The 61,707-nt window shown below is 47.2% G+C and overlaps 2 protein-coding genes across 8 annotated transcripts; one reads left to right on the plus strand and one right to left on the minus strand.

The window, feature by feature from the left end:
• Nucleotides 1-43,059: 43,059 nt before the first annotated feature.
• LOC125524386 (protein FIP1-like) lies at nucleotides 43,060-51,096 on the minus strand. Of its 4 annotated transcripts, none has more exons than XM_087535634.1 (14): nucleotides 51,078-51,096; nucleotides 48,834-48,925; nucleotides 48,488-48,592; nucleotides 48,363-48,412; nucleotides 47,947-48,013; nucleotides 47,434-47,506; nucleotides 46,748-46,803; nucleotides 46,229-46,325; nucleotides 45,722-45,803; nucleotides 45,221-45,283; nucleotides 44,999-45,058; nucleotides 43,710-43,802; nucleotides 43,500-43,562; nucleotides 43,060-43,415 (listed from the first exon to the last, which is right to left on the minus strand). In XM_087535634.1, the coding sequence occupies exons 3-14, from the start codon at nucleotides 48,537-48,539 to the stop codon at nucleotides 43,278-43,280; spliced, it is 894 nt and encodes a 297-aa protein (XP_087391760.1). In that variant the 5' UTR covers nucleotides 48,540-48,592; nucleotides 48,834-48,925; nucleotides 51,078-51,096; the 3' UTR covers nucleotides 43,060-43,277. The 4 variants fall into 4 exon arrangements, with proteins under 4 accessions (XP_087391760.1, XP_087391761.1, XP_087391759.1 ...); XM_087535635.1 differs by having other exon boundaries at nucleotides 48,838-48,925; nucleotides 51,078-51,095; XM_087535633.1 differs by lacking the exon at nucleotides 51,078-51,096 and adding an exon at nucleotides 50,720-51,022.
• Nucleotides 51,067-60,303, plus strand: LOC125523079 (UMP-CMP kinase 4-like). Of its 4 annotated transcripts, XM_048688129.2 has the most exons (10): nucleotides 51,082-51,298; nucleotides 52,191-52,283; nucleotides 52,551-52,605; nucleotides 52,721-52,838; nucleotides 52,918-53,074; nucleotides 53,208-53,288; nucleotides 53,384-53,491; nucleotides 59,358-59,429; nucleotides 59,755-59,799; nucleotides 60,010-60,303. In XM_048688129.2, the coding sequence occupies exons 2-9, from the start codon at nucleotides 52,227-52,229 to the stop codon at nucleotides 59,761-59,763; spliced, it is 657 nt and encodes a 218-aa protein (XP_048544086.2). In that variant the 5' UTR covers nucleotides 51,082-51,298; nucleotides 52,191-52,226; the 3' UTR covers nucleotides 59,764-59,799; nucleotides 60,010-60,303. The 4 variants fall into 4 exon arrangements, with proteins under 4 accessions (XP_048544084.2, XP_048544083.2, XP_048544085.2 ...); XM_048688127.2 differs by lacking the exon at nucleotides 59,755-59,799 and having other exon boundaries at nucleotides 51,067-51,298; nucleotides 52,918-53,071; XM_048688126.2 differs by lacking the exon at nucleotides 59,755-59,799 and having other exon boundaries at nucleotides 51,076-51,298.
• Nucleotides 60,304-61,707: the final 1,404 nt, after the last annotated feature.

Raw genomic sequence — 61,707 nt, forward strand, 5'->3', positions numbered from 1 at the left:
TGTTGCAAGTTTTACGTGGCTGCTACGGGCTTAAGCAAGAACCAATCTTACCTACGCATCAAAACCACAATGATAGTTTGTCAAGTTGGTGTTGTTTTAACCTTCGCAAGGACCGGGCGTAGCCACACTCAGTTCAACTAAAGTTGGAGAAACTGTCACCTGCAAGCCACCTATGTGCAAAGCACGTCGGGAGAACCGGTCTCGCGTAAGCGTACGCGTAATGTCGGTCCGGGCCGCTTCGTCCAACAATACCGCCGAACCAAAGTATGACATGGTGGTAAGCAGTATGACTTATATCGCCCACAACTCACTTGTGTTCTACTCGTGCATATAACATCAACATATAAAACCTAGGCTCTGATACCACTGTTGGGGAACGTAGTAATTTCAAAAAATTTCCTACGCACATGCAAGATTATGGTGATGCATAGCAACGAGAGGGGAGAGTGTGATCTACGTACCCTTGTAGATCGACAACTGAAGCGTTTGGTTGATGTAGTCGTACGTCTCCACGGCCCGACTGATCAAGCACCGAAACTACGGCACCTCCGAGTTCTAGCACACATTCAGCTCGATGACGATCCCCAGACTCTGATCCAGCAAAGTGTCGGGGAAGAGTTCCGTCAGCACGACGGCGTGGTGACGATCTTGATGCACTACCGTCGCAGGGCTTCGCCTAAGCACCGCTACAATATTATCGAGGACTATGGTGGAGGGGGGCACCGCACACGGCTAAGAATATGATCACACGGATCAACTTGTGTGTCTAGGGGTGCCCCCCTGCCCCCGTATATAAAGGAGCAAGGGGAGAAGGCCGGCCGGCCCCTATAGGCGCGCCAGGAGGAGTCCTCCTCCTAGTAGGAGTAGGACTCCTACTAGGAGGGGGAAAGAAGTGGGGAGGGAGAGGGAAAGGGGGGGCGCCGCCCCCCTCTCCTAGTCCAATTCGGACCAGGGGGAGGAGGCGCGCAGCCCACCTCTGGCTGCCCCTCTCTCTCTCCACTAAGGCCTATATGGCCCATTACTTCTCCCGGGGGGTTCCGGTAACCCTCCGGCTCTCCGGTTTTCTCCGAAATCACCCGGAACACTTCCGGTGTCCGAATATAGCCGTCCAATATATCAATCTTTATGTCTCGACCATTTCGAGACTCCTCGTCATGTCCGTGATCACATCCGGGACTCCGAACTAACTTCGGTACATCAAAACTCATAAACTCATAATATAACTGTCATCGAAACCTTAAGCGTGCGGACCCTACGGGTTCGAGAACAATGTAGACATGACCGAGACACGTCTCCGGTCAATAACCAATAGCGGAACCTGGATGCTCATATTGGCTCCTACATATTCTACGAAGATCTTTATCGGTCAGACCGCAAAACAACATACGTTGTTCCCTTTGTCATCGGTATGTTACTTACCCGAGATTCGATCGTCGGTATCTCAATACCTAGTTCAGTCTCGTTACCGGCAAGTCTCTTTACTCGTTTCGTATACATCATCTCGCAACTAACTCATTAGTTGCAATGCTTGCAAGGCTTATGTGATGTGCATTACCGAGAGGGCCCAGAGATACCTCTCCGACACTCGGAGTGACAAATCCTAATCTCAAAATACGCCAACCCAACATGTACCTTTGGATACACCTGTAGAGCACCTTTATAATCACCCATTTACGTTGTGACGTTTGGTAGCACACAAAGTGTTCCTCCGGCAAATGGGAGTTGCATAATCTCATAGTCATAGGAACATGTATAAGTCATGAAGAAAGCAATAGCAACATACTAAACGATCGGGTGCTAAGCTAATGGAATGGGTCATGTCAATCAGATCATTCACCTAATGATGTGATCTCGTTAATCAGATAACAACTCCTTGTTTATGGTTAGGAAACATAACCATCTTTGATTAACGAGCTAGTCAAGTAGAGGCATACTAGTGACACTCTGTTTGTCTATGTATTCACACATGTATTATGTTTCCGGTTAATACAATTCTAGCATGAATAATAAACATTTATCATGATATAAGGAAATAAATAATAACTTTATTATTGCCTCTAGGGCATATTTCCTTCAAAAACATCATAGGATCCAAATATAATAGCAAAGCTCGTGATACATCAAGATCGTATCATCTCAAGAACACGAGAGAGAGAGAGATCAAACACATAGCTACCCTCAGCCCCGAGGGAGAAATACTCCCTCCTCGTCATGGAGAGCGCCGGGATGATGAAGATGGCCAACGGTGAGGGTTCCCTCCTCCGGTAGGGTGCCGGAACAGGGTGCCGATTGACTTTTGGTGGCTATGGAGGCTTCTGGCGGCGGAACTCCCGATCTATGTTGCGTTCTAGAAGTTTTATGGTAAGACGATATATATGGGTGTAGGAAGTACGTCGGAGGAGCCACGGGGGGCCCACGAGGCAGGGGGCGCGCCCTAGGGGGGGCGTCCCCACCCTCGTGGGCAGCTCCCGTATCTTCTGACATGGGGTCCAAGTCCATCAGGTGTGTTTCCTTCCAAAAATAACTTCTCCAGTTGATTTCGTTCCGTTTCGACTCCGTCTGATATTCCTTTTCTTCAAAACACCGAAATAGGCATAAAACAGCAAATCTGGGCTAGGCCTCCGGTTAATAGGTTAGTCCCAGAAGTAATATAAAATTGGATAATAAAGCCCAATATTGCCTAAAACAGTAGATAATATAGCATGGAGCAATCAAAAATTATAGATACGTTGGAGACGTATCAGGCAAGAGGATGATAAATCTAATAAATATAATCTAGTTAGGTGATTTGAGGTGTGTCAACCAATTGATCGGGGGGGGCTAGGGATTGTAGATTTACGTATTATGAATGTTTGTTTGTTGACTACATGGATTTGGAAGCTTGAAATGAGGAGGAATTACGGAGGAGGTTGTTTAGAAGAAATACTCCACCAGAAATTTGTTTTGGTCTTTGCCTTTCAAGCCAACTCGGTCTCATTTAATGCAAGGACTAAGGGACCTTTCAACAAATATTGTAGAAAGGAAGTAGGCAATAGACTTAATACTAAGTTTTGGGAAGGTATATGGATAGGTAAGGTCTCTCTAAACAAAAGATTTCCTAGGTTGTATGGAGTAATTGTTTGTGCTTATATAAAGTTTCTAGTGTTCTTACATCCAACTAGAGCAATTTGAATATTAGGTGATCTTGGGGAGGGGGGCTACTAAATAAATGTATTTGGACTCTCACTAAATTTGGAATGTTCATAGCTAACTCTCTATATACTATGCTAAAAGTTGCCCAAGTTTGAAGTCCATGTTTCTCGACCAGTTGACCACCCGGTCATGCGCCTAGTCAGCTACCACATCACCTACAATTTTGTTGAATATCTATTTTTCTTATATTAGTTATTCTATTCCAGAAAAAATTGTAACTTTCCCATATTCATTACCATGGTAGTTTTGATTTTACAAAATGTTTTTAAAAAATCTGGACACTTTCATTTTTCTTCATTTTTTACCAAATGAGTTGAATATGTATTTTTTTAGATTTTTTATTCTATTTGCCAAAAAGTTTAAGAAACCTAGAGTTCTCAACATGGTAGTTTCCATTTTACATAATTTTTAAAGGAACTTTTGGAGAAATTTTGACAAAAAAGATTGTATATGTATTTTGCTTATCTTTTAGAAAATGTGGCAAAAGGGTTTGAAACTTTCCTAGAATGACCGCCATGGAGTTTAAAGTCTATAGAATGTCTACAAAAAATTCTAGAAACTTCCATTGTTTGTCCAAATTTTGGCCAAAAAAGGGGGTTAATATGCATTTGCTTGTATTTTTTATATGTTTGGCAAAAGAAGTTTGGAACTTTCCTAAAATGACCACCATGGTAGTGTTGAATTTACAAAAAAATCCAAACACTTCCATTTTGGGGTGAAATTTTGACCAAAAAAGAGGTTGAATATGCATTTTCTTCTATTTTTAAAATATACTTTTGAAAAGGGCTTGAAACTTTCCTAGATTGATCACCATGGTTGTGTTCATTTTATTAAAATCAACTTTTTCTAGACACTTTCATTTTGTGGTCAAAATTTGACCAAAAAAGGGGTTGCGTATGTATTTTGCTTGTCTTTTAAAGATGTTTTGTGAAAATGTTTAAAACTTTCACATAATGATCACCTTGGTAGTGATTTTTTTATAGATTTTTTCAATTTTTTCTGCAAACTTTCATTATTTAGTCAAAATTTTGACAAAAAGGGGATTGAATATGTATTTCGATAGGTTTTTAAATTTGTTTTGCAAAAAGGTTTGAAACTTTCTGAGAATAATCATCATGGTCGTGTTCAGGTTACAATTTATTTTTCAAAATATTCTGAACACTTCCATTTTTCATCAAATTTGGAAAAAAGGGATTGAAATTTTTCTTTGTATTTTTAATACGTTTGGCAAAAAATTCGAATCTTTCCGAGAATGATCACCATGGTAGTATTGACTTTACAAAATAATCATTTTTTTCTAGACACTTCATTTCTGCAACGTGGCAGCTAACTAGGTAGTCAACTGGTCAAACCACTCCAACTCATCAAAAACTGGTTGAAACTTGATGGGTCTTGTTAGTTCCAGAGCAACTTAGATGGTGTTCAAGGTTCATGGTGATTCTTAGAAATTATAATAGTTAGGGTTCAAATATTGACTTCTCTCTTAAAGTTTTTTTCTCTGGTTATATTTTGGAGATAGTATTCTGACTAAAGATAATTTAGATGTCCCAGATTCCTAGTTCTTTTAGGATTGTAGTGGTTGTAGGTTTGGAAGCAGTGTTGTGGGCTATTTATAAAACTAGGAACAAAGCTTGTTTTGAATGTGTATTTTTCTTGTGATCCAACTAGTGTGATAGTAGAGGTTGCTCACTATTTTTTATACAACAGCTAGACCTATAAGGTACACAAGCCAAAGGTGCAAGAATGTTGTTGCGAGTGGCACCCAAAGTTTTTAACAGAAGGCGGGGTTAGGCATTAACAATTCCAAGGTCGGCCACGTGATAAAAAGATGACTTGGATGAGAAATAATTTGGTGATGTTTTATAATGTTTGTGGTGTAGAAAAGTCAGTAAACTTGGTTCTTGGTATGATATTGTGGTTAGCTTTGTAAGTTGGTTGTAGCTTAAGTTTTTAATCTGTGGCACTGCATAGGGATAGTGGTAATAAGGTGATATATGTGGAATGGTTTGTCTATAATGGTCTGTTTAACATATATTTATAATGTATTTCATTTGAGGGAATGCAATTATAGTAAAAAACCCTTAATTCGAAAACAGGGAAACCAACGTTCACCGACACATGGGTAGTGGAATCATAAATGAGATGGAAGAACAAGTCGACATAATGAAGTCTCCATAAAATGTTAGTAGGCTCAACTACTGAAAAACAAGACCAATGTTTTTTTAGCGAGCCAAAAATCTTTGAGTCCATCATTCTTTTTTTAGAAACACCTGTGAATGTTATTCATACTCATAACAATTACAGGTACACTGATTCGGATCTAAAATCCAAGAAAATATAAAGTAACTTCTATGACTAAGAATTACAATAGAATCTCTTGGAAACACCTTCTTCGCGGCATCAATCTATACTAGAAGAAATTCTCCAAAGACTTTGGTAAAGAGACTGCAATTAGACTGAAGCAACGATGCTATCACTGTTTCAACCACAGCAACATTATCAATAATGGTTTTTGAAACCACCTTGAGTCGCCCATTCAAAAAGATGGGAAGCCTTAATCGATGAACGTACTTGGGCCGGGGATGATCCCCTAGAAGTGCTGGCCATCGCATCATAATATCTTCTCCATGACGTCGATAAAATATTTCAACTCCACAAAGAATCAAACCAATAAAAATAGTTTGACACACCAATATAAACTCATAGTATCCGAATAATCGGATCTATAAGGACAGAAAACTATCTAATCTCATGGCACTGCCAAAAGAACGAGAGTAAATTTATTCTTACAGAAAACTATGATCACTAGACGATGACGAAAAACATAGAACTCTAGAAGATGCGAGGTCCCATCACCTCTCAGCGCCGAGATGGCGGCCAGAGGCATGGGGATCGAAAATTCCCTGGCGGCGGCTGCTGCCCAAGACCAAACCCTCTTTGTTTGTGTATCTGTGAGTCCATCACTCGTTCTTGTTTATTTGCAAGAAACCAAAAGAAAAACCAATGGCCTTTTGTCTCATTCATATAACCGCTCATACCTTGAAAGTCATTGTGATATATTCTTCAAGAATTCTTAGTAACCCTAACCCCAATATCAATGATTTTGATCCCGTACAACATCCTCAAGAATTGAACATGACTTGTTCTTTCGCGTTGCTAAATCCAACTAGTGAGTATTAGCTCTAGGATTTCCACACTAAAGTGAGTGTACGTCTTGAAAGCTAATAATATGTAAAAAAATCAATGTAGGCAAGGATATCATGATCTTGATTCTACCATAAGATTATATTAGGGTTTCTCTTTCCCTCTCGCATCCGCGGCGGCTACAACACTAAACCCCTCCAAGCTTTGTCAGCGAGCCCATGGATACACCTTCCCTTTGCCTGCCGCTCAGGTGGGCTATGGAGGGGAGGGGAATTTTGTTGCCTTGACTCCGTGTAGTAGTTTAAGTTAGTTTTTTTCTCCTAGTGGCGGCGTTCCGATGGAGGGCAGTGCTTCATCTTTGAGTTGGTCTTCAGATCTTCGATCCTCCTCAAATTCGTCCAGTGGGACGGAGCTCCATTGTAGATCCATGCCATCTACTTGGGGCAGCAAGGTTGGGGTTTCTCGTCATGCATGTGCGCCGGCAAGATTTGGTGTCAGGCGTTTTGGATCAATTCTAAGCTTCAATGGCGACGGCTGCTGCTCTAGGGCATTGGTCCTTAGGGGACATGCACGAAGACTTTCTGGTTTGTCATCGACATGGTAAAGCCCACTCTAGTAGGCGACAACGACGCGTTGATGACTCTCCGACGACTGTAGTGGTCGTTCATGTTGGAAATATGCCCTAGAGGCAATAATAAAATGGTTATTATTGTATTTCCTTGTTCATGATAATTGTCTATTGTTCATGCTATAATTGTATTAACCGGAAACCGTAATACATGTGTGAATACATAGACCACAACATGTCCCTAGTAAGCCTCTAGTTGACTAGCTCGTTGATCAATAGATGGTCATGGTTTCCTGACCATGGACATTGGATGTCATTGATAACGGGATCACATCATTAGGAGAATGATGTGATGGACAAGACCCAATCCTAAGCCTAGCACAAGATCGTGTAGTTCGTATGCTAAAGCTTTTCTAATGTCAAAGTATCATTTCCTTAGACCATGAGATTGTGCAACTCCCGGATACCGTAGGAATGCTTTGGGTGTACCAAACGTCACAACGTAACTGGGTGGCTATAAAGGTGCACTGTGGGTATCTCCGAAAGTGTCTGTTGGGTTGGCACGAATCGAGACTGGGATTTGTCACTCCGTGTGACGGAGAGGTATCTCTAGGCCCACTCGGTAGGACATCATCATAATGTGCACAATGTGACCAAGGAGTTGATCACGGGATGATGTGTTACGAAACGAGTAAAGAGACTTGCCGATAACGAGATTGAACAAGGTATCAGGATACCGACGATTGAATCTCGGGCAAGTACTATACCGTTAGACAAAGGGAATTGTATACGGGATTGATTGAATCCTCGACATCGTGGTTCATCCGATGAGATCATCGTGGAGCATGTGGGAGCCAACATGGGTATCCAGATCCCGCTGTTGGTTATTGATCGGAGAGTTGTCTCGGTCATGTCTACATGTCTCCCGAACCCGTAGGGTCTACACACTTAAGGTTCGGTGACGCTAGAGTTATAGAGATATTAGTATGCGGTTAACCGAAAGTTGTTCAGAGTCCCGTATGAGATCTCGTATGTCACAAGGAGTTCCGGAATGGTCCGGAGGTAAAGATTTATATATAGTAAGTCCAATTTCGACCACCGGGAGAGTTTCGGGAGTCGTTGGTATTGTACCGGGACCACCGGAAGGGTCCCGGGGGTCCACCGGGTGGGGCCACCTATCTCGGAGGGCCCCATGGGCTGAAGGGGCGTGGGAACCAGCCCCTGGTGGGCTGTGCGCCCTCCTTGGGCCTCCCATGCGCCTAGGGTTGGAAACCCTAAGGGGTGGGGGCGCCTCCACTTGGCTTGGAGGCCAAGCCACCCCTAGGGCTGCCGCCCCCTCCCTAGATGGGATCTACAAGGGGCCGACGCCCCCCTAGGCACCTATATATAGTGGAGGGGAGGGAGGGCAGCCGCACCTGAAGCCCTGGCGCCTCCCTCCCTCCCATGACACCTCTTCCTCCCCGCTTGCGCTTGGCGAAGCCCTGCCGGGATCCCGCTACTTCCACCACCACGCCGTCGTGCTGCTGGATCTCCAACAACTTGTCCTCCCCCTTGCTGGATTAAGAAGGAGGAGACGTTTCCACACTGTACTTGTGTTGAACGCGGAGGTGCCGTCCGTTCGGCGCTAGGATCATCAGTGATTTGGATCACGACGAGTACGACTCCATCAACCCCGTTCACTTGAACGCTTCCGCTTAGCGATCTACAAGGGTATGTAGATGCACTCTCCTTCCCCTCGTTGCTAGATTACTCCATAGATTGATCTTGGTGATGCGTAGAAAATTTTAAATTTCTGCTACGATCCCCAACAGTTCAATGGTGCAAGCTACTCAATGTAATTATGTTTAGGGTGATATGTACTTCTTATGAAACTTTTTAATAAATCTGGATCTTTTTTAAAAAGAAGTGGTGTAAATAGTTGTAAAAGTTTCAAATCAAAACTCAATCAAGAACATTTAATATTGACCACAACACTTGCAATTGGGAAATATATCCCTCTGTTCTATAATACTGCATGAAAACTCAAACATGACGACAGTCTCAGAGGTGCAATATTGGCACGTATATACCGAGGGAAAATCGCATTTAATTTTCGGTGAATATTATATAACAGAATAACTTTTTTAGAAACATATACTCAGACGTTTACAAACATGTACATACAATGGCAGAGAACGTCATGTATTTTAGAAACATATACTCAGATGGTATTTCGATTTCCATGATGAAGACAGTGGGGGGGGAATGTCATGGTGGCTGAGGTCATAGGCTTAGTAATGGTGCATCGAGTCTTCGAGGCGATGAGGAATTTGCTTGGTGATCTGTCACTTGTAGCAGCGGCATCAGCAAGAGGGGGCGACAACACAGGACGAGTTCATAGTCTTAGCTTTCAGGATGAAAACCCAATGTCTGGCATTAATTGATTGTGCTTGGCAGTGGCCTTGTTGAAAGCATTGTTTTAAGGGTGCGAATTTTCTCCAGGGTGAAAATCTAAGATCTATGATCACGCGAAGATGGCGCTTCTGCACTATTTGCTTCTTGGAGGCGTCACTTTTGGAGAATTTAAACTTCGCTACTAGGAATTGATCACTGTAGCAGGATCTTTTGTTTTTTCTTCTTCCTTTTGTTTGTGAGTTGTGTGCATCCGTAATGTCTCTAGAACATTTCATTGTTGTAGAGGTTGGGTATAATTGGTATCTTCGTAATATTAATATATTTCTGAAAAAAGTAGCAATGCAGTACTCCATCCGTGTGAAAAAGTTTGTCCCAAACTTGTCTCTCAAATGGATGTATTTAGCACTAACTTGATGCTAGATACATCTATTGAAAGGACAAGCTTTTCCGGACGGATGGATACATACGAGTGCAGAACTACCTGTATGTTCTAGGCAATTTTTCGTGTTTTGATCCTTTTCTGAAACCTATTTGAGATTTGACCCTAGTTTGAAAAAAAATTCAACATCTGGCCCTTTTGCTACCATCAGAGTCCATGGCGGTAGGGTCTAACAGTCTACCGCCAGGGACTTTGGTAGTAGGAAACATCGCTACCGCCAACCGGGCTGACGGTAGCCTGCACAACCCTACCGCCAAGGCGCTTGGCGGTAGGCACGAGCATGCACTGTGTTCAATACTTAAGAGGTTTTTGGTGATAGGGCACGCAACCCTACCGCCAAGGACCTTGACGGTAGCAAAAGGGTCAGATTTTAAAAAAAAATCAAACTAAAAACAGATCTTGAATAGGCTTCAGAAAATGGTCAAAACATGAAATTTAGCCTACCTGCTTACGTATACTCGATCCCATGAGGCCATGACCTTGATCCCATGCGGCCATGACCGGGATGACCATCACGCGATCCAGTGACCCTGAACTGTTCCCACGTGCGCCCTTGTTTTGCTCAGTAGTAGTACAGCGCCACAGTGGATAGATACGCCCGCCCGCCCCGGTGCTTTTCCGCACTGTCGCTGATGCCTGACCTGATAGCAACAGAGGCGATGATCGTGCCCAGAATAATTCTCCCAAGTCAAGTCGCATCGTAGGGCCGGATCGCATGCCGATTCCAGAGGTGGTCTACCGGATGCCCACTGCCCCCAGCATCAGGTTCAAGCCGATGCCATGTCCCATCGTCGTATCCCACACCAGAAAAATCCGTGCATCAATCAGCCACGGATCGCGACGGCTTCATCCCGCCCGATCGCCTCTGCCCAGTGCGGTGCGGGTCGCCGGAGGATCGACCATGCCGACGGCCGGCCGGCCGGCAGTTCGACTGAACCCAGAAGCAAAGCAGTTTCTCTGAACTTACCCGTGCCGGCGGTGAACACGACCGCGTTTTGCTGCTGATCGAGATCGGGATGGGCAGAAGGATGGAATGGCCGAAAAATTCACGAGGGACGCCATCAGGCCCACGTGTGCTTTTGAAGGCCGGCGACAACGACCTTGTCCGGCACGTACAACAGGTGTCAAGAGTGGCGTGGATCCCGACCAATGATGCTGAAACCCGGCCTAGTGGTGGCTCCAAAACGGAAGCTCCGTCGGTAAAAGTAGGAGCATCTGCCACTTGTGAGTTGGTAATGACTTTCCCATCAGCAGATGAACGAAGCAAAGTTGGGAAGATGAGAGGTTACAAGTGGGGGTTGATTAGGCGGCAAAGGTTGGAACCGATCGAAACGCGCACGTCATCCTGCGTTGTCATCATTTTCGTTTCTCTCAGTTGATGTATGTACCCTGCTGGTGGCATGAGGAAAATAGGGTTTCACGGCGCAGGCCAGCGAGAAATTTGCTGAACGCATGCTCAGACGACAAAGACGAGGGGGAGGAGGAGAGTATTTTTTTTCCCTGGTGCGTGCCAACATGAAAAGTCGTTTTTCTTAACCGAAAGCACAAGATATGCCTGTGTGGAACGGAATGGAACGGGGATCCATTTTGGCGCCGCGTCATGGTCATGGTTTTACTAAAAAGAAAAGGAGATGGGCAGAATTTCTTTCACCACTAGCCTGCTTTACACATTCCCAGTAAATTCCAGCGTCTGTTTTGTTCCAATGGAAGCACGCCATTTCGGTGCCGACTAAACTGAGGATTAATTCCTGGTGCTTATGCTTCCTAATAACGACTCCGGCACATTGGGTGGGTGCTTTCGTTAAGAGCATTTATAGCCGGGCGCCTCAAACCTCCCTCGAACTCGCCCTTGTGAACGCCCGGTCGTCGACCGGTTAAAAAATACGACACAGACAGGCGTCTCAAACGGGGCTCAAACGGTCGGGTTGGCTGGCACCCCTTATATCCAACCTAGATATATGACGGGTATGGGGAGGCCTGGCGCAACCGGGCATGTCCGTCCTGTCATACCTGACATCCTGGCCTCACCATAAATTGCATCAAATCCACCCCTTCGACCTACCGATATCATTTGCTCTCTCGTCTCTTCCTCCTCCTTTGCGTCGGACATGTTGTAGCTTCGTCGCTACCCTTGCTCCGCTGCCGTCCCGAACCTCAACGCCGCCAGCACCAGCACTGCAGTCCCGCCGTCCGTTCTCGCTGTTGTGGACATTGTCGCCAGTCTGGACGCCACCGCGGTACATCCAACAACTTTCAGGTTACACCTTGGCCTTGGTGTGTTTGACACATTGTGTGACTAGGTTTTTTGCGGGGAGAATCGTTGATTCCGATGCTTTGTCGGACAAGGCATATGGACCAACGGAGCTTGATAAAATGCTTGGAAAATGAGTTCTTCGATTCGTCGGATTCAAACAAAGAAGTGGATATGATCATGCTCATGAGCATGCAAGAGGAAATGAACCGGTAGGTGGAGCATATTCTCAACTTCAAGGGCTCGATCAATCAAACGGAGAAAATTTATTAATCAGGATAGGATCCGTGGAGCACGGATGTTGTACAAGGACTACTTTGCTCCGGACCCAACTTTCCCGGATGACCCATGTGTGGTTTCACGGGTCGGCGATAACGACATTGTCCCGTACTACGTACACAAGTGTGAAAAGTGGTGTGGATCCCGACCCTTGATGTTGAAAACCAGCATGGTGGTCGCTCCATCGATAAAAGTAGGAGCATCTGGCACTTGTCAGTTGGTAATGATTTTCCCATCAACAGATAAAAGAAGTAAAGTTGGGGAGAGGAGAGGTTACAAGTGGGGATTGATTAGGCGGCAGACGTTGGAACCGAAATGCGCACGTCATCCTACCTTGTCATCACTTAAGCATGATCTGACCTCACTTTGCAAAAATTTCACAAGATCCTTTTTCCGACGGTCTCACCGCCAAAAACTATAATGGCAGGGTATAATGGGTTATCGCCAAAAACCCTGGTGGTAAGGTATTTTTCACGTGGAACGGTCGCGATGGCGTAGTTAAGTCCTACCATTATTGACCATGACGGTAGGAAAAAGATCAGATCGTGAATCTTTTTCGAACCGGGATCAAATCATGCTTAAATTAAAGAAAAGGGTCAAAACAGTGGTTTCAGCCCCTGCTGGTAGCATGAGGAAAATGAGTTTTTTTTTTTGCGAGGGGGTGAAAAGGGTTTTTTTTACGGTGCAGACCTGTGAGAAATTTGTTCAGCGCATGTTCAGACAATGACGGGGAGGAGGGAGGTTCTCTTCCCTGGTGCGTGCCAGCGCCAAAAGGTAGTCTCGTGAATCGAAAGCACAAGATACGCCTATATGGAACGGAACGGGAACGGAACGAGGATCCATCTTGGCGCCCGCATCATGGGTCGTCGATCGTCCCAAAAGTGGAAACAGCCAGAAAATTCTTTCACCACTAGTCTAGCTTTACACATTCCCAGTAGTAAATTCTACTGTAGCATCTGTCTAATTAGCACTCCCTTTTTGTGCCGACTAAACCGAGAATTAGTCTCTCGTGGAGCAGCAGCGGTGAGCTTATTATGCGTGCTAATAACGACTCCGGTGCAATCGGGTGGGTGGGTGTCGTCGTTGCGCCGCGTCATGAAGCAGATCGTTTCGGACGCAAAATCCACGTCCCCTGACGCCCCCACGCTGCCAGGTGCTGTGGCACACACTTTCGCCCGCACGCGGCCTCGGACGCACGCAGAACCGGCAGCGGTCAACCTGGGCGCCGCACGCGCCCGCACCCGCTCCGGTCCGTCGCGCGGCGCCGTCCCGATCGACCCACCGAGAAGCGCTCTCGTGTCGTGTGCCGTCTTCGTTTTTGTAAAGAGGAAAAAGAGAGAGGAACGAATGGATTGAACAGTGATTGCATTGACTGAAGAATAGGGTATTTATACCCATGTACAAAGGCGGTAATTACATAGTCGGTAACTGGCGGTTGCTAAACTAAACAACCAACCTAAGCATTGATTATTAGGATTTAATTAATTCTTAACACTTCCCCTAATTTATGCTTCACTAGATGAATATGCATCATCTTGATAGACTCCTCCTAATATATGGCCGCCCTTGAGAATGCTCATCATCTTCATCTTCAGAAATGCTTGTATAATCTTTAAAGTCTCCTCCAAAAACCCCGTGGGAAAAATAATAAGGAGAAAATGATGCAACATATAATGATTATTGTCTCTTGATAACTCATATGAGAAAAACCTTTGAAGGAGAAAAATCATTGATGAGTTTAGAGAACAATAAATATGCTTTGTATATTTTCCTTTAAAAACCCCAATGGAGAAAACTTGAAAGTATTGCATATTATCTTTAAAAGATATTGCCTCATTAAAAACCATTATGAGAAAATTTGAGAGAAAACTCATAAGGAAAAGAGTGCGATCTGATATGTCACTGAAAGCTCCTTTAAAACCCAATGGGAAAAATAAGAAGAAACTGACATGACATATGTGAACACTTGTATCAATATATTGTGTCATTAAAAACCTTTTATGAGAAACCATGAGGGAAAACTCATGAAGGGAAAAAGAGTACAATATATGTAATCTGATGATTGTTAACAGGTTATATTTTAGGAGATTACTCCCCCTGAACTTTGCAAATCTCGAGGATGTCTCGTACCAATTTCATTGACATGATCATGCCATTGTGAATAATCTGTTGGATTTTCACAGTATTTTCTTTGCAAATTGTTTCCTCACTTTTCTATAATTCATGAGGATAAGTGATCTTCGAGCAATGTGCTTTATGATACTGCTCTTCATATAACCTGTAGGTATTGAGTAACACAAGTGGTAGCATCTTGATAAAATCAAGTTGATTGTTATGAATCTCAACCACATGATTTTGAGTGTGGTTTATCATTCCGCTGAGCCGTGCATATTTTGCAATGCTTTTAGATAAAGCAATTATGTTAGAATGATAAGTGGAAGTAGTCATTAGAGTCTATTTAGATGACTCCCATGAGAAGACTATTCCGATGAATTCAGTCATTAATGTGGCATTGTTGGGATCAAATAAAGAGCCAATATCATTTCATATATCATGGTCATATCTTGATTTTCCTGATGGAATTTCCCAAGATTTATTGTGAGCTTGAAATATAAGTTGATATTTCTTATATTGACCATATACCTTTGTTGGGGGTTGCACTCTAAACAAAGATAGCAAATATAGTGTCAGGCCTGACGTAGTTTGCAATTATATGAGTGCGTTGGTGTTAGTGAGATGCAGAACCTTAGGTCCTGATATCACTTCATTATCACCCATAGATATAAATGGATTTGTACCCCACCAAGGCAGTATGACCATAACTGTCCTTTATTGTTATGATATATCTGTATTGAACTTCTCATATATATACTTTGAATATATGTAGACTGATATGTATTCTTGAGAGAATGCTCAAGTTATAAGCTTAAGCTAAATTTGGTTGAATCCAAATTTTCCGTCTTAAGATGATTTTGTGTATGTTTAAGGATTGCATAGACATTCATGATGACGTCATCAATATACACTGAGGTGATGAAATAAAATAAAATTGATTCTATTACTAAACATGTAAATAATCATCATTATTCGAGTAGTCCTTTTGAAGAAGGAACTCATTTAGTCGGTAGTGCCATATGATTTCCGACTATTTTAAGTCAAAGAGTGACTTATGAAGTATTACACAAAACTTGTTGCGATTTGCTTTTGGATTCGGAAGTATAAGCCCTTCAGGGACTTCAATAGAGATTTCCGAAATGAGCAACTCATATGAGTATGTAGCCACTTCATTCATCAACTGCATGTATATTATTATTATTTTTATTGCCAATGCTATTTAGTATCGAAACATAATTCCACTCATACCAAGAGGGTATGTTACATCATAATCGATGTCGGGTCTGTGCGTGAACCCTTTTGCTACAAGCCTCGCTTTCTCATCACCTCATTGACTTTGTCTATAAATGTGAAGTTTTTTTTAGTATTCCATACGAAAGATGGTTATGAGGAGTAGGTATTACTGCGGTAAATACCACTCGTTTTCTGAGCGAGAGCTATTCTTCGTTACTTGCTTCCTTTTATGTGAACCAATATGAATACAAGAGGCAAACTACCATGGATTTTGGTTCAGGGCCCAAAAAGTTTTAGCAATTTTGAGAAGAAATATATGTCGACAAATGTAGTCTTTAGTTTATATGATTCTGATGGAATCATTGAAGTTTGTGGAAATATATTTATTCCATTTTAACTCCTTGTGATTTCCTATAACAAATGGAGTCAAGGTGTTTCGATGTCCCGGCACCAAAAACATTTGTGCACATTTACGCCGGGCTTTGGATGATGAGCATCCAGTGAGGTGCCTTTCAACTTGATGTTGAATTACATTTACTGGTTGAGGATTTCCTCTGTTTCCGCGGAAGCATACGAGAAGTTATATCTCGTGTTGTCAGATTTTCTCCCCCTCTTGCTCTCATTTGGGGATTAGAGTGGTTTATTAGGTACCTCCACTCTTTCTGACACTTTACTACAGGAATATAGAATTTAGTGACACCTTGTCATCAGTAAATGTATGTGGCAAATTTGCAATGTGTTGCAAATATATGATTCTCTAAACTTCTAGTTCAGATTATTTGAGTACGTGGATATAAGGATTGAATGTCAATAACATTTCTAATTTATTTCTCGGCATTCTTTGTGGTACTTATCTCCCCCTAATGCCGAAAAATATCCTTATTGCTGATGCAATCAACATACGGGCTATGAATAATTTTTGATTGACGGATAAATTGTTATTCCTCATATAGATCCCTAATTTTCGCGAGTGCCCATTGATGTACGCTGAAGTGGTGATATCGGTTTGTAACCGAATTATCGCAGATGGGAAATACTTTGTTGATTTCCACGTAGTAACTACAAGGGGAAAGTAGTATGATATGCAGTTGGTATGATTTAGATCATACTTACGGTGTTGCCGGGGTTGCTGATCCACGGGCACCTATGGGACCGGCGGACCGGGTCCCTTTTTGGTTCGGCGGGGGCGGAGGTCGCGCAAAGAGCAGATCGAGGCGAAGCACGCGGGCGATTTACCCAGGTTCGGGCCGCACGGATGCGTAAAACCCTACTCCTGCTTTGTGGTGTTGTATTGATTTCTAGCTCGGGAGCGCGGAGTGCTACAGTGCACACCAGCAGTTAGCGAGACCGAGCGTGAGTGTACGAAGTGGCTAACCCCCCTCCTCGTTGCACTCGGGCCTCCTTTTATATGTTTAAGGGGTTACCGACATAGCAACGGGGGTAAAGGGCAAAAATGGAAAGGTGCTTGTGGTAGGTACAGCTACCTGCTACAGTGCTATCATACCTAACCCTGGCGGCAGGGGACAAAGGCATTAATTGGCCGTCTGTGTCGCCTAGACAGTACCGAAAGGGACAGCTAGGGACGCCACCGTTTGCCACGGTGGTTATCTTGTCAGCGCCTGCTTGCCAGCTCGCACCCCTAGCTGCACGGCCCCCTGCCACGTGTGCTCCGGAGGGTCCTAAAGCGACACATTGGCATGTGTGCTGGAGTGCGGGCACGAAGTGGGGGTTTCCCGCGGCAAGCTCCTTGCCGCGGTCGTCGTCTTCTCGTGTTTGGGAGCTTGTCGCTCACCGGGTCTTGCCGGAACGCGTGGTGCACCGCGGCAAGTTCCTTGGAATGCCTTGAGTGGCCTTCCCGGCAAGCTCCTCTTGCCGGGGTCTTGTTTCCTTCCCGGCCAGCTTCTTTGGCCGGGGCCTTGGTTGGCCTTCCCGGCAAGCTCCTCTTGCCGGGGCCTTGGTTTGAGTACTTTGTTCTTGAATGGTCTTCAGAGTAGCCGCGGATGGTCTTGGCAGCCACTCGGCATGCCTGGAACGGCACGCGTCAAACGCGGCGTCGTGGGTGACGTGGGCGGCGTGCGCGGGGCTAAGCCCCGCGAGCATGCGTCAGGCCATGATGAAGAGGACGGTTCGCGCCCTCCTCCCTAAATGGAGGTAGGCGTGGGGGCGTGGTGCATTTACTGGACGGGGCCGGTGCGTGGTTTTCGAGGCGTCCACTCCCCGCGATCACGGGGTGGGGTGAGGCCGCCTCATTCGTCACCTTGGTTCTGCATCCCCGCCACGCGGCTCCCAAGCGCTTGGGGTCGCGGACGGTGGGAGCGGGAAACGTGAGCAGAGGCAGCGGGCTGGGCCCGACTCCCCGCTCTGCCCGTGCCTTGATTCGCTGAGCGGGGCGGCCGAGCCCCCACCTCGCTCCTTTATAAAGAGCGGGAGGGGGGCACGGAAGCCCGCACTCTCTCATCTCCTCCTTTCTTCAGCTTCTACTTCCCTTTCTCTCATTCGCGATGGAGAAAGGGAATCCTGGCCCTTCATCGGTGGCGGCGAGGGTCGCCGCCAGACAGCGCACCCCTTCCTCTCCCGCACCCGTGGTGGCAGAGCCAGCCACAAGGGGAAGAGGGAGGGGGCGAGGTCGCGGACGAGGTCGAGGACGAGGTCGAGGCGCTCGGGGAAGAGGCGGACGGGGTGGCGCACCAGCTCCGCCTCCGCCGGCGGCTCCCCTCCCCACGGTGGTCCATATAGGGGACGACCCTTGCGAGTTCTTCATCAGGCTGCGCCGGGCGCCTCGTCGTCGCCTCCGGCTTCCAGCTCCGTTTGCGAGCGCGATGGAGTCGGACCCGCCCGAGACACTGAGGCTGCACATGAGGGGCTGTGGGATCAGCGGCACGCGAGTCCACGTTGTATTCCCAGCCCCTAATGTGATGTATCTTGATCGAGGGTGGAAGACGTTCGCCCATATCCACAGCCTGACGGGGGGGCTCACCCTCCATTTTAAGTTGATGGAGGGCGATCTCCTCTCCGCCAAGGTCTTCGGGTGCTTCGGCATTCGGGCGAAGTGCTGCGTGGACAGCTCCTCCGATAGTGAGGGCTCCTCCTCGAGCGATAGCGACGAGGAGGAGAGCGACAGCGACGATGAGGGTAATGGGTGGCGGGATGGCGGGTCCGACTAGGTGTCGGGCGCCGCTCCGTGCGGCACCGGCGACCCCATCATCCGTGCCGCCGGCATCTTGAACTCCCCAGGGTCGTCTCCTTGGGCGGCTGGCGTAGGGAGGCTGCGGAAGGGGAAGAGGGCTGGCGACAAGGCCGTCAGGTCGGAGTACGAGGGCGTGGTGCCCTCGACAGCGTGCTGACGTCCTGCCGCCTCGTCTTCGAGCCCCGCTTCTGACGCCGCCATCACCGTCCAGCCTTCGGACGGCCGCCGGGATGTTCTCTTGGTGTCTTCTAGCACCCGTAGCTCGCCTAGGCGCCTCTTTTGCCCTTCTCGCCTCCTTGACCTACCTCCTGAAGAGAGGGACAGGAAAAGGATTACGGGCATCTTATCTTTTCAATTTGTAAGCCTTCGGGCCTTAGCTGCATCTAAAACTTGTAGTCCTCTCTTTCATGTTTTTCATCCTCTATGGACTGTACCCGAGTGGGATGTTTTTTAATGAAAAGGGGATGCTTGCCGGGTTATTTGTCTCGCGGGTTGAACCCACGCCAAGGAGTAAATCCTTGGTATCCCTCGGACAGACATTACGTCTCCCGGCAACAGGCCCTGCCGCCTTCCCACGTCGCTCGACCTTGCTCACGCCTTTGACGGAGGCGGGAACGAGGTGAGTGCGGCCCCCTCGTTTCATCCCTTTGCTGCCGCGACTACGACCGAACTTGGCCCCGGGGCCTGGAGTTGAGGGAGCACGGCAGTTTTCGAGAAGAAACGCGGTTTCGCATTCCCCAGTCCATAAGAGGATGCATGATGAGGGACGAAAGACTTATCTGATATTGCAGCCCCCGGCAACTCTGGCTTGCCGTGGATAAATCTTAGCACTCGCAGCCCCCAGCAACACTGGCTTGCCGGGGCTCAGGTGCCGGCGCGCCCTTCTTCTCCTTTTCGTCCTCAAGCAGTCTGGCCAGGATATGCGAGCCCTGCGAACGAAGGAAAAGCAAAGGGACGGACACTCGACCTCTAAGCTAGGGGTTAGCCGCTGTTAGGCACTATCAACCCTAACCAAGGACGAGACTTGACCTAGCATGCATGCTATAACCCCGGGGTGATCAGCGCTTCATTTACTGGTGCTCAGGGTCTGCGCCTGGCTCTGTACAAAGGATTACATGCAGCAGCGGCAAGACTTGTACAGAAGGGTGGTTGCCGGACAGGGTCCGACAACCGCGCCTTACGGATAAAACTTACGAAGATGCTTGATGTTCCAGGAGTTGCTCACTGGTACACCATCTTCGGTCTCAAGGCGGACGGCGCCAGGCCTTGTGACTCGCTTCACCCGGTAAGGGCCTTCCCACTTCGGCGTCAACTTGTTGGAATTCTTGGCCGACTGAACGCGCCGAAGAACAAGGTCGCCTTCCTCGAGACTCCTGACATTGACTCTGCGGCTATGGTAGCGGCGCAGAGCTTGCTGGTAGCGAGCAGCTCGCACAGCAGCCTGGAGACGGTCTTCCTCAAGGAGCAGCGCGTCATCTTGTCGCAGCTGCTCTTGCTCGAGCTCATCATAAGCGAGCACTCGAGGTGACCCGTATACGAGTTCCGTGGGGGTAACTGCCTCTGCTCCATAGACTAGAGCAAAGGGTGTCTGTCCAGTGGCTCGATTTGGCGTCGTTCTGATCGACCAAAGAGCCACCGGCAGCTCCTCGATCCAGTTTCTTCCGCACTTGTGCAGCCTGTCGAAAGTTCTGGTCTTGAGCCCGCGCAACACTTCAGCATTTGCCCTCTCCGCTTAACCGTTGCTTCTCGGGTGAGCAACAGAAGCGAAACAGACCTTGGCGCCAAGATCTTGGACGTACTGCATGAAGGTGCGGCTCGTGAATTGTGTACCGTTGTCGGTGATTATCCTGTTAGGGATCCCGAAGCGGCAGACAATCGACCTGAAGAACTTGACGGCTGACTGTGCGGTCACCTTCCTCACTGGTTCCACTTCCGGCCACTTTGTGAACTTGTCGATTGCAACGTACAAGTACTCAAAGCCCCCGACAGCTCGGGGAAAGGGGCCGAGGATGTCGAGCCCCCAGACCGAAAATGGCCAGGATAAAGGGATCGTCTGGAGAGCTTGAGCTGGCTGGTGTATCTGCTTGGAATGGAACTAGCACGCTTCACACTTGGTTACTTGTGCAGTTGCATCCTGGAGGGCCGTTGGCCAGAAGAAACCTTGCCGGAACGCTTTGCCGACAAGTGCTCTTGCGCCAATGTGGTGGCCACACATGCCTCCGTGTATCTCTGCCAACAGCTTTTGTCCGTCTTCCCGGGGAATACACTTCAATTTCACCCCGTTGAGCCTTCTTCTGTACAGTGTCTTGTCGACGAACTGGTACATACTTGACTGCCGGGCTACTCTTTCCGCTTCTCCTTGCTCTTCGGGAAGTTCTCCTGTCTGAAGGAAACGAACAATCTGCTGCGCCCATGTTGGAGCTTGTGGCTCGACAACAAGGACTAAAGGCAACTCTGCTGCTGCGGGAACATCCGCTTCTACGGCAAGAACCTGTGGCTCTGCCGGAGCTCGACGTTCCCCGACAAGCTTGCCGGAGCAAAACTTGCCGGGAGCTTCTGCTTCAATGGAACAAACCCTGGGGTTTGCCGGAGCATCTTGCTCCTCAGCGCTCTTGGCGTTGATCTTGGGGACCTTCTTGGCGGCGGCTTCGGGAAGCTCTGCCGGCAAATAGTCACCAGAAACCAACTTCCTCTTCTTGCTCTGTCCAGTTGATGGTGTTACGGACGGTTGAGTCAGCTTGAGCACAAAGATCCCTGGTTCCACAGGTAACTTAAGTGCGGCGCACTTTGACAGGCCGTCAGCAATGGCGTTCTGAGCTCTTGGAACATGCTCCATTTGTAGGCCGTCAAAGTGCTCTTCCAGCTTTCTCACTTCGTCAACGTAAGCTTCCATCAACGGACTCTGATAATTCTTGTTTACTTGGCGGACGACAAGCTGTGAGTCACCCCTGACAATGAGCTTCTTGATCCCAAGGTCTGCCGCGATCCTGAGACCGGCAAGCAATCCCTCATACTCTGCAGTATTGTTTGTTGCTTGCTCCTTGGGAAAGTGCATCTGGACTATGTACTTGAGGTGCTCTCCGGTGGGTGCGATAAGCAGCACACCAGCGCCGGCGCCTTGCAGCGAGAAGGCACCATCGAAGTACATCAGCCACTCTTTGCTTGCTTCCTTGTCGGGGATGCTCGTTTCTGGAATTTCTTCATCTGGTGTTGGCATCCATTCTGCTATAAATTCTGCCAATGCTCTGCTCTGGATAGTTGAAGTACTTTCAAACTTGAGGCCAAAGCTTGACAGTTCCAGCGCCCACTCAACAATCCTGCCTGTCGCTTCGGGATTCTGCAGTATCCTCTTCAGCGGAAAGCGAGTGACGACTGTGATCTCATGTGCTTGGAAGTAATGGCGCAGCTTTCTCGAGGCCATGAGAAGGCCGAAAAGCAATTTCTGCACACCAGAATACCTTGACCTAGCCCCCTGCAGGAGGGAACTGACAAAGTAAACTGGGCGCTGCACCATTCTCTTCCGTGTCTCCTCGTGCATCTGCGCAGATCCATCTCTGTCGGGACCAGAGCTTGTCGGGGAAGCCCCCTGCTTGTCGCTGGATGCGCTTGCCGCGGTTGCTGGCTCATCATCTGCCTCCCTCTCTGCTACTAGCGCAACACTAACCACTTGATTGGTTGCCGCTATATACAGCAGCAACTTCTCTTGTGGCTTAGGTGCGACAAGTATTGGGGGGGAGGACAGGTATCTCTTCATGTCTTGCAGCGCAGCCTCCGCTTCCAGAGTCCATTTCATTGGACCTGCCTTTTTCAATAATTTGAAAAACGGCAGGGCACGCTCAGCAGACCGAGAGATAAACCTGCTGAGAGCAGCCACGCAACCGGCAAGTTTCTGTACATCCTTGGCGCGCTTTGGTGCTTCAATCTGCTCGATGGCCTTGATCTTGTCGGGATTGGCTTCAATTCCCCGCTGAGACACGAAGAACCCGAGAAGCTTGCCGTAGGGAACTCCAAACACACACTTCTCTGGGTTGAGCTTGAGGCTGATCTTGCGCAGATTTGCAAAGGTCTCGTCTAAGTCTTGAATCAGGGTTGCTCTGTCCTCGCTCTTGACCACTATATCATCCATGTAGGCTTCCACATTTCTGTGTATTTGTGGCTCAAGAGCAATGTGGACTACCCTTGCAAATGTCGAACCAGCATTTTTTAGTCCGAAAGGCATCCGTACGAAACAGTACGTGCCACATGGAGTAATAAATGCGGTCTTCTCCTCATCTTCTTCTGCCATGAAGATCTGATGATATCCTGAGTATGCGTCAAGGAATGAAAGCAAATCACATCCAGCTGTGGAGTCAACAATCTGGTCAATGCGCGGCAAAGGAAATGGGTCTTTGGGACAAGCTTTGTTAACATCGGTAAAATCGATGCAAAGTCTCCATTTCCCGTTTGCCTTGCGCACGACTACATGATTGGCCAACCATGTGGGATGGAGCACTCCTCTGACAAGGCCTGCTGCTTCCAGTTTCTTGATCTCTTCTGCAATGAATTCTTGGCGCTCCACTGCCTGCTTCCTGACTTTCTGCTTGACGGGCCGCGCATGAGGACAAACGGCAAGGTGGTGCTCAATCACTTTCCTGGGAACACCGGGGATATCAGACGGCTGCCATGCAAACACGTCGACATTCGCCCGCAGGAAAGTAACGAGCACGCTTTCCTATTTAGGGCCGAGCGTGGCACTGATGGTGAAGGTACCACCAGTTCCGTCCTCCCTGGCGGACACCTTCTTCGTCTCTGGCGGAGCTGCCATCGTTTTCTTGCACTTGCCGGTGGAGCTCGATGGTGCGTCCTCAACGGCAGCGCGGCACTCCGAAGAGGTGTGCTTGCCGGAGTGGGCACCAGAACTCTTGCCGGACTTGGTCTTGCCGGTGGAACTCGATGGTGCGTCCTCGACGGCAGCGCAGCACTCCGAGGAGGTGCGCTTGCCGGGGTGGGCATCAGAACTCTTGCCGGACTTGGTCTTCTTCCCCCCGGGAGCTTCAGCGGCAAGTGGATTGCGATCTGCCGTGGCTGCCGCTTCCCGGTAGATCTTGTCGGCACAGATAAGAGCATCCTTCTTGTCGCCGGGGACAGAGATGACGCTTATCGGGCCTGGCATCTTCAGCATGTTATATGCGTAGTGAGAGGCTGCCATGAACTTGGCGAGTGCTGGACGGCCAAGTATCCCATTGTAGGGCAATGGGATATCGGCAACGTCGAATGTGACCCTCTCAGTCCTGAAGTTTAGCTCGCTGCCAAATGTTACCGGCAGCGTGACCTTCCCCTTCGGCTTGCTCCTTCCCGGGTTAATTCCTTGGAATGTGCTGGTCTCTTCAAGCTCGCTGTCAGGGATTTGGAGTTTCTGGAGAACAGCGGAGGAGATAAGGTTCAAGCCGGCCCCGCCGTCAACTAACATCTTTGTGACCTTGAGGTTGCGGATAGTTGGTGAGACCAACATCGGCAAGCACCCGACCGCAGTTGTTCGATCAGGGTGGTCCTCAATGTCAAAGATGATAGGCGTGCTGGACCATTTCAGAAGCTTGCGCGATTCGACAGGTGGTTCCGCTGCATTGACTTCCTGCGCCCACTGCTTGAGTTGGCGGTGTGAAGTGTGCAGAGAAGCACCGCCGTCAACGCACAAGACCTCTGTGGCTTTCTGAAACTCCTGTTCACTGGTCTCAACATCATCCATGTCTTCGTCGTCGTCATCTTCGTCGTTGTCGCGGCCGCGGGGAGGCCTGTCTCCTTGCCGCTGCTTGGCCTTGTCGCGGCGTCCTCCCTGTCCGGCGCGCTTCTTACCGAATCCTCCAGCACCTCCTTGGGCCCTCTCCTTGTCGCGCCGCTCGTACTCAGCTCTTTGCTGCTGGACAAGCTGCTCGACTTTCTTGCAGCTCTGGAGGTCATGGTCCTTGGTGCGGTGAATCTTGCAGTATTGCTTGTCGGAGCCGTCCTGCTTGTCGGCGGCTGCCACAGCCTGGCAGTTGGCGCACGCGGCAACCTCCTTGCCGGAGCTACTGGCCCTGGCTTGCTTGGCGCCGCCGTCGCTGCCGGACTGCTCAACGACCAGCACCTCTTTGCTATGCTTCTTTCTGTTGTTGCGCCGCCGGTTTTTCCTTGCCGGGGCGGCATCCTCGCTGTCAGATCCCTCTGCTCCAGTGTTTTCTCCGGGGAATTTCCTCCCTTCCTCAGCGCGTGCACACTTGTCGGCCAGGGCATATAGCTCGCTGACGTCCCGAATCTTGCACATCGCCATCTCCTCCCGCATCCTGTGGTTACGCACGTTCTGATGGAACGCGCTGATTACCGCGGCAGGGTGGATATTTGGGATGTTGTGCTGTACACGGCTGAACCTCTGGATATACTTGCGCAGGGGCTCTCCTTCCTTCTGGACGAGCAAATGAAGATCGCTCTCTTGGCCATGGGGTTTGTGGCCGCCTGTGAAGGCGCCGACAAACTGCTGGCATAGGTCAGCCCAAGAGGATATGGAGTTGTCCGGCAAGTGCATGAGCCAGGACCTGACGTTGGGCTTGAGCACCAACGGGAAGTAGTTGGCAAGGATCTTATCGTCCCGCCCCCCAGCAGCCTGCACCGCGATGGTGTAGATGCTGAGGAACTCTGACGGATGCGACTTGCCGTCGTACTTCTCAGGTACATCTGGTTTGAAATTCTTCGTACTGGGCCACTGGACTTGCCGCAGCTCACGAGTGAACGCAGGGCAACCTACCGCGTACGGCAAGCCGCCTGGTTCCCCTGGCGCATGCATGTCAACAGAGGGCCCAGCGCGCTGGTCTGATTGATGCCGCGCTTCCCTCCGGCGCTCGATGCGAGTACGAGCGTCTTCTTGTTGTCGTTCTTGAAGAACTTGGCGCTGATCGCGACGAGCTCGCGGATCTGACGACGCGGTGGAGTCGCTGTCGAGGTGAACCCGGCGAGTCGGCGATCTTGGCCTTCGGGGTGGAGAGTGCACAGTAGTTGCACCCCCACCAGTCTTGTCGTCTCTGGCTCGTGCCTGGCTGGCTTGCCGCGGCTGAGACGTGCTCGGCTGCTGCGGAGCGTCGCCGTTGGCGAAGCCGATGAGACTCTGGATAGTGGCCCTCCAGTCGTCGATCTTGTCCGCCGCTGGAGGGTAGTCTAGGAGCAGCTGAGCTCGCGCCAAAGCTTCTGCTGCGGTGGCGGGTGGCGGTGGCGAACGGTGCGAGGAGCGGGATACGCTCGGACTTCTAACTACGTTAGAAGGAGCAGTATCTCGTCCAGGCGACCGTGTCTCGCTCGCGCCAGCAGGTTGGCGTGCATGGTGGTCCCGAGCGCTCCGAGATCCACCAGCTTGATCTGGATCTAGCGAACGCATGGTACCGTGAGTACCAGGACGCTGCCGGTCCCGCGCCTCCTGAGATGGGCACGGTGCATGCACGGACGCCAAGGTCTTGGAGTGCGCCCGGTCAGTGTGGGAGCCGGCTGCGCCGCCGGTGGGCAGCGCAGCCTTGTCCTGGGACCTGGCAGCACCGTGAGTCCCCTCGTCGACGCGTGTTCTTCCGCCGGTGCCTGCCCCACCAGCCGTTTGCTCCGGCGGTGGCTGGCTCGGCGCGGACGGAGCAGCTGCCTCCGAAACTTTCTTCTTCGGCGGCATGTTGATGAAGATGATGAAGATCTAGCTCGCAAGAACGCCGGATCTGGTTCACACAACTTCGGCGCCCCCTACCTGGTGCGCCAGAGATGCCGGGGTTGCTGATCCACGGGCACCTATGGGACCGGCGAACCGGGTCCCTTTTTGGTTCGGCGGGGGCGGAGGTCGCGCAAAGAGCAGATCGAGGCGAAGCACGCGGGCGATTTACCCAGGTTCGGGCCGCACGGATGCGTAAAACCCTACTCCTGCTTTGTGGTGTTGTATTGATTTCTAGCTCGGGAGCGCGGAGTGCTACAGTGCACACCAGCAGCTAGCGAGACCGAGCGTGAGTGTTCGAAGTGGCTAACCCCCCTCCTCGTTGCACTCGGGCCTCCTTTTATATGTTCAAGGGGTTACCGACATAGCAACGGGGGTAAAGGGCAAAAATGGAAAGGTGCTTGTGGTAGGTACAGCTACCTGCTACAGTGCTATCATACCTAACCCTGGCGGCAGGGGACAAAGGCATTAATTGCCCGTCTGTGTCGCCTAGACAGTACCGAAAGGGACAGCTAGGGACGCCACCGTTTGCCACGGTGGTTATCTTGTCAGCGCCTGCTTGCCACCTCGCACCCCTAGCTGCACGGCCCCCTGCCACGTGTGCTCCGGAGGGTCCTAAAGTGACACGTTGGCAGGTGTCTGGAGCGTGGGCACGAAGTGGGGGTTTCCCGCGGCAAGCTCCTTGCCGCGGTCGTCGTCTTCTCGTGTTTGGGAGCTTGTCGCTCACCGGGTCTTGCCGGAACGCGTGGTGCTCCGCGGCAAGTTCCTTGGAATGCCTTGAGTGGCCTTCCCGGCAAGCTCCTCTTGCCGGGGTCTTGTTTCCTTCCCGGCCAGCTTCTCTGGCCGGGGCCTTGGTTGGCCTTCCCGGCAAGCTCCTCTTGCCGGGGCCTTGGTTTGAGTACTTTGTTCTTGAATGGTCTTCAGAGTAGCCGCGGATGGTCTTGGCAGCCACTCGGCAAGCCTTGCCGCGGGATGCTGCGACTGCCCGTGCACAAGTTCGGGATACTAGGGTATCCCTACTCTAGTACACCGACAGGTGTGTAAGGCCGTATGTGTCCAACAAGAGGCTGATAAATTTACAATTCTTGAAGAGTGGTCATGTAAGTCATTTGACTATCTTTGATAAGAAATTTAGTTAAATCATTCTGGGTATGTACATAGAGTACTGAATGCAAGTAGAAAATACTCGTGAAATGAGTTCCCCGACATTGTCCATTCGAATGGGTTTATTCTTTGTTCAGGATAATTTGCTCCTACTTTGATAAGTCAAGCAATTTATTGGGTAAGATCATCGTTGTGTGTGATAAGAGACACACTTGAAAACATTTTGTGAATGTGTATATGAGTACCATGAAGTATCTAAATTACCCCAGATAATGGTTAAGCAATCCACATATATATTTTGAATGTGTTCAAGGAAAAATAATTAAGTGGCCTACTTAGAATTTTTAAGGTGAGAGTGCCTTAAAACTGATTTCCCTATGGCACATGCGGTGCACATAAAATTTGATGATTTGGGAAATTTTGTAACTTGATAAGTTGTGACCAACAGAATTGTCAATAATTTTCTAATCATCCCCAAACCAGGATGATTAATGTTATTCAACCAAATATTGAATTTACTAAGAGTTAGAAAATTATTGTGTACGCAACAATATTGAGTATGAATTGAAACATACCGTCAAATTTATCAAATATTGTATCCGAGGGATATGATATTGGACATCCTACTACATGTAGTAGTACAAGTACAGGTTAATGATATTTTGGGAATAATTAGGAGATTACATGAGGTCTCCCATATTACTACTTTTTTTATTACGCGAACATATCATCGGTGAAAAGGACTTCACCATCCTTTTGTTGCACAACGTTTTGGTTCTCTTTCTGATGAAGATTTGAGAACAATCATTTTCCAGAATATTTTCTGGTTGTACGTTTGCATATTTTCAAAGTTATCCCAATGAACTCATCAGCCTTTTAAATAAATTTGTGGTGTGGTTCGACCATATGTTCGAGGGTTTGGTAATCATAGGTACGATATTTATATAACCACACATTTGACGAACTTGAGAGTTGTCTTTGTGATCATTTTTGTTAAAAATGATCTATTCTCTGTTAAGAGGAAATTCTGTCATTGGTTGTCTGTTAGCCTATACTTTTCTTTGAATTCCTCATGGTTCTATTTTGTGACCACTAACTTGCATAGTATTCTCGGTACTAGCAAGAATTTCAAACAATGGTATACAACTGTTCAGTGAATCTGATGATTTTAAGAAATTCTATGTTTCTTCATCATGTAAAATTGTAGTACCATCAAAAGAGGATGTAAAGTGTATTAATGGCATATGAAAATATTTGATCACGAGATCTCAACTTGATGTTGATTAAGTGACAGAATCGTGAGCTGCGATAGATTTGAGGTCTTGAAAAACGAATGGGTAATCATTCACGATGTGCTCAAGGCATCATGTTTATATTAAGGAAAATATTCAAGGTGAATCTAAATTCATCCATTATGTATTTAGTTCAAAAACTAAGTGAAGTTGGGACACATAAAATGCATATGAACGTTGCAACTTTATAGAGTCAGCGCCAAAAACATAGACGTTGCTTGTTTGACATTGGTTAGTCACTGTGAAAGTATAACCACAATGTGATGTGGACATTGCAAAAATGTTGATACACTCAATCGTTGCCATAATAATGGGATCCATCTTGATGGATGGACAACACTAAAATTATAAATAGTGACATAGGTTTCACTGCAATGTATTTTACCAATGTAATAGAAGTCAATCACGATTATATGCAAATATTTATGTAGTTTTCTATGACATATTCAAGCAAAATGAGGCTTCAATAGTTGATATTAGCACACAATACCGTTTCAGTATATAGCGAGAGTGCAAGAACTATATTTACTATGAGAGTAAAATATTTTAGTGAACAACAACAAATGCTTCAGAGGAGCAAATTTTATAAATATCTGGTGCTTTATAACCATATGTGTAGACCTCAAATTATATAGGATAACACTCTGAAGATAATCACCAATGGTGTAGATCTCGCAGTAATAGAAAACATAATCTGACTTTTGTCAGTAGATGCTCGTAATTCTATTACCTTATGTTATGCTAAATTTATGAAATCACTTTGAAGGTAATCATCTGTCAAAGTGACATGATGTAGACCTTGCAGTAATAGTGGATAGTCTGCAAAATTTTGCAGTAGATGCCAATATTACCTTATGATATCTTGAGGTAGTCACATATATTATTAATATTTGGAAGAGCACTTTGAAGGTAATCATCTTGTTAAAATGACAAGATGTAGACCTCACAGTAGTGATGGATAATCTGCAAATGGTGCAGTAGATACCACCAATACCTTGTGATTCACAAATAAAATTTGGAATAGTTACATTAATATTTGGAAAAGCACTTGAAGTTAGTCATCTTATCAAAATGATAAGACGTAGACCTCACAGTAGTGATGGATAATCTGCAAATTACGCAGTAGATGCCATCATACCTTGTGATTCGCAAATAAAATATGATGTAGTCATATTAAGTATGACACTTCACAATCCTTGTTTTGAATTTACATCATAATTTGCAAGAAGAAGAAAAATCAACTGCAAAACATAGTTGTTGCACTTGTCATAAAGAATGCTTGTATCTTGGGATCCATTCCGAATGGAATGGTCGATGCACCCGATAACATAGGCTAAATGCCTTGGGACTCAACAAGGTATTAACCAAAATCTGAAATAACATTAAGCCTGATGGCTTCTGTTGAAGTAGTACTACTACTAAGCCTGATGGTCTGCAAGGCTGCAATACAACAAAATATCAGAGGGTTGATTTGACTGCATAAAACCAGAGAGCCCGTGGGCCTATATGTGCTAGTTATAGAACTTATGTGATATTAAGGATATCCAGAAGTGCTAAAATGCCAAATGACCGAAGAGATAAGGTTCTCTTGTCGTTCTCTGTGCAGCCACGAACGAGATAAGATTCAGTTAGTTTGGCATTGCACAGACCACATCTCCGCCTTGACTCTTGAAGAAATAGTATTAGAAAAGGGTGGTCGCGTTGCCGATTGAAGGTCCTCTTTGGATGTCTTCATGCTGTGCGCCTGGAGTTGGCCGCTGTTGTCCGTGTCGCGTCGGGAGGAACGACAACGTAGAGAGGGCGGCCAAGTAGTAGGCTGCGCGCTGCGCGCCGTCCCGCAAAGAGCCGGGCCAGGATGGGTGCTGGCCACCGCCGTCTTTGCGACCGCCGTGCCGTGAGCGGCCGTGGAGCATGGAGATGCGTCGTGCGCCGCCATGGCGTGGGGGCCGTGGCCGGTAGCCGCCGGGAGCCACGGATGCGCGTGGAGGCACAGGAGCCGAACACCGGATCCTGGCTCGCCGCGTCGGCCTCTGGGGCCGAGGGGCGCCGTTCACCACGTGCAGGCCGGAGAGCATCGCAGCACCGACGGCGTGCCGCTGCCTCCTGTCCCAGAGTGGGGCTGCAACGAGGAGAAGGCCGCGCGCGTGCCGGGGGGCGTCGCTGCGAAGGGCTGGCCGTGGCCTTGGTGCCGCATCGACGGACAGAGGTTCGACTGCGTCGCCGGCGATTCGTTGCGATGTGCGAGTGCATCCGCCGCCGTTCTTCCGTTGTGGCCTATTTCTCTAATCGAGAGCAGAGTGCGTGATAACATGTAAAGAGGAAAAAAAGAGAGAGGAACGAATGGATTGAACAGTGATTGCATTGACTGAAGAATAGGGTATTTATACCCATGTACAAAGGCGATAATTACATAGTCGGTAACTGGCGGTTGCTAAACTAAACAACCGACCTAAACATTGATTATCAGAATTTAATTAATCCTTAACAGTTTTGACCGCCCGCCCGCACCTTGACCTCGACGTACGGTCTCACGGCCACCTGGACCCGTCTCCGGTGGTGGTACGGGACGGGACGCAACGTACGTGCCACTACCACGCGGGCGGGGTCAAAATCGGAGTAGCACCACCACCACGACTCCACGCCGCGGGCGGGCGGGCGGCAGGAGGGCGACGGCGGAAGCTTCGGAGCCGTGCGTACAGCCTCCATGTACCGCACGTTTTCCGAGTGCTCTTCGGTGTCGTCGACGATGATTGGGTCTGGGTGCGTGTTTCTTTACACGGACTTCGTATGCATCGTGACAGCCGAGTCAAAATGCGGAGGAGCACCTGGGTATCCACGGAGGTCTGTGTGACACACACAAGCGGCCAATTATACTTTTGGCTTCACCTGCACACGTACGCTCGTATCGTATGATGCGGCAGGGCCGGGCTTCGTCATGGCCCCTGACCTTACAGACCTGGAGTTTCCCCACGTCCCGTTGTGCTCCATTTTCTTTTTGGGACCATCTCACAATGATTGCAAACACTGAAACGAGTCGAAGGCACGTCACCGTCATCGCCCTTCTCCGTGTCACCGGAGCTGGACAAAACTTATTGTAATGGATAGTCGGAAAGTCGTCGTGCTAAGACACAAAAGAACCAGCACACTAGAACAATAACCGCCGCCGATGAAGAGAAACATAGATTAGAAATGATCCAATCTGTAGACACATGAACGTAGATCGGATCCACGCGGATCCACCGAAGACAAACGTCGACCGAATCCCGTGAGATCCACGAGAGACACACCTCGACACGCCCTCCGATGATGCAAGACAAATCGCCATAACACGCGCTAAGCGAGGTGAACCTTATTTCATCTCCAGAGAGTCGCCGCCGTCTCGTCTTTCTAAGAAGGACACAAACGCTAAATAGGTTATAAAAAAAACCTAAAAACAAAACATGAGCCCTCCCGCCGGGATGGGCTAGGAACCCACCACGTCTCCATGGACCTAAAGCCACAGGTGATGAGGCGGATCAACGATGGCTCCGATGGTAGGCGAAGAAACCCTAATACCTGGTAGCCCTTCTTTCTTTGTGGGGAAGAAAGAAAAATATGCTTTGTTAGTTGTGTTCCGCTCTTACACATGTTCCTGGGACCGCATTTTTTTTTGAAACGGAGGCAAAAGCTTTGCCTCATCCATTGGTTAAGATAGAAACGAGTTTGTTACAGGACACCCAACAAACACGGCATGCGGATTACTCACGTGAAATAAAAGACCCTAGCTTATTTGCGCCGGCGATGACCCAAAGGTTGGCCTCGGTAGAGATGGAGGAGAGCAAGATTGACGGTGGAGCACTCTTATGCTTAAACACTCTTGCATTATGCTCGTTCCAAATCATCCATGAGACGAGCATAGTGAGGGAGGCCTTGGCTTGGCGGTTCGACGTACCATCGGCGCAGGTGCTTGCCCACCACTCGTCACCCAAGTCGAACATGGGCCAAGCGGAAGTGTCAAGCCCGTGCATGACGGATTTCTCAATGACCAAGGACCAAAGACGTCGGGTGTAGCGGCACTTGAAGAAGAGGTAAGGTCCGCATTCTTGCACCGTCCTGCAAAGAGGGCAGAGATCGCAATTTGGCCACCCACGCTTTGCCAATCTATCGCCGACCCTAAACCTGTGCCCGGACCGCGGAAGCCATCTCTAACGCGGTCTTGTATTGGTCTGCGGCATGGTCTCGAAACATATTTTTTTCGTAAAACAAGGACAAATATGGAGGAGCTTTAAGGGAGTCCGGACATTTACATATAACCAACAAAAAGCCGCCACGTACTGTCTCTACTCCGCGTCCATCCATGATGACTAGTATTTAGCGAAATTTATTGTGCTAATTGCAGTAGATAGCTAGCATGTTGACGAAAGGTGGTACTGAATTATATATTTCATTTTGATGGAAGGTGCCAATTAGTATTTTTTATCAAGTAAATTAGCATTTGGTGAAAGTTGATCATATCATTTGGCGGAATGTTGGCTTCCGCCATTGCATGGCATGCTTAGATTATTTGGCGGCGGAAGGCTGGCTTCCGCCATTGCATGGCATGCTTAGATTATTTGGTGGCGGAAGGTTGGCTTCCGCCATTTGACGGAGCCATTGCATGGCATGCTTAGATTTGGCGGAAAGTTGGCTTTTGCCATGGTGGTGTGCTTAGTAGCCTTGCTTAGTTATTTTAGTAGGCTCACTTGGCCAAATGTTTAGCCAGATGTTTTGAATATATGCTGCTACGGTTGGTTGGCCGTCTCCCGTATTCATGTCCACAGGATCTTCGACAAAGTCTTGGCTTGGCCTCGTTGTCGCTCCTCACATCGTCCCTGCCTTTAACCTCGCGCGAAGCACAAAAGTGGCCGACGCCACGAAATTTTTCCAGCCACGTGAGATTTAGCGAGCACGAACATTTCCCTGTCAATCGCTACAAAAATATCGGCTTCGACCGTTGATCGTGGAGCGGAAATCGACCGGTTCGCTCGCTGCAGGAGAAATCCGGTCAGCTTCAAATCTTACGGCCCGCCTTTAGCCACGCACGCTTTCTCTGCACAGTCGCTTGTGGTGTTCACGTGGTACATATCTCGTCGTCAGACACCACTAAGAATACACGATTTGGCAGCACACTTGCATGGATCTACACAGGGGCGAAACTGGGCCTGGGGCAACTCGGGCTGTAGCCCCAGGCGTGGCACAACTTGCACCTATACAATAGTAGCAAAAATTTCAGAATTTGAGATAGACAGAAGCCCAGCCCCAGGCTTCAGCCCATAAATGTACAAGGCTACAAGTAGATCAGCCCATTAGCCCAACAAGAAGCCCTCTACCTCCACGTGCAACTCTCCAATCAGAACGAAAAATGAATCGCCCAGCGCCCCAGCCCAGTGGATCGCACGATCGACAGCAGAGAAACCCTCGCCTCGCTCAGGCCATGCGCCGCCGCCGGTAATTTCTCAGAAGTACGACAGGTATTCATCAACGTACGCCTCACCCGGTCCGGCGTCCTTACCATCCACCTCTCCTCCAATTACTGCTAAATTGCAGTGCGCGTACACCCAGCCGGCGGCCGTATAGGTATGTAGTTTGTATCATCTTAATTTGTTTTACCTAGTTCCTTCATATGAACGAATCTTACTGAGTTAGTGATGTTAATTATACTCTTTGAATGTATCATTTCTACGACAAGTAATTCCGGACAGAGAAAGTATTACTTAATTAGTCGATTTTATTTCATTCTCACCAAGAAATTAGAAATCCACGATGAAGAGGGCATGTACAATTAAATCCTTTTTTTCAATCAACATCCTACAACACCAACACCAATGAGGATTGTAAAAAACGAGCTGTGAAATAAGATGAATAATGAGTGTACGAGTCACCGTTTGGTGTGCTATATTGAGCTTGATGTATTTGCAAGCCATAATGATATTAAGATTATGCAATGCTATAAAAAATGAGGAAAGGCAAGGAGCTACTACCTCGTACAGTTTGTGATAATGATATTTTTTTCCCCTTTGAATTTTTTGTATGAACATTTGACTTAGTCTATGTACAGTGAAATGATTTAAATACTGGATTTTATGTTTGTAGCTCTAGGTCCTTCTACTATTGATGGTGAAGAAATGATGGCCCTAAATTAAGCAAGTCTTCATAAAATTGGTACCAATACTTGCAATGATGCACTTTGTTAAATTATTTGTTTTTATTGAATTTCCTCTTGTGGTAATAATGAATTCATATTTCATTTTAATGTGAAATTATGGCATACATCTAACATGCATTCGTATGTGTAGTATTTGACGTTATTTTTATTCACTTAGTTTTAGCCCTAGGCTTTCAGAAATCCTGGCTCCGCCTCTGGATCTACAGGCATGTCACTGGTAGAAAAAGGGCCTTTAGTCCCGGTTCGTAAGGGCCTTTAGTCCCGGTTCTGGACTAGATAGCTCGTCGGCGTAGCGCGCATTGACGGAGAGACGTCGTCGAGGTCGTCGGTACGGGAGCTTCTGTGGTCGACCGTCCCACATCCCTACCGTCGACTTGCTATATGGCTATATCTATACGGCTATACTATACTTCGTCCTACTTTTTGAGTATCAATACAGACACAAACGCTCATATACACACGCATACACTCATTCTTATGAACGCACACACGCAAGACTCTTCCGGTGACTTCGTCAACCCCAAGACCCGCCGACTGAGTACTGCAGAGGTCCTCACAATACCTATGCCCCTCCTGCCGTCGCTTTTGGGCGGTAAATCCTGTTTGCTGCTCGTTGCGGCAGATTGGCGCTGAAACGCACATGGCAGGTAGCACAGATTTTAACTGGGCCTGCCTGTTTAGCTAGGTTATTTGTGTGTCCAGTTTCCTGATTTTGTGAACCTTTCGAAAGGTTCCGACTCAGTTCGGTCCTTTTTTTGTTTTCTTGTTGTTTCTTTTTCCGGGTTTCTTCTGTTTTCTCTTACAAAATTTTAAATTTTCTTTCAAATCATACATGTTTAGAAATTCCAAACAATGTTTTTATTTTTATAAAAAAAATCCGTGTTTGTAAAAATGTTTGTATTTTATTTTTTTGTATTTACTAAAATTATTTTGAAATTTTATAAAAAATCTTTGGATTTAAAAAATGTTGTGTTATCATAAATTGTTCATAATTTGAAGAAAAGTTTGTCTTCACAAAAAAATTCGTGTTAAAAAATATCACATTCTCAAAAAAATTTCAAAAATTCAAAAAGTGTTCGTGTTTTAAATTGTTTCCTTTCAAAACCAACCGAAAAACCACGTGCTACAGTGTCAAAGCAGCGGCAGGAACCAGGTTGCTACAGTGACACTACAGGAAAAAACGAGTCGCTACGGAAAACCGACTTGAGACATCAAAAACTGAGTGGGCCGGCTCGGGCAAGCGCTCTATGTGCGTTTGCTCGGCATTCTGCTACAGCGAGCGGCACATATAAGCTACCCTTTTGACCTACAGGCAATAATATCAGCAAGGAAGATAAATTCACTTGGAGAAATCACAGTAAGGAAGTGGACACATACATTTGTGAACGGCTCGATCGTGCCACGGCTAACACTACGTGGTGTGAGTGGTTCCCTGAGTTCATTGTGCTGAATGGTGCTCCTCGACATTCGGATCACAGGCCGATGATTGTATGCACTAAAGGAGAGAACAAGAGAGAACCTGGGGGGACCGAGGTTTCCGATTTGAGGCATGGTGGCTCCGGGAGGAAGGCTGTAGTGCTGAGGTCCAAAGCGCATGGGAGCAAGGGTGCTTGGAGGGAAGGGGGGATGTAGCCTCGGCTATGAGGAGTGTGGCGGGAAGAATGAGGCGATGGGGGAAGGAGGTGGCAGGAGAGCTGGAGGAGAGGCTTAGGAAGGCACGGAGAGATTTGGAGAGGTGCATGAGGGCGCCGGTGTCTGAAGATAAAATTAGAGAGGAGGGTAGATTGAGATGTGTAGTTGAGGAGCTGGAATGTAAGAAGAACACCAAGGCCAAACAACACTCCCATGTATCTTGGTTAAAAGATGGCAATAAAAGCACTAAGTATTTCATGGCGGTAGCATCGGCAAAACGGAAAGCGAATAGGATCAGGAAGCTAAGGAGGGAGGATGGCTCGGAAGTGAAGGAAGGGGATGATCTTAACAATTATGTGTGCTCTTTTTTCCAGGATTTGTTTACGTCTTTCGGGTGTTCTCGCCTGCCGGAACTCATCGATAAGGTGCAGCCAAGAGTCACTAGTGCCATGAGAACTCTCCTGGAAGTAGAGGTGTCCAGAGAAGTAGTCAAGTCGGCGCTTGATCATATTGGCGATCTCAAGGCTCCGGGGCCGGATGGGATGCCCTCGCTGGTCTACAAGAAGCATTGGCATTTCATGGGCGATAAAGTGGTTGATGAGGTGCTCTCCGTCCTCAACGGTGGCCGGATGCCGGATGGATGGAATGACACAGTTGTCGTGCTCATTCCAAAGGTCAAGAGTCCGACTAGGATCAAAGACTTGCGCCCAATCACTTTATGCAATGTGATATACAAGCTGGTCTCTAAGGTTATTGCTAACCGACTAAAGTTGGTGCTACCGGAGATCATCTCGCAAAACCAAAGTGCGTTTGTACCCGGAAGGCTCATCACTGATAACGTGCTTATAGCGTATGAAGTGTCCCATTATTTGCTTAACAAGAAGAAGGGCAAAGAGGGGATTGCTGCAGTTAAGGCAGACATGAGTAAGGCTTACGATAGGGTGGAGTGGGACTTTCTACGAGCTATGCTGAACAAACTTGGTTTCGGGCCACGATGGATTGATTTGGTGATGCACTGTGTGACTTCAGTTCGCTACCAGATTAAGGTGAATGGAAGCTTAACGGAGCAATTCTCACCCTCGTGGGGGCTTCGTCAAGGAGATCCAAACTCGCCGTACTTGTTTGTTATTTGTGCGGAAGGCCTCTCGGCATTGTTGCATGAGGCGGAGCAAGAAAGGAAAATTACTGGGGTAAAAATATGTCACAATGCTCCGAGCCTGTCGCACCTTCTCTTTGCGGATGATTCGGTCATGCTGTTAAAAGCCCAGCAAGAGGAGGCCCGGGAGTTGCGAAAGATCCTGGATCTGTATGAGAGCTGTTCTGGCCAGTGTATCAACTTGGAGAAATCAGCTGTCATGTTTAGCCCAAATACTAGTGAAGTTATTAAAACTGAGGTGAAAAATGCGCTGCATATTCAAAGTGAGTCTTGGAACGAAAAGTACCTTGGTCTCCCTGTTCATGTTGGGAGATCCAGAAGGAAAGCCTTTGCCTTCGTGAAGGGGGCGTTGGCTGGGAGGGTGTATGGCTGGAAGGAGAAGCTCATTGCTAAATCCGGGAAAGAAACGTTGGTTACAACTATTGCGCAAGCTATTCCCACATTCGCTATGTCATGTTTCTACTTGACCAAATCTTTTTGTGAGGAACTTAGTTCACTGATTGGGAACTACTGGTGGAGCCAATATGATAAGGAGCATGCTACTCATTGGATCAACTGGAAGAAGCTCATCAAACCTAAAGCACTCGGAGGGCCGGGGTTCCGTGACATGCATGGTTTTAACCTAGCTATGTTGCCCCGGCAAGTTTGGAGACTCATTCAAAACCCGGAATCCCTCTGTGCTAGGGTTTTGCAGGCCCGCTACTTTTCCAATGGAAACATCTTTGAGGCGTCCCAAGGGAGGGTATCTCCTATGCCTGGCGAAGTGTGCTGCACGTGCTAAGTTTGTTTCGAGAGGGCTACATCTGGCGGATTGGGGATGGCACACACGTCCGTATTTGGTCGGATCCTTGGATTCCTCGAGCCTAGTCGAGACGTGTCATCACCCCGCGTGGTCCTAGTATCTTGGAGTGGGTCAGCGATCTCATTAATCCACTCACTGGGGCCTGGGATGAACAGCTTGTGCGAGATACTTTTTGGGCGGACGATGTGAAGCACATACTTTAGATTCCTCTTCGGGATGGAGTCCCAGACTTTGTGGCATGGCAGTATGACACCAAGGGCATCCATTTGGTCAAAAGTGCGTACAAGCTTCACATGGAGATTGAGAAAACCCGGAGTGACAGCGGGGTTGGTGGAAGCGACAACAATCCTGGGAATCTTGATCGAACACCTGACGATTCATGGAAACGGATTTGGCGACTACCCTGCCCCAAGAACATACAAATGTTCATGTGGAGACTGAAGCACGAGTCACTTGCTCTTCGGGTGAATGTTGCCCGAAAAGGAATTCATATTGAAAGTACCAAATGTTTATTCTGCGGGCTGGCAGACGAGGATGGAGCTCACCTTTTCATAAAATGCAAAATAGTGAAGGGTGTGTGTGGAGAGACTTGGCCATGGAGAAGGAGAGGATGCAGCTCGAGGAGATCACGTCTATGCATGCAATGCTTGATTTCCTATGGGGCCTAGATGTCAATAAGCGCTTGCACGTGCTTACTTTCTGGTGGCTATGGTGGTCTAACCGGAACAAACGGACGGAGGGAGAACTACCTTTGGAGGTGAGTGTGGTGGCGCGAAGAACGCGCAGCAATGTCATCGAGTACCTGCAAATATTTACCCATGTCCAGGATAAGAAGCAACTGGATAGGTGGTGCCCACCGAAGGAAACTATGTACAAGATCAATGTTGATGGTTCCTTCATCCCGAGCCAAGATCACGTAGGTTGGGGTGCTGCTGTGAGAACTGCTGAGGGTAACCTGATTTGTGCTCAGGCTAGCAGAGAGACGAACATTGGGGATGCTTTTGCAGCTGAAGCAGTAGCTATGGCCCATGCGATCAGCCTGGCGTCTGACCTCGGACTGGTGAGAGTTGAGCTCGAGACTGATTCCTAGCTCCTGGCAAAGGCGCTCGACTTTCGTAAGGCGGACTCCTCGCCGTATGCAGCCCAGATCGAGGACATGAAATACCAACTTAAGATGTGGTTTTTGAAAGTTTCCATTTTTGTTTGTAGGCGTAGCGCAAATTCTGTAGCACATGAACTAGCCGGCATTGGCTGTGCGTGTGTGAGTGACCACCATCTGGAGTGGTCGTCTGATGTCCCTGCCCACGTGGGTGTTTGTATCCTGGGTGATATGCCCAGAAACCGTTAAGTAATCAAGCAGTTTTGCTTTCAAAAAAAATATCAGCAAGGAAATCTCGGAAACTCGAGCACCGAATGCGCGAAAATCACTAGTCGAGGAGTACTCGTTGAAAGATCACTCCAATTCCCCAGGTTGCGATAAGTGGCGTATATGCAGCGCGTCACTTGTCGCAACCTGTGAGTTTTCCCTTTTGTCGTAGATCCGTTTATTCAAAACGTTTTATCACTCATACTATGCGTCTAAATCTCAAACCGCTTTCACCGTTGGATTCCTCGCGTCGAGATCTTTATAACTAGATCTCGTGTTGATAGGTTTGACAAACTTTTTTTACGAAAAAACCGGACAAAAGAACCGAACCAGGAGCACGGGTTTTTCCCTTTCCGAAAGAGGCACGCCCGTGCCTCTCGCGGAAGCAAAACCGTGACTCTCGCGGAAGGAAAAAAAGAAAAGAAAAATTGTTTTTTTTCGTTTCTGAGGAGGCATGGCCGTGACTCCCACGAAAGCACACCCTGTGCCTCTCGCGGTAGTAAAACCGTGACTCTCATGAAAGAAAAAAAAATTTAAAAACACGTTTTTTTCGTTTCCGTGAGGCACGGCTGTGACTCTCGCGAAAGCACAACCGTGCCTCTCGCGGAAGCAAAACTGTGACTCTCGCGAAAGAAAAAAAACAAAAAAGAGTTTTTTTTTCCGTTTCCGAGAGGCACGGCCGTGACTCTCGCGAAAGCACAACCGTGCTCTCAAGGAAGGAAAAAACAGAAAACGTGTTTTTTTCGTGACTCTCGCGAAAGAAAAAGAAAACGCGTCTTTTCGCGCAAAAAATCGATTTTTTTGTCCAAAAGCTAAGGAAGACCGATGAAAAACCAAAACGTCGAAAAAATCCGAAAAAAACCCGTTTAAATAGCCAAAAACGCATGAAAAAAACAAAATCCGAAGGAAGCGCCCAAAACGCGACACGTGACGAATGGCTGAGAGCACGCGAAGTGGCGCTGATCGTTGCGAGGCTCCCGAAGGAGCGCTCGTTAACTAGTGGGAGAGTATCCTATGATACCGGAGCTTAGATGCTCCCATGATACGGGCTTTTGGGCCATCGGATCTCAGATCCAACGGCATATGAGAAGCTGCTGTAGTTGTTGTACTTGTGCGCATTTTTCAGATTCTATGAGGGCTTTTTTGCAAAAATGTTCATCATCTTACAGGAGCTGTTGGATTTGAGATCCAATGGCTGAGGTCGCACGAGAGCACCTAAGCTAGTGGCTCCCTTCGTCACGTCATGCTCGACGATCAGGTTGATTTTGCCAAAGGATGTAGCTCGTGCAATGTCCCTATGTGCAAAGCCCAGCAGCCAGCAGCCACACCCCTTTTTTCTTTGGATTAGTTTGAATTGTTTATCACATTTGTCACGTGGTCGTTGCGGATGCTCAATGCATAGTGTATGGATGCCTTTCCTTACATACCTGCTGGGCCGGTGCGTAAGGGCAGGGCCGTGTCCAGAAATTCGGGGCCCCGGGACGAAAATCAAACTAGGGCTAAAATTTCAAAATATTTTATATGACAAAAGAACTAATATAAATAAATTGTATTCCCATTTTATTATCACCGAGCGGGAACAAATTTAATTTCCTACTATTCCTAACCTATCTTCATTAACAAATAAATTCATGACAAAGATTCCGTGGACAAACTCAATCTGGTCCTAATTCCGTCCCTGCCAACCTAACTTAGCGCCGGCCGGAATACCAATATCTAGCCCCATGGACAAATAATAGTATTGACCTACTCTGCTACTCCTAACTTAGCATCAGGGAGATCAAACTTAATCGAATACTAGTAATAGAAGACAGAGACGAAATTAGTAGACGAGACAGTGATACTTAGTACACTAGTAGTGGAGGATTGGAGGTGGCGTCGAGGTTCTGGGATAGCCGATCGGCGAAAGGCAGCCAGCAGACCGCGCCGTCCTGGGCGATTGGCAGAAGCGAACCGGTGGCGTGTTGTGTTTAGGTTTAGCGATCGATGACGGAACATGCCTGATCGATACATTTACAAGGAGGCCTCATGGGCTGGCTTTGCTGCTGAGTGGGTCTCTGGCCTGTTTGGATTTCTAGGTTAGAGTTACTTTTAGTTAGTTGAGGCTTAAATAACTCAAAAATATTCAAACATGGTGGGTTAGTTTGGGTTAGTTGGATCTAACTCACCCAAAAAAACTAGCCCACACTAGAGGAGCTTATCTAGGTTAGTTCTTCTGGGCCTACTAAAAAAATAGTAAAAAAAGTTACCTCTCGCATTCAAATAGGGTCCAAAGTAGTCAAATGATTGAGAAAGAATATTTATTGTCAATCTAACTCAACCATCCAAACATCTTTTTGGTTAAAGTTAGTTTAGGATTAGTTTAGGGTTAAAATATAACTCTAACCTCTAACTTAGTTAGAGTATCCAAACAGGGCCTCTATACGGGCTTGGTTAGCAGGTGGATTAATACGTACAATCAGTATACTAAACCTGGTAATCTGGGGGCCTCAAATTTTTGGGGCCCTATGCGGTTGTCCACCACCTTGGCCCCCTCCATCGACGGGGCTCCGTAAGGGTTCATCACTTCACCGAGATACAGGCAAAAATGAGAAGGCGGGAATGCTAGAACATGAGGCATTTTTTTTTCTTGAGAAAACATGGGCTGTTTGGAACAAGTGAAGAACAACTCAAGATATATCAGGAAAATTCTGAGTTGACAGAAACTTCACAAATGCCTTTTATAGAACCTGCATGCACTCTAAACTCCTTGAGTAATGAATGAGGCACGCCATTTGCCTCTGTTTCAAAAACAATTATAGAGCCTGTACAGTTCGATGCGAACTAATAGTATGTATGCACAGTTTTATTAATAATAATTCTTTCTTCTTGTGGGCTACAAATTAACATTATTTTCTTAAAATTTTACAGATATGTATGTATATGCAGAAAAAAAATCAGAACCTTTTTGTAACTTCTAAATGCGACATTCATAATTTATTTGAAAACAACAGGCTACATAGAGCCCAGGAGGCACGAAAACGTCACAGCTCCAGAAACCGCACCGTTCTACTTTTAATCATAGTACTGCATATTTACAAGTGCTCCCATACAGCCAACATACAACATTTCTCATTCCTACTGTACTTCAATCTACAACTACGTACGTAACTGATCTCCGAGGTTTGAAGGTTTCAAATCTTCACATGACGCCACAAAGTTCACCTATGGATTGTTACACAAAAACTGCTGACACAATCACATAAGCTAGAGCACACCTATGGAGGAACTCTCTGATTGAGGAATGTCAGGTATTTTCTCCCTGGTTGATTGGCGTCTGAGCTTTGCGCGGTTCTTCTGCAGTTCCATGTTGGACACTCTCTCAGCCTCGAGCGCTCTCTCAAGCTGTCGAGTACACACGTGAACGAGATGATGATAAGGGAAATGCTTCTGTTAAAACCAACATCAGGTTCTATCATTCATGATTACCTTTGCTGCTCGAGTGCTCCATTCACCAAGGATAGCTCTTAGTCTCTCATTTTCTTCGACGTACTGCATTTTATCATGTTCAGCATCAACAAATAATGCTTTGCTTCCTCTTACAAGGAGTCATGCATATTTTGCCAGAACCGGCTTGGAACTATTATCTGACTACTGCAAAATTTGCAGACAAACACACAAAACTGAACGGTAACATACTTGATTGTTTTTCCCACGGATGAGCTGGATCTCTGAGTCCTTCTCAGCAATCAAACCACGAGCAACACGAAGCTCCGAATGCACTTGATTCATCTAAATGATAGATGAGCAAAGTATTTAGTCCATGCTGGAGTATTAACAGAAAAGTATGATCTACATATCCTTAAGCTAACGAAGAATAACTTGAGTATTCTTGTTCGCCCAGCACTGTACTTATCCAAGTCGAAGTCTCGTTAACAGTGGCGGAGCTTGAAAGAAAAAGCTGGACGGGCCAAACTAAAAAAGTTGGACTGAAAATGCATGTTCAACACTCGCCGTAGAAACTGGAACAGTATTGAGTAAACGAAGTAGTCTGTCAACCAAATTGTAGATGGTTGGTCCTTTCTCCACAAGGCATCAACAAAAATCAATCTGCAAGTGCCCTTTTTTAACTAAAAAACAAGTAGACAGAGAACTTTTGCAGCACCTTCAAATCCTAAGCTGAACTTTTCAAGCATGGGATTGTGCTAAGATTACAAAAGATTCGCGAGGCTACTGATTAGCATCTGGTAGTCAAATCATTATCCAACATTGGAGAAGTAAATCATGTAAGCTAATCTGAACCAACCTACAGCTAAGTCATGCAGGCTTCAAGTAAATAGAGAACACCTAAAGAATCTACAGACGGCAGCTCCCAGGATCCAATCGTAAGAGTAAAAGCAGCCCAAGATCGTATTTTTACACTGAACTTGGCGCCGGTGAAGGACAGGGACGCCATCTCCTCTCCTCTACCTCTGCTGCCGGCTTTGCCCTAGTCCCGCTTGCCCGTGTGTTCCCTGCTCCGCTTTGCTGGTACGGGCCGAACTGGGTCGAGACGGGGAGAGAGGATGGGGATGCGCTGCCTACTTAGGCTGAGCGTATGTGAGTCCTGCTCTGGACTGCAGGTGGGCTGGGCATGGAAGATGCATAGGTAATTATTTTCTCAAATTCCTAGGCGGGCCATGGCCCAGTTTGGCCCCTACAAAGCCTCCGCCCCTGCTCGTTAACATTTAGAGTATGAACAGAGGCACAAAGAGCAAATTATCCGCCAAGTATATATCCTACAGATTGGTCTGACACAAGTGGTGGAACACACTGACACTCAACAACCAACCTCACCATTCACTTAATTCAGAAATAACTGCTACTTTGCAGTTACGAAATAAAGTGATGTAGAAAAGGTAGTTCAAACACACCAAATATTTTTAGGTGTTGATACCACCTCTGCCGTATGCATAGTGCGCAATATCTGGTTGGCCGAGAGTAATTACCTCAGCAGACAGTGCACGAAGTTCTTGATCACGAGATGCCAAAAGATGAGTAAGATCAACCTGGAGAAATATGATAAGAAACATAAATACTAAATCATGATGCACCGATTCACCCAACATTAAGCAGGTTGATTTACAAATAATTAACATTGAGCAGTTTTTAGTCTGCTTAAGCATTCAACGGATGGGAGGGAAAGGTTTGGCGGTAGATTTAATTTGAACCTGAGGAGTGCTGGCAGCAACACTTCTATGGTACTTACTTAAGCTTTCTTGCAACCTAAGCACCTGATGTAGAAAAAAAAAATCACATTAATCAATCAACACAACACCACTATTCTAATTGCATAAATCAGAATTTGTTCGTGGCGTGTAATGCATTGACTATTCTACTTTGTAAAATGTCAAAAGTTATTACAACACATGCCATTAACCACTTTCTGCAACGGTGTGCTGTGCCCAGCCAGTATCTAGAAAGAAAAAAGGAATGATCAATGATGCCAGATGAGTAACAGTCTTAATTACAACACATGTATATTGTAAGGACAAGAGTTGAAAATCTTTCTCTTTAATAATATTATCGTATCTACTACTCCCTCCATCCCAAAATAGACAGAGGGAGTACTTTACTATTCTGTGATAATAACATAATTGAGGAAAATAAACATGGCCAGTAAATGCAGTTGCTAATCAAGTACATGAAAAAAAAAGAACTATTCCAAGTACCTCTTCACTCAGATAATGAATATTCTCCCTCTGGTACTGGAGCAATGCCATTTGTTGGTCAGACAGACGAGAATCATAGTACCTGCAAATATATTATTGTATCAACCCAGAAAGGTCAAATGACAGGAATGTGAATTGATTTCACTGATGGCTACAAGCTTTCAAAATGGCATTGATTTCTATTTTTTGATATTCAAAGCATTACCACAAAGCTCCTCTTCTCTACGTAAAAGCAAACACACAATAATTGGAAGTAGTGGCACTCAGTGAAAGAACAGACAGTTGTACATGCAAAGATAGGAGTATACTCCTATGAAGCAATTTTTAGATGTTAAAATACATGTGCTTTTTACTAAAATGGAAAAGCATTTGCATACGCAGTTAGTATTTGCCAAGAAAAAAATACACAACCAATATAATTAGGTAAACCAGATCAAGTCCATGTGATACTATATTCTACCTTATTAAGTCCATGTGATTATTAATGAAGCAACAAATATATTGTACCTTATCTCTTCCAGCGAACTAGATGGTTGCAGTGCAGAATAAAGTGGCCGTAGAATGTCAGGCTGCTCATTCAAAGAGTTGTATTTATGGATGTGCCCTGCATATCAAAATTTAGAAAATACAGACATAATATTACAAAATGTCATCTAATTGCTTGCAGGAAATGATTGGGAGCTATCGACCCAACAAAAGTCAGAGAACCCTTAATAACTAATGAGACAACATGTGGAATCACCATGTAATTAATGATTAATGAACAAATATGCAGAATTACCATCTGGTAAGTAAGGCCTATTGCATGTTTCTTGATCTACTGTCTACTGTGATTCAAGGAAAAACAAAGTTAATTGTTGACAGGAATTAAAAATCTAGGAAGACGGTTAATGAACTTTCCAACGCTACATGGCCACAAACAGTTAAAGGAAGTCAAGCCCAAAAAGTTACCGAAAAATGACTAGTAATTTATGCTGGCTGAAACATACACAAAATAAAATAGATAAACCACACAACAGAATCCACCTATGTATAAGCTCATGAAACATCCGGCGGATATCACTTCAACAACTAGTGCAATCCTGCATAATTAGAAAGTGATAGCATTAAAAATCACATAGGAGTGTTTCATTTCTCTTTAGAACCAAAGCAGAACAGCCACAGTATCCCGCTAAATAAGAAACCAATTTAGCATATGCGTACTGAAATTTCATTAAAGGCAGAAAGATATAATACGTCAGTATGTATCATAAGGTCCAGAAATTTACTTGGCTTTGAGGTTGCTGAGGGCAATGCACTGAATTTAACAAAATAAGCAATACAAGTATTTTTTGTGTAGCTTGCCTACTTAATCATTTTTACTCCACCAGAGTGATGATAATAATCTAAAAGTAAAGTTCAATATGCACGTAAGACCAGGTGCACTAAAGAATTATAACCATATTTACTGTACCCTACACGCTCCTATAATAAACCTTGAACTTCTTGAATAACCCAAGAGCTTCACATGTCATGATATCAGCATAAGAGAATACTAAACCTCCACCTCAAAATGGCATAAACTATGCAAATGCATTCCATACATTTTTCATCCTAAAGATACCAATAATGCTTTTATTTACAGAATGCAGCTTATGGTCATCTTAACCTTTTATATTATTAGAAGGTTAACTTAAGGAAAGCTTATACTCAACTCAACAGAAGAACTGTACCTGAGCAAAACTGAAATTGATAATACCTCTACTTGAGGCTGCCAAACTAGAATTAAGAGCAATAGGGCAGTACCTGCAACCATATTTTTAACAAAATAATTCGTCACTATAATTGCATAAAGAGATCAAACATGTTGTTTTTACTCCAAATAATTAATGTAAAATTTAAAATAAAAAGAAATAACAATATTATACTCCCTCCACTCCAAAATAAGTGTCGTGGTTTTAGTTCTATTTAGGGGTACCAGCAACTAGCATGAACGTGTTACCAAATCAGCAGATGCAGAAACATAATAACAGCCAAACCAGTATAGATTCTACCACATAATGTCCAGGCCGAGGTAAAAACAACCCAGGTACCAACATATTCACTACAAAATGCAATGCAGATCAGAAGGATAGCAGTTTCTTAGTACAATAATTCTCCTTGAAGGTTTAAAGAAATAAATGGTAGGTGCTGGCATCAGAACATAGCAGATACTCCGTAGGACACATTGGTTAGCTAATACTTACCGCAAGCAATAGCGGCAAATGGAACTCGAGCAATGCGCTTCAATTTTTGGCTTAAATCATAGTAGCCCTGCATTTACAAGATGAAGCTTGGTAAATGGTATGATAACACTACCAATAAAAGATCCCAACTAACATAAAATTAGATCCAAGGAATTATAAAGCTCGAGCACTATATCAACAAGTAAACATTACAGAGCTAATATGTTAACATTTAGCCATGACTTAAAACAAAGGTTGATGAACAGACTTTAGTCACAGCAAACCGTAACAGTGAATGGTTCATGGCTACAAACTGATGGTTGATAGCCTTTTCATTTTGAAATTACACATCGTCGGCAATATTAATGTGTAGAGCCTCTATTTGCGCTGACAAAGAATTCATAAAGACCTTCTCTTTCTTTTCTTTCGTGACGTACCTGTAGTCGCACTTTTGTGACCTGATGGACCCAATATTGTTGGAATATACCTGCAGCAAATTTCTGTTAGAGGTTACTCCATAGAAAATCTACCAGTATAGATAACCAGTAAATTAAACAAGAACCTGTAATAATTAGAAGCAGAACATTGCAGCTACATAGCAACGGAAGGATCATGTCTGGTATAAGAACAAATATCCATGGAGCTGCTATGACAACACCAGCATAACCTGCCTAGAGAAGAAGAAGAAGTTAATCACAGCTGCCAGAAACCGCAAGGGGGAAAGGAAAAACAACAGCACAATTAAAGGAGTGAAAGGGACTAGCAGACATAAAGTACATATATTCTCCTGGCTAAATATAAAGTAAGATGAAGTAAAAACATGTTTCAAAGGTCTCTCCAGCAAACTAAGAAAAGATAACATGGTCTACAACTATTAATAAAATAATGGAACCCTAGCAAATATTCACTTGCCAATAAGATACAGTACAGAGTGCCACCAACTATGCTTCGAGGCTGCCGCTGACCAGATAGAGGGGCTTCATGTACTACGTCAACAAATCTGGAGAAATGGTAGGAAAGGAGGAAATCAGATTGCAACAACAGATCAACATAAGAAGAAATGAATTAAATGCATATCATATAATACTTGGTGTTGCTATTTATGCTTATCCTTGTACTAGTGATGTTTGTATTCAGAAAACTAGGCACCTCTGATATAGTGGCATACTGGCATACGTAAAAAGCATAGAAAGCAAACACACAAAAAATGGAAAAACATAAATCCTGCTGCTGTGGCTTGACAAAGCAAAAGACTAATAAAAAAGTAAGACATGATTGGAAGAGTTTTTACGAAACATAAACACATTCAGGGAAAATATCGTGAGGCGTATGTTCATTGCAATTGCACTATGAAATGTACCAAGTATAAGGAAAACTAAGGTTAATGTCAATAAAAGAGAGAATACTAAACTACGATGGAAAATAAGACGCTGTATGAAAGATGACAGCACTGTCATTGCATTCTAAAACTGTTGTGCATGGAAAACAACAAATCACAGAAAAACCAGGACCACTGGAGAGCCCTGTGTGATCACTGCAATTATCAAACCTGAACGTTAAAAACAAAACTACGATATAGACTAAGATCTTTTTGTTCAGTAAATCACTACAAATTTGCTTCTCTTGATGAAATGTTAACACAAATGGCCACCAACAAAACATAATTTCAAAATTTATAACCAATATAGGTGAACTTATATGAAGATCATTTACAGTTTCTTTTCCTCAAATAGCTCCTTTACGCAGTATGTTGTTGTTCATGCAACAGCTCATTTTTTTAGTGATTGTGTGAGCGTGCTGTGGGGTATGCCTTATCTAAGTATTGTTCATAGAGCGTTCTTTTCTATCATCGATGCAAAGTAATTGTGTCTCTCAACAAAAGAAAGATACAGACTGAAAGTCTAAAACTGCCGCTATTTATTTACTTATTAGATTTAGACAAGATACCATCATATATTCATGTACTTACATCAAACCAAATCGTATATCATGCATCATCACAATAATCACACAGATTATCAAGGTGGTTGACTACCTTAAACTCAGAATTGCTACATGGACATGCAACTGGTGCCTCCCTCACACTAATGGGTCATGAAATAGCCAAACAAATCAAACTCTGCACCGAGGGGGCAACTAACTCACAATGCCACACCGATCTTATGGCAGTCCTGATTCTCCACCATCAGCTGTATCAAGTTCTAAACTATAGGACTGAAGCTGAGGTGAAAGGCAATTAATGAAGAAAGAGACGAAAGCTGCACCTACATATAGATACAGTGTCTTGTCCCAAGCTCCAACAATTTGTGATTTGCACACAACCAATCAAAATATACAGTAGAACAATAATAATAATAATAATAATAATAATAATAATAATAATAATAATAATAATCTATATGCATTTAATTTCTAATCACACTACATAGCTGCATGAAAAGGCAGCACATGAGCTTGTATTGTATCTAAACGATGATATACACCATTTGACACACGGACTGCCCTCAGTTCCGTCCCAATCACACTGACCGAATTCACAGAGAGCTTCGCAAACCATATGCAAAACATGGAGCAGAGCAGAGGCAGGTTGCTGTCCACGAATTCAGCAAACTATGATACGATTCCACCCTAGAAGAGGGGCTACAAGATCAGATCAGGGATCTGGCATGTCCTACAAGTACCATGGCGCGATTACGGGGGCGGATCTCTGAGGTCAGATCGAATCCCCCCGCCACAAGCATGATTAGAGCGAGCGTCTAGCTATGGTTGAGCCAGCAGGGTTGCAGCGACTCACAGCGCTTCCCCTGCAGCGTCGTGTGCAGCCGCGGACGACGCCGCCGCGCCGCGCCGCTCGTGCGCCATCTCCTCCGCCGCCTGCGCCCGCCGACGCCGCGGCTGGAGCCGTCAGCGTGGCGCCCCCTCCCAGCACTCCGGAGTCGGATCGGGTAGACGATCGGCCGACGAGCAGCCGCCTAGACCACGCTAGACTAGTGCGGACTCTAGTGGGGGTAGCGGCGCGGCGGCGCCGAGGAAGACAACCCAAAACGGCGAGAGGCGTGGTGGGCCCTCTCCACCGCGGAACCGTTCCCCCGTTGGCCCTTGCCAACCGTTTGATCGCAATCCAACGGCTAGGAGACGGTCTGCTGAGGCACCTGGCTGGCCATAACTGGCTCGCGTGCGGCCACTTTTTCAGCCGGTTCCTTTCCTAACTCCTCTCGCCGCCGCCGCCGTCGCCGTCACCGCCGACCTCCTCGGCTCCTCCCTTCGCTGCCGCGCCTCCCTCTCCGTCCTCCTCCTAGGCAGGTGCTGCTATCTGGCACCACTCTCGCCGATTGGACCCACTTCTAGCGACCCGCCCAGCTCGACAAGTAGGGTACGTGTCTCTCTGCTCTGCCACACTTCTCATCCCGGTTTGATTGTTCCAGCCTACAGAGTAGAAGCGGCAGATCAAAATAAACTCCATGGCTAGGTCTGGTTGCCTGTCTGCCTGATGGATTCATGGATGCTTTTAGCCACTAAATTGGCTCTGTTTATTGGGGAAAAGTTTTCACCCAAAATAGTGAGTTGCTCTAACAGAGGCCTCCAGTGGCATACTGGTTAGGTTCTGGTGGAGTGATCTCCTGCACTGAGCCGTGTGGATCCGACCAAGAAATAATCAATTAACAGAGGGTTGTGTGCCACTGGCCACATCTAGGAGTGGTTGCCTGTCATTTTTGTTGCCTTGTGTTCGGTACTTTGTTACAGAGCAGCAGTCCAATATTTAGGATGAGCGACATATGGTTTGCATAAGTAATGCCAAATATAAGTGGCCAAGAGTGACTTTATGCACAGCGATGATTGTGTATAAAATGCTAATGTATCGCGTACGCGTAGGCTAATTCAACCCTGAAGAAAGAGTGTTGGCGTACAGGACTGTGAATGTCAACTTTTCTGTTTTGAAACATTGATAGCTCATTTGCGTGCGCAATTTATAATCAGAGCTATGAATCAAGAAATCTAAGGGAAAATCATGATGAAAAATGAAAAGCTGTAGGTACAATGTGGTAAGATAGTTTGTCTATATACTGTTACTGCAGCTGAAGCAAAATTATGGCCTCATTTGTTTAGCATTTCAAATCTTGAAAGCATGGAAATAAAGGAAACTGCAAGTTCATCACCCTTCTTGCTAACTATTTAGTTTAATTTTGCTACGTTCTAATGCACTGCCAGTTTACAGTAGAGTAGAGTCTTGACACTTTCCCTCTTTTCTGCTGAGCCATCCAAAGTTTATTATCCATTGCTTGCTCAAGCTGAGTCATGGAATGCTTGCAGCAATGAGCACAGCCGTGGATGCTTCAGTGCCTGTCGCCGAGCAGGAGGTATGTTTTTCACGTTAGGGTACAACTTGCAGTTGTTACTGGATTCCTAGATTACTTTCGAGTCTTCATCTATGTATCCCATTGCTTTGTAGTTTAAAACTGTACATGACACTTATGTTATGCATGCTCTTTAATATGTAAGGCAGGTACCCTCAATCTCAATGTTATATTAAATTTTGATTCCATTTTCAGTGTTACCAGTGAAGTTAATCCTGGATTAAATCCTCACATTCTTACTTTGATCGATTGAATTGCTCGTATTTGCAGGATGGTGCTGCGAATATCTTGGCTGGGAAGAAAGTTGCAGTTGTATTTGTTCTAGGTAACTTCTGTATTCCGTAACGATGGCTCCAACTTCTTCATAGTGGAAAATGAGCTTGTTGTCAGTACCTATGCTGCTGCCAATTCATGGCTTCTCATTTTATGCAAAACCACAGGTGGTCCTGGAAGTGGAAAAGGTACACAATGTAGCAGTATTGTGGAGCATTTCGGATTTACACATCTTAGTGCTGGAGAGCTGTTGCGCTCAGAAATCAAGTCTGGTTCTGAGAATGGGTAACAAACCTGCTCGACTCCAGAGGTTATATTCCTTATTTTATTAATAACGCTTAATTGGCTTTTTTCTCCCCTACAGAACCATGATTGACAGCATTATAAAGGAAGGGAAAATTGTTCCATCTGAGATAACTGTAAAGCTCTTACAAGAAGCAATGGTAAAAAGTGAAAATGACAAATTCCTCATTGATGGATTTCCAAGGAATCAAGAAAACCGTCTGTCATTTGAGAATGTTGTAAGCCCACTTTGTTTTCGGACTTCTATAAAATAATAGAGTTCCTAACTTCAAAATTAGTTGGTACTTTGACCTTTTCCTTTTGTGTTTTAAAAGCAAGCTAACGACCTTTAGTTATTATACATTACTGCAGATAAAAATATCTCCTGAGTTTGTGCTATTCTTCGACTGTTCTGAGGAAGAGATGGTAAGGCGTCTTCTGGGTCGCAATCAGGTTAGATTTAATCTCTTATGTTTATTTGCTGGATTGTATGTGACATGATCTCTTCATTGTTTCTAACATTGTTTTCTTTTGTTGATCAACTGCAGGGAAGAGCTGACGATAACATTGAGACTATCAGGAAAAGATTCAGAGTTTTTGAAGAATCAAGTTTGCCTGTAGTTCAGTACTATGACTCTAAGGGCAAGGTTAAGAAGGTATATCCATTTTTTTATGTAAAAGGATATGACACGCTTCTGCACAACAACTTAGTCTTCACAGTGTCACATAAATACTTGTTGTGATTTAAGATAGCCACGCGTCACCAGGAAATGATTCAGTATTTTTGTACAATCCAGCTACATATAGTTGAGTACTATCTACTATGATTCAAATGCTAGGTTAAGAAGGGGTATGATTTTGAGTGCAAAAGCATATGTCATTCTTCTGTAGAACAGTTCATTGTTACCAGCCTTATGTATCGACTTTTCATAAATTATTAAGAGCCATGCTGTAGAATTTTTTAGTATGTCTAGCAAATGCTCCTGTAGTTCAGGGTCTATGTTATGACCGGCCAGGTCTATGGCCGCAGGAGGCCCAACAGGCAGGCTTAGGCCCGCAAGTTATCTTAGTTTTATTTTCAGATTATGGTTATATATACGAGCTGTAAGACTATTTTGAGAATTAAGCAATAAGACTATTTCTATTGCCCGGCTCCCAGAGGAGCCGGAAACCCTAAACCCTAGCCGCCTCCTTCTCTCGCCGCCGCCGCACCGCGCCAGGACGGCGCCTCGCCACCGCCGCACCGCGCCAGGACGGCGCCTTGCCGCCGGCCGCCGCGCTCAGGCCCTCGCCCTTCCCCCTCCTTTCCCTACTGTCTCCGGCCAAGACCGGGCAGAACCCTAGCCGCTAACACCTTGGTATCAGATACCCGGATTTCGACCATGTCTTCCCCGCCAATCCCACCATCACCGCCGCCGCCCCCCCCCACGCCTCCCCCACCGCCGCTGCCATCGATTCCTCCACCACCGCCGCCGCGTCGCCGGGTACTACGGCCTCCCTATCAGCGCCGCTCTCCTCCGCCCCCGGCACCACGCCGGGCCAGGGCCAGCCGCACCTCCCCATCCAGCAACCATCACCGCCGCCTTCCCCAGCGCCGCCGCAATCCACGGGCCGCCGTCGGCTCCCACGGAGGCCCGGCCGCCGTCAGGGGTCCAGTGGCAGCCCGAGGTGTCGGGCGTCACAGGGCACTACGCCGGGCCTTCCTCCCTAGACTGGGCGCCGTCATCAGCCCTCCGTATCGCCGAGGCAGTGGGCCTGGGCGCGCCACACTAGCAACCGCCCCGGTTCGCAAAAATCGACTTCGCCACGTACGACGGTTCGGACGACCCGCTTAACTGGCTCAACCAATGTGACCGGTTCTTACGTGGACAGCGCACGCCCGCGTCCGAGCGCACGTGGCTGGCTTCCTACCATCTCCGCGGGGCCGCCCAGACATGGTACTACGCCCTCGAGCAGGACGAGGGCGGCATGCCACCGTGGGATCGCTTCCGCGAGCTATGTCTTCTTCGGTTCGGACCACCGGTACGCGGGAGCCGCTTGGCCGAGTTGGGCCGCCTACCGTTCACCTCCACGGTGCAGGATTTCGCCGACCGCTTCCAGGCTCTAGCGTGCCACGCACCGGGTGTGACAGCCTTACAGCGGGCGGAGCTCTTCGTCGGCGGCCTTCCCGACCACATCCGCGTGGACGTCGAGATGAAGGGACCACAAGACCTTCAGACGGCCATGTACTATGCGCGGGCGTTCGAGCAGCGTGCCCAGGCTTTGACGTCGACGCGGCCATCCGCGCCACGTGGGGGCCGTCCGCCTCTCCGGCCGCTACCCCGGCCCCGACGCGGCCGTTCCGGCGCCTCACTCAGGCGGAGCAGCTGGAACGTAGGCGCTTGGGCCTGTGCTTCAACTGCGATGCGCCCTATGCGCTGGGCCGTGTTTGCCCGCGCCTCTTCTACCTAGAGATGACGGACGAGACCGAGGACACCTTGGAGGCTGACCTTGACGCCCCGACTCTTGCGGAGCCCGCAGCGGCACCTGCACCGGCCCCGGCCACCGCCCTAGTGGTGTCCCTTCACGCGCTGGCCGGCATCCGTGATGAATGGATGATGCTTTTACCGGTCATGATCCATGGCGAGCGCCTGGTGGCCCTCCTGGACATAGGTTCCACGCATAATTTCCTGCCGGAGGCCACCATGCGGCGTCTTGCGCTCCAGCCGGCTGGAGGGGAGCAGTTGCGGGTCACTGTCGCTAATGGCGACCGTCTACGCTGCCACGGGCTCGCTCGCGACGTGCCCATCACTATCGGCGACGAGCACTTCACCATCACCTGCGCTGGCATCGATTTGTGCTGCTTCGACTTCATCCTCGGCGTCGACTTCTTGCGCACGTTGGGTCCTATTCTTTGGGACTTCGACGCGCTGACGATGACCTTCTGGCGTTTGGGTCGTCGCATTCGGTGGGAGGGCATTAGGGGGGCCGCACCCGCACCCCCTCTTCAGCTGGCCGCGACGACCACGGAGGCCGAGCATCCGCTCTTGGACGGGCTCCTGCAGCAGCACCGGGATCTCTTTGAGGAGCCACAGGGTCTGCCACCGGCCCGGATCTACGACCACCGTATTCACCTCCTTCCGGGATCGGCCCCTGTGGCCGTACGGCCTTACCGTTATCCACAACTGCAGAAGGACGAGTTGGAGCAGCAGTGTGCACTCATGCTTGCCGCCGGCATCATCCGCATCTCCACGTCCCCATTTACAGCACCGGTCCTCGTTCGTAAGTCGGATGGCACGTGGCGTTTCTGCATCGACTACTGCGCCCTTAATGCTCTCACATTGAAGGACAAGTTTTCTATTCCGGTTGTCGATGAGCTTCTCGACGAGCTGCACGGGGCGCGCTTCTTCACCAAGCTGGACCTCCGGTCGGGGTATCATCAGGTGCGCATGCATCCAGACGACATCGCCAAGACGGCGTTTCAGACTCATCACGGCCACTTCGAGTTCTTGGTGATGCCCTTTGGCCTCTCCAACGCCCCGGCGACATTTCAGGCCTTGATGAACGATGTCCTTCGGCCCTACTTACGTCGGTTTGTGCTCGTTTTCTTTGATGACATTCTTATCTACAGCGCCTCTTGGCCAGAGCACCTCCAGCATGTGGCCATCGTCTTCAACGAGCTTCGGGCGCATCATCATCTTAAGCGCTCGAAGTGCTCGTTCGGGACACCTTCGGTCGCTTACCTCGGCCACGTCATCTCGGCCGAGGGAGTGGCCATGGACGCCGACAAGGTGGCGGCTGTCGTCGCCTGGCCGATCCCGCAGTCTCCGCGGGCTCTTCGCGGGTTCCTTGGCCTCGCGGGGTACTACCGGAAGTTCATCCGGGAATTTGGCCTCATCGCGGCCCCGCTCACGCGTCTCCTCTGTCGCGACGCCTTCTCTTGGGATGCGGAGGCCACTTCAGCATTCGAGGCCCTCAAGGGGGCCCTCACGACGGGACTCGTACTGCAGATGCCGGATTTCGACCTCCCCTTCACCGTCGACTGCGACGCTTCCGGTGCGGGGTTCGGTGCGGTCCTACACCAGGGCGAGGGACTCCTCGCTTTCTTCAGCCGCCCCTTTGCCGCACGCCATCTCAAGTTGGCGGCGTATGAGCGTGAGCTCATTGGGTTGGTGCAGGCAGTACGCCATTGGCGGCCCTATCTTTGGGGTCGCTATTTCCGGATCCGCACGGACCATTACAGCCTCAAGTTCATGCTGCATCAGAGGCTCTCGACGGTGCCCCAGCACCCGACGGTGCCCCAGCACCAATGGATCAGTAAACTCTTTGGCTTTGACTTCACCGTCGAGTACCGGCCGGGTCGCCTTAACACCGTCGCCGACGCCCTGTCTCGGCGTGACGCCGATGTGGACGACGGTGCGGCGGAGGGGGCGGCCTTCTGCATCATCACCAGGTCCTCCTTCGCCCTCTACGCCGACATCCGCCGGGCGACCGCTGCCGCGGCCGACTCCCTCCTACAGCAGCAGCTGGCGGCGGGAGAGCTGGAGGAGCCGTGGCGCCTCGCCGATGGCCTGCTTCTCCATGGGCGCCGGGTCTTCGTTCCGGCGCACGACGATCTTCGCCAGCAGGTGCTGCGCCTCGCTCACTCGGCAGGCCATGAGGGAGTGCAGAAGACGCTCCATCGTCTCCGCGCCGACTTCTACATTCCCGGTGATCGTGCCCTGGTCCGTGACTGGGTACGGTCGTGTGTGACGTGCCAGCGCAACAAGACGGAGACTCTACGGCCGGCTGGCATGCTTCAGCCCTTGGAGGTCCCATCTCAGGTTTGGGCGGACATCTCCATGGGCTTCATCGAGGGCCTCCCCAAGGTGGGCGACAAGTCCGTCATTCTCACGGTGGTCGACCGCTTCTCCAAGTATGCTCATTTCATCGCGCTTGGCCATCCATATTCAGCAGCATCTGTCGCACGGGCCTTCTTCGATGGCATTGTCCGTCTCCACGGGTTCCCTTCTTCGATCGTCAGTGATCGGGACCCCGTGTTCACGGGACACGTGTGGCGTGACCTTTTCCGGCTGGCGGGCATGAAGCTACGCCTGAGCACCGCCTTCCACCCTCAGACGGACAGCCAGTCTGAGATCGTTAACAAGGTGATTGCCATGTATTTGCGTTGTGTTACAGGTGATCGCCCTCGCGCATGGGTGGACTGGCTTTTGTGGGCGGAGTACTGCTACAACACCTCTTATCACTCCGCCCTTCGTGCTACGCCCTTTGAGGTGGTGTATGGCCGGCCACCCCCGCCGATCCTTCCTGTTGATCCGGCCTCGGCACGGACCGAGGTAGCCGGGGCTCTTCTGAGGAGCCGTGATGAGATGCTCGCGGAGGTCCAGCAACGACTCCTGCAGGCCCAGCAGTTGGCCAAAGTTACTATGATGGCCACCATCGCGAGGCGGAGTACGCGGTGGGTGATTGGGTCTGGCTGCGTCTACTTCACCGCTCTACGCAGTCCTTGGACCCACGCGCGAGGAAGAAGCTCGGTCCTCGCTATGCCGGTCCCTTTGCGATCCTGGAACGCATTGGGAAAGTGGCTTACCGTCTGCAGCTTCCGGCAGGCGCGCGGATCCATGATGTCTTCCATGTCGGGCTGCTCAAGCCATTCCGCGGCGAGCCACCTGCGGCACTGCCGGCCCTTCCACCGATCACGGACGGGCGTCTCCTTCCTGAGCCAGAGAAGGCGTTGAAGGCTCAGCTGCGCCGAGGCTCCTGGTACGTGTTGATCCGGTGGACTGGACTACCAGAGGAGGACGCTACTTGCGAGCAGCGTGAGGAGTTCCGCCAGCACTACCCCGACTTTCAGCTCGAGGACGAGCTGTTTGCGCAGGCGGGGAGAGATGTTATGACCGGCCAGGTCTATGGCCGCAGGAGGCCCAACAGGCAGGCTTAGGCCCGCAAGTTATCTTAGTTTTATTTCCAGATTATGGTTATATATACGAGCTGTAAGACTATTTTGAGAATTAAGCAATAAGACTATTTCTATTGCCTGGCTCCTCCTAGCCGCCTCCTTCTCTCGCCGCCGCCGCACCGCGCCAGGACGGCGCCTCGCCGCCGGCCGCCGCGCTCAGGCCCTCGCCCTTCCCCCTCCTTTCCCTACTGTCTCCGGCCAAGACCGGGCAGAACCCTAGCCACTAACAGTCTAATTGAGTGCAGGTGATACCTGGAATATCAATAATAAGCACACATGAACTCGAGCATGGTGAAAAGAAGTAGTTTATAGAATACACTGATCTCAGTGAACCAGTGCCACACAACAGGGCATACTCTCAGCAGGGACATTGGGAATTTGGAATGAATATCTCATCCTTCAGTAGAGGCTGTAGAGAATATATAGTAGCGAACAAATAGGTGCATTTGTACAATCCGATATATCAAGTTTTCTAGTGTGCCGAGACTTTATTTTTGTGTATGCCCTTCCATTAGCGCTTGGCTGATATGCTTTCTTGATGTACGAACTTTGATCACCTGTTGTCCAATCCACTGTTTAACCAGATTAATGCTGCAAAACCAATCCTTGAGGTGTTTGAAGATGTGAAAACCATTTTTCAGTCCTATGGCCCAAAGGTAATGTCATTTCATACCCAATTGACTAAGTTTTGACAATTTCTTAAGTTCACAGATGTAACATACTCCCTCCATTTCAGTATACAAGGCCACTTTATATTTTTGGCGCACATTTCAAAGAACTTTCTGATGATATATTTTTGATGACATATAACCCATATTTTGTTGACCAAAATTATAAGTCAAAGTTTGACAGGAAAAACGAAGTGGCCTTGTGTACAGAAATAGAGTAATATTATTTTGTATTTGGTATATGAAATGTGAATACCAATTTTACGACATACCGTCTTTTTGCAAATGGTAACAATATGTTCTTCTCATTCAGGCCGCATAGATGCGCTCATGCAAAAATATGTGATTCATTAAAACGGTATGAGCTCTTTTAACTGTTTTTTTTCTGTTCCATCAACTGAACATTGAAAGTGAGAACTTAAAAGTCATATTTCCATCTTCCACTCACTTAGGGTTGTAATCATGAAGCAAGATGGAAACCTACTTGCCAGACTTGCTCGATGAAATACACTGTTACTACTGCTGTTGTCATGCGTGGCCTCATGGCATCCATTACGTGTGTTTTCAGGTGACCCCAGAAGTACCGAAGGAAAAGGCTGGAGCTCACGGCGCGCTACCCTGCCAGCATGCCACTAGATAGTCGTTCATCATCTGATTTATAAGTATTTCTGATCTTTATTAGTGAGTAGAGGGGAACTGGAGCACATATCAGTTCACCTGTGTGCCCACCTCGCTGTGTGCCCACCTCGCTGCCGCAACGAACCATGCCATTCGTTACTATCGTCAAGTTATGTAGTCTTTGTTATGGACATGGTTAATGATATCTTGTCAGGAAAAAAGATTGCAATTAATCATTCGGCCACATCACTTGTCGTTTGTGATTCAGTAGCAATTTTCTTTTTGGCCTCCGGGAAAAGATAGAGAAAAGGCTTAGGCCATATGCATTATGTCTTTTGTTCAAACGGTTGATATCACAGTAGCGGGCATTTCCGAAAGTTGGTTATCTGTCCACAAGGTGACTAGACTTGCATTATATACCCTAAGGTTGTCTGTCAGTTGATAAAATGCCCAAAAACGGAGTCTATAATAGGGGTATGATGTGTCATTGCGTTGAGTCGATTGACTCTTTTGCCTTAATTTCTATGTATTTCCTTTTGAAATGGATTGACGAATGCAAAAATGTTTACGACTTATAGATTAAAATTACAATTTGAATCACAACGTTGCAACATGCAAAGAATGTGGGTGGTGTCGCTGGGACGGCAGCAATAACATTGCTCACGGCTGAGGCTGAGTATTATTTTGCATTTGCGCCAAAATACTTATTGAGTGTTTAATCAATTGAGAACCAGAAGTCCAGATACATAATCACAGCCTAGTCAACTTGTGGATAAATAAACTCCAATTTTTCGCATAGATTTTTGGGGGCAATTGCAACCGTGCTTATCTCTTCAGTTATCATGAATTCTGACGAGTGGTGAACCTTAGAGCCAAAAAAGGGAAGAACCTTAGGATGTGTTTGGTAGCCTGCATGATCCTGTCATAGTGTTCCCCCCTGAGACATGTTAAGTACAGACATGTTGTGTACATACAACTGAAGTTGTTTGGTAGCCTGTATGTGTACGGACATGCTGAGTTGAGACTTTGTTTGGTAGCATGTATCTGTCAGGACATGCTGGGCTTAGACTTTATTTGATAGGCTGTATCTGAGATGGTGAGGATACCATAGTTACAAATACATGATAAAAATTCGTGTGCACAATTCAAAGGGTTCTTGGCGGCATACATCATTTGACCAACATTTCGACAATATGTAAATATGAAGAAAAAATACCACTTAAAATATTTAGACATATATATTTGTCAGCAATTATTAATTTATTTTTTAATAATAAATACATAATGTTGCTCATTCTTAAAAAAATATGTGAATCAACACGACATCTTCTCGCAAACAGAAAGAATGAACATGTGAAAATTGGTAGGTGTATTTTATATAGAGGCAAAATTGCATAGCATGCGTGCTTGATTTTTTGTGACACAGATACAAATACACTTAAAGAAATCTTGTGGCATGGAACGACAACAGACATGTTGAACCATTTAAGCACCATGTTATTAAGAAAAGTAACTTGGTTGAACCAATAAATCTTTAGATCCATACACTGGTAGAAAAAAGGGCCTATAGTCCCGGTTCGTAAGGGCCTTTAGTCCCGGTTCCGGAACCGGGACTAAAGTGTCGGTACTAATACCTCCCTCCTTTAGT

This window comes from Triticum urartu, chromosome 7A, assembly GCF_056163025.1.
Source record: "Triticum urartu cultivar PI428250 chromosome 7A, HENAU_Tu73, whole genome shotgun sequence".
In the NCBI taxonomy this organism is placed as follows: Eukaryota; Viridiplantae; Streptophyta; class Magnoliopsida; order Poales; family Poaceae; genus Triticum; species Triticum urartu.

Coding starts and splice junctions, on each gene's coding strand:
- LOC125523079 (XM_048688126.2), top strand. CDS start 52,227: ATGCTTGCAGCAATGAGCACAGCCGTGGATGCTTCAGTGCCTGTCGCC. Junction 52,284..52,550: donor TGCCTGTCGCCGAGCAGGAG/GTATGTTTTTCA, acceptor TCGTATTTGCAG/GATGGTGCTGCGAATATCTT. Junction 52,839..52,917: donor AAGTCTGGTTCTGAGAATGG/GTAACAAACCTG, acceptor TCTCCCCTACAG/AACCATGATTGACAGCATTA.
- LOC125524386 (XM_087535633.1), bottom strand. CDS start 50,787: ATGGCGCACGAGCGGCGCGGCGCGGCGGCGTCGTCCGCGGCTGCACAC. Junction 46,804..47,433: donor TCAATTTCAGTTTTGCTCAG/GTACAGTTCTTC, acceptor CTAATTATGCAG/GATTGCACTAGTTGTTGAAG. Junction 43,563..43,709: donor TCCGTGGGAAAAACAATCAA/GTATGTTACCGT, acceptor GATAAAATGCAG/TACGTCGAAGAAAATGAGAG.